Here is a 67,933-nt window from a genome sequence, read left to right as displayed (position 1 = left end):
TGTTGATGTCTCGAACGCAAGTCGACACTAAGAAAACTACAGAATGCTGTCACGAAGAAATGGGAGACTTACGCGTAGCACAGCGGAAATCCTGGGACGATGCCTAAGCGGGGAACCGTGGCATTTCGTCGATCGCAGCGTCTTGGCCGAGCTGCTTGCTATTCAGTGGAGAGTTAGTACAACTCATAAATTCAATCATGTGCAGACACAGGGCTGCGGGGGAGTCCGAGTGAGGATGGTGGAAGACAAGTCTCTGCACGCTTCGTATGACAATGGTGTTGTAACGCAGCGGTTCATGCAGGGTGACTTACCTATGGTGTCTACCTCAGATGCCAGATACCTCGGTTACTTCTTGTTTGTTATCCCCGGCCGTTCGTTGTGACGCTCTCCACAGGGGCATGCAAGGCGAGATGGAAAAAGTCGGAGCTCGAGCGAGAGGCGTTTGGTGAGATGGAAGAGGGAAGGGGACAGAGACAGCAGAATGAGCGCTGAGCGCTGAGCGTGGCTATGAGAGCAGACAGCCATCCACACGTGTACGCCAGACACCTACACAGCACGCAACTACTACTCGAACGACATTGCAATCTAACTCACAGTCACCGCAATCCAACTCTCAGTACATATCGCTTCCAAACTATCAATTCCTCAATGGCCAGACTCCAGCCAAAGAAACGTCGTTTGCCATATATTGGAAAGTCTCCCTCATCAGCGCCTAATGTCCCTCCAGTAAGCAATCTGTTTTTGCCAACGCACCAGACTAATGGATCGGCCAAACACAAGTCTCAAGGGCAGTCCGAGGCCCCTGTTGGAGGCATTGCATCGAATCCTGGGCATTCGGGTCATGGTTTCAAGGGCAAACTGGCCGCTATGAAAAGTCGCTTCATTCGGTCTCACCGAGGCCCGTCAAGTTCCTCTGCCGATCCCATTGTATCTGAAGGGGCCCAGGAAGACCCAGAACCGCGACAAGTTGCCCAAGATGTTGATGTAGGTGTTATATGGCGTCCGGCACTGCAACAATGCTAAGCGCTTATCTCTCATAGACTCGAGGGCTGCCCAGTAAAGCAGGAGCTGATCCTGACCCAGCTTTGGCAGATGACAACCTCGATATTGCTCAACAAGTTTTCGACAGCATGAAACCCATCCCCCGTGCTGGCGAAATTGCTGTCAACACTGTCGCAAAAGCTAGTACCGCGGTTGCTGACCTTCAGAACTTGAGTAGCACCTATCTCCAACCTCTTAAAATCTTTAACAATGTAGTCACCACCATTGCAAACGTGCGTAGGTTTGTTCTGGCATCTGCGCCGCGACTGAACGATCCCACGCAGGTCCATCCCTACGCCCAGATAGCGCTGGGCATTCTCACGGCCGCTTCCGAAGTACGCCTCAGGGTCCATTATTTACTTTCTTTACTCACCGCCCTTGCGCTAGTTGATTATTACGCAAGCGAACCTAGATGGGGCGATATCGGAGCTCTTGAAAAAAGTCGGTTCTGTGTACGCATTCCTTTTGGAAGACGACACCATGAAGAACATTGATACCATGAGAGTCCCGTTGGCAAAAATCGCGCAGGTAATCAATGCCTGTGCGCAGTTCATCAGAGATTACTCAGAAACAACAAACTTTTGTACGTCTGTTGTTCTCTGGTTGAGATTTTGACCTCATACCTTCTCAGGGAAGAGACTCGGAAAGAACATAATGTCCGAGACCCAGACTGCTATCAACGACTACGCCAAGACTCTAGGCGAGCTGATGCAGCAATACCGAGACTGCCAGGCCCGGGACATCCAGATCAACGTGTATCGCGTTCTCGAGGACCTGAACATGGAGGGCATGGCTTACGCAGACGGGGCGGGCTTGAATACGATGAAGAAATGCCTAGAGAACACGAGGATAGAGATTCTACAAGACATCATTAACTGGATCAACGATACCCTCCCCGACACCCGACGCATTTTATGGCTTCACGGGCAGGCTGGAAGGGGCAAATCTGCGATCGCCCATACCATAGCATCCTGGCTCAAGGATGTGGGAGGGCTTGGATCCTGCTTTTGTTTTGCTCGTGACAAGCAGGCTGAGCGTCGGGAAGAGAAGATGCTGACGACTATTTCCCATGATTTGGCCAACCGCTACCCCGCTTTTCGACGAGCATTAGGTCGTGTTCTCGCTGAAGACCCCTCTCTTAAGAGGACGCCCGACTTGTTGCAACAGTGGCAAAAACTGATCTTGGAACCGTTGTCCAAGGCTGCAGGTTCTATTGTTGGGAATGTAGTGGTGGTGATCGATGCGTTGGATGAAAGCGGAGAGGTTTTATCGAGGAAGCATATTCTGTCGCTTCTGGCGTCGAAGGAAGCCGCAAAGTTGCCGTCGAATTTTCGGATCTTGCTAACATCCCGAGTCTTACCGGATATCCAACGTGCTCTAAGGGATGCCATGAACGTCAAAGCGACGTGTCTGGACGATGTCCCTGCAGAGCTGTCGCAACGTGACATCACTCTATTCGTTTCGAAGGAACTTCTTAGTCTCAAAGACAGTATTGGGCCGATGGAGATACAGCAGATCGTTCACAAGTCGAATGGCTTGTTCGAGTGGGCGCGTCTGGCTTGCGAGTTTGTCGACCCGAATCGCGCCTTTGGTGAAACTGTGGAAGAACGATTCAAAAGCCTAATAGCCATCCCATCGGACGAGGGGAAGACACTTTTGGATGGCATGTATACTACCATCCTAGGCAGCGTCGTGCCGAAGTCAGGGACACCATTTCTGCGGTTCCGCTCTGTCATGCAGCAGCTTCTGACGATGTTGGAGCCTTTGCCCCTGGCGGCGTTGAATCATATGCGCAGTCTCTTCCCCAATAAAGAAGACCAATATGATGTAGTCATAATCCTTCAGTTCATGACTCCAGTGCTGGGTGGTATTGCTGATGGCTTATCTCCTGTTCGACCTCTCCATGCATCCTTTTATGACTTCCTAACCGATCATTCACGAAGTGGGGTCTACTTCATCGACACTTCTGACTCAAGTAATCTAGCCTATGCCTCGTTGCAAGTGCTGGCCAAGGAGCTGCGTTTCAACATCTGCAGGCTGGAAAACTCCTACCTCCGTAACTCCCAGATTCCTGACTTGGCAGAGAGAATCGAGTCAAATATTTCACAACACTTGTCCTACTCATGCAAATTCTGGGCAAAACATTTGGAGATGGCCAAGTTTGACTCGTGCCTTGCAACATCTGTGCAAGGCATTGTAGAGAGTGAAAAAATGCTGTTCTGGATTGAGGCTCTCAGCCTTCTTGGAGCATTGGGGAGTGCTGAATCCTCTCTTGCAATCACAGGCAGATGGTTACAGGTAAGTACTTCAGGTGCTGAGTGGCATTTAATGTCTTCTGATGTCATGTAAAGTGTCATGAGGGTTGTGAAGTATCAGCAGCATTAGCAATGGATGGGGTCAAATTTTTGCAATACTTTACTGCAGCAATTTCATGCAGTGCACCACACCTATACCTGTCTGCATTGCCCTTTGCACCTTCTACTTCCTTGTTGTCCAGACAACTTATGACCAAATTTTCCCACCTTGTACAAGTTGTTCAGGGGGGTCTGCAGGACTGGCCAGCTGTGCAGCTTGCCCTACAGGGGCATACTTCTTATGTCACCTCAGTTGCATTCTCCCCTGATGGCAACAGGATTGTCTCAGGCTCAAGGGACAACACTGTGAGGGTCTGGGATGCAAAGGGTGGAGATCAGATTGGCACCCCTCTGAAGGGGCATACTTGGAATGTCACCTCAGTTGCATTCTCCCCTGATGGCAACAGGATTCTCTCAGGCTCAGGGGACAACACTGTGAGGGTCTGGGATGCAAGGAGTGGAGATCAGATTGGCAGCCCTCTGAAGGGGCATACTTCAATTGTGACCTCAGTTGCATTCTCCCCTGATGGCAACAGGATTGTCTCAGGCTCTTGGGATGAGACTGTGAGGGTCTGGGATGCAAAGAGTGGAGATCAGATTGGCAGCCCTCTGAAGGGGCATACTGATTATGTCATCTCAGTTGCATTCTCCCCTGATGGCAACAGGATTCTCTCAGGCTCAAGGGACAAGACTGTGAGGGTCTGGGATGCAAAGAGTGGAGATCAGATTGGCAGCCCTCTGAAGGGGCATACTGATTATGTCACCTCAGTTGCATTCTCCCCTGATGGCAACAGGATTCTCTCAGGCTCAGATGACAACACTGTGAGGGTCTGGGATGCAAAGAGTGGAGATCAGATTGGCAGCCCTCTGAAGGGGCATACTCAGGATGCCCACTCAGTTGCATTCTCCTCTGATACCAATATGATTATCTCTGACTCAGCAGGTGCAGCTGTTGGGATCTCAGGAGATGGAAATGGTCATCCTACCATGTTACATGGTAATGGTGAGTACATTATTTACAGCTATCTGTATTCATGCTGTCACAGTATCTGACTTTATTCTGACAGCCACTCAGATTCATGGGACACATCTAATTTGCTTTTCTCCAGTCTCATCACATGCATTACCTGACAGTGGAAAACTTCTTGATGACCCCACATTGGAGGACATGACTCAACCAGTCCTGTTGCACCCTGATGGCTGGATCAGAGGCCCACAGGGGAGATTGCTTTTATGGATACCTGCATCTCTGCAGGTCCCATTTTATTCAATGCAAACCAAATTAATCATTCCTAGAGGATGTTGTGTGGAGCTGGACTTGAGTGAAATGGTCCATGGAAACAAATGGCAGGACTGTTTCAAAGACATTTCCTAGTGTTGATACATATGCACTTTATCCTTGTCACTGACTTTGTATTCTACACACCAAGTATGGTATGAACAATTGAATGTTGCATTGGCCCTTGTATTGGTATCACACACCTGAGTAATTACCCACCTCACTCATCAACCACCTCAAATGCACATTTTACCTTAAATTCAATGACTCACAGCTTGCACACAGTCATCAGCCACTTTTCCTCCACCATTTCTCAAATGTGCTGGTCAAGGCAATCAGCCCATTGTCTATGTAAGAGCTGAGAGATTCCAGCATATTGAAATGGCTAGGAGCATCTGTAAATGTTGAATCTTTGTCAACATCCTTGACTTCCTAAGAGCTTGTATGTAAATTGATTCAGTGGAAGTACAAGATGGAGTAACTACACTAAACAAAATCTGCCACTTCATCTTCAAAGAAATCTGATTCTACATCTGATTCTGCATCCATGTCACCCCTCTGCACTCACTCTGCCAAGACAAACTGATAGTTGTTCTGCATTTCTGTCACTATGTCATCCCACATCCTGTGCATGAATAAGTCTTCCTCTACACCTGTTGCATGTCCCATAGCTTGGAGATGAACAGAAGCACCTTTGCCTTCTTCATCTTCATCAGCTGTGAGGTTGCCTGTGCCCTCCCCACTCTGATCATGGGTATAGATGAAATTGTGCAATGCACAGAGGGCTGCAGGAATTCATGCCTGTATGTTGATGTTGTATTCTGGTGCCAGGAGCAGTATTTGAAACTGGTGCTTCAAAACACTGAAAATACATCCTATCACATTCTGTGCAGATGTGTGCCACAAGTTAAAGAGTTCCTCTTTATTTGTCAGTCTGATGGGAATTAAGAAAATGGAAAAAGGAAAGGAAAAAGGAAAGCATACTGGGTGTTGGCATGGTCCCATTCTGCAAGAGGATACTGAACACCTCAGTAGGGGACAAGCAGCTCTCAACATGAGGCCCAGCCAGCATCAGCAAGAAGGTATTTTCCAGTGGGGATGTGGAGATTGGCAGAGGTTGCATCACCATATACATGAGCATCCATCACAGACCCTTCCCACCCTGTCAACATCAAGATGAACCTCAGACTGAAGTCACAGATAAAAAGCCCATTCTGTGAGAGGAATCCTTTGTGATTGCGATAGTTTGAATGTATGATTGTGGGGGGGGATACAGGAATGTGGCAGCCATCAATTGTGCTGATCACATCCTGAAAGTATGGCCAAAACTTGGGATTGTGGCATATTTTTTGATGGATGGCTTCACCAGTTGGAAACTGTACATAGATGGAATAGAATGGTGAGTCTGAAAATATAAAGAACAATTTCTTGAAGTATCTGTACACAAATATGTGAATTGTCACATGGATTTTGTATTGCACTCACTGAGATATTGTATCATTTGATCACTGAAATAATTTGCCAATGTGCCTAATTGTCAGGCCAGTCACACATGTGTACAGGAAAATCATGAGCTGTTCCTCCAGGGTAACAAACTTTGAGTTTTTATGACCAATACCTCAAAGCTCCTCAACAAGCTCAACAAAAACCTCCTTGCTCATACCAAGCTGACAGCAGATATGATCAAGATGACCAGTCAAGACTTCCTGGACCCACATTTCTCTGGAGAGTCCAGAGGTGTGGTATGGTATCAGGTCTCTGTGTATGCTGGAACCAATCAGCTCAGCCAACAAGGCCAGAAGTGTCTGGAGAAGGACCAAGATTTGCTGCAGCAGGGCATGGTGTACATTCAGATGATGATGATCAGGCAGCATGTTCAATCCCTGACATGCTGCTGAACCTTGTGCTGAACTTGTGCACCACTTGTCAAACAAGGGAACTGTGTGAACCTCAACTGAACTACAGTTTCTGTACAAGCTCTAAGGAACTGGACCAGCCCACACATGGAGACTATGTGACTCTTGATAATGACAGCACCAAAGTGAATTTCAGATACAAATGATGGTGTCAAGAAGTTTGCTGTCCACCAACCCTTTAATGGAAGGCTAAGTGGTCCCCATCTGAGAGAGGTGACATGCATACTCTGGTAATGTCAAGCTTGAATAACAGCAAAATTTTATATGAGACAGGAAGCCAGCCTAGGGAAATCAACAGTGCCATATGAGGGACAAGGCTTTAGGCCATCAATGAGTTTGCTTTGGGCCCCAGATTCAGTGACTTACAATCACCCAGCTTCCATGCAAGTCCTGTGAAACCAGATGCCTCTTCAGGAAGGAGGTCCTCCACAATCAATCTGTTAGCACCAGCATCACATGTCCCCTGTCTGCATGTCTTGGCAGTTTGCAAGGATAGGGATATAATAACCTGCACCTGTTACTGTGCATGAATAGCCTCATCAAGTCTTAAACTTGACTCACTTGTCAGAAGTACCAGAACTGAAAGGTAGTTAACTCCATTTTAAGGAATGACCTAATGTGTTCCCTTCAGAGATTTGGCATGAATAGACTCAGAGGGTTAATGTCTTGAATGCTCTGATTGGATTAGAGAATGGAACACCAATGTCAAAGACATCTGCTGTTCCAGCTTGCATCACCAAAAGGACAGGGACAGTGTCATCCTTCCTCAAGTGACCTGTGGTGACAACAGTGACCAAGGTGTGGCTTCCCTAATAGACAATGTTGAGCACTTTAGATATTGCAGACTTTGGTCGGTAGATCCCAATGTGCAGACAGGTGTGGTTCCAAATCCAACACTCTGAGCATGATCATTGAATGCCACAAACTTTTGAGATGGGTTCAGAAGTTCCATTTGGGGACCATAGAATACCCATTCAGAATCAGCCCAATTGGCAAGCCCAATGATGCAACAAACACCAGCAAATGTCCTTGGGGTCTCCATCAAAACCCACAGCACACTTCTGACAAACTCCCACCATGTGAGCACAAAGATAGCACAGGAATCATAACCCACATGGATATGGAAAAGATAGTCTAAAGGATATTGATATTAGCATGAGTGCTATTAGAGATTGTAACAGCAAGCAAACATAAGATTCAAGGAGTTCAAGCCTGTTGCTTAGGGGCTAGGTGTAGCTTCCATAAATTGATCTTTGCAACAACAGGATTCATGGTTATGGCCTCTCCAGGCTCCAGGTCCAGGTCCAAGTCTGAGATCTCTTCATCCTTTGCTGTCCATGGTACCTCCATGTCAGCTAGAGGTTCTTTCATGACATGTTGTTCAATGATGTATCTGACCACTAATGTGACAATTGGCATATATTGAAGAGGGGAAGATTGAGATGTAGTGCCTCCCATGATGAAACATGGAAACAAGTTGTTTCTCTGCCAGTTCTCACAACTTCCAAGACACCTACACAACAACCTGACTGCACAACATCAACTTGCCATCATAATCTAGAATGTTGTTGTGAATTACAAGCAGAAGAATTGGAAGTGCTTCAGGTGAATGTCCATGCTTTGTTGACACACCAGCTGCCCACCTTGTGTGTAGTCAATTCACCAGGCCATTTGCACCCCAAAATCCAAAGGAACTGTCAGGCTTGAGGTACACATCAAACTTGACACTGAAAGACAGATGGAATCACTCCCATACTGCACAAGTTGTACAACACAGCACATGGTCCTGCAAAAATGCAGTACAGCATTCCCCCATATCTGTCTCCCTCCCCAATCAATCTCATCTTTTCTTTGGTACCATCCTCTCACCCTTGTACCCCATGCACTCTCCCACTGAACTCATCACAATATGGGCAGTCTCAGGATGGGTGCCACTGAGGATGATGGAGGAGACTTGGGGAACAATGAACAGGTTCTTCAAAAGGGGAATTTAGTATGGCAGTCCTGGTGTGATCATATTATTGCTGTCACTGTTAACAGGCTTGGTATCCAGCACAAACAAGTGGCTAATCAGCTGACCATACTAGGCTCCACTGCATCAAAGGAATAGCCAATGTACTGCAGGGCTGCCTTGGCCAGCAACCTAAGGTGCTAGTGGAGTTGCATTATCCAGAGTAGCTGAGTCATAGGTGAGGGGGTGAAGATGTTCATGTCCTTTCTGGAAATTATGGTTGAATGTTGAGGGGGGAAGATGAGGCTGCCATCATCATTTGCATGCACAAACAAGCATAGTCATGGAGTCTCAAGGCAATCAGCCCATTTTCTGGGCAAGGACTGAGAGATCTGTTCTATGTCTTTGTCACCTCTCCCAGAGAGGCACTGTATTCTGGTGTGTCAACAGAGGTAGGAGAAACTGGTAAACATGACATTTGCAATCAGAATGCTCAAGGGCACAAGTACCAGAGGAAAATAGTGGCTCTGACAGCTCGGATGTGGCCTTGGAAGGAGGAAAAAAACTTAGTACATGACTGGGGGACCTAGACAACACTACAGCTACTAATGGCGATGAGGTGATTGCAAATGATCAGGATGTTTCAATGCCTGAGCCCAGAGTTCAAGTCCAGAGTGAAAAAGGTGTTAGTGAGTTGAACCATGGGAATGATGAGGACAAATGCACCTTGGAACAAAGGTGGCAGGTGATGCCTATGCCTAGTCAATGCCCTGGGTCATCATGGCCACCTCCAGGACCATATACAGTCCCAATCCCACCTCCAGGTGTCTGAAGATCATCTAGAATTCAAAAAATGCCTGTAAAAGATGATGATCAATGTTATTTTGTCAATGCCTATGAATGATGGACACTACCTGTGGCAGGGGATGCTGTGGGAAGGGATGAAGGTGGTGCAAGTGGTGAGAGAGTGCCAGAGAGCATGGAAATGGTGAGTGAAAGTGGTGATAGGCCTCATGGCAATCAGCAACACCACAATGCTTACCAAGCAAACACATCATGTGACCATGAACCAGTGACCTTTGCAGAGGCAATGTGTCATCCTGACACTGATCACTGGTACACAGCCATGGCCAATGAACTCATGACATTTAGAAATATAGGATTATATGAGGAGGTTCCTCAGCCACCTGATCAAAAGATCATTGACTGAAATGGGTCTACAAAATAAAATGAGGACTGATAGGTGAAATTGATAAATACAAGATGTGACTCATCACAAAAGGATTCATGCAGGTGCATGGTATTGACTACATGGAGACATTTGCACCCATAGCCAAGTTCTCTATGATAAGAATCCTACTTGCCCTTGCTGCTAAGTACAATCTCAAAGTTCATCAGATGGACATGAAGTCTGCCTTTTTGAATGGCAAACTCAAGGAAGAAATTCACCTTCATCCTCCACCAGGCTTTTGAGACTCTAGTGACATCATCTGGTGCCTTTATCATGTGCTCTATGGACTCAAACAAGCTCCAAAATTCTGGTATATGAGACTTTGAGAAGTTTTCAAGTCACTTGGATTCATGCACAGTGATGCAGACCATAGTCTGTTTTTCAAGGTTGAAGATAGTGTCTTAATCATCATAGCTGTGTATGTTGATGATAAACTAATTCTGTCAAAGAGCTGCTGTGAGTCAAAGTGTGGTTCAGTGGTGAAAACCAACCAAAACCAACACAAAAGACAATGAAAGTGAGTGGTGGTGTGCCTGCACAGTACCTAGATGGTAGAACCTTCTATTTGGGTGGGATTTTGTGAGCTACAACACTCGAAGACAAGTACTGAGGATTGGGGGTGCTCCTGACAAAGAGGGAGCAAGAATGTGAGAGGATTGCAATGGGGTAGACTGCTGTCAGCCTACAGAAGAATGAATGATGACTTAATTCAATGTCCCAAGCTAATCTGAGCCCAGGAAGGTCTGGATGTGAAGATACTTGATGATAGATGTCAATAGGTGAAGTAGACAATAGCTAGACCCTTAATAAAGTCTCAACTATTGAAGCTGCTGAATGAATTACTGAAAGATAATAAAATGCAAGCAAGAGGGGCTCTCTCTGATGTTTTCTTTCTTCTGTTCTAAGTACAGTGATTTATATACAGTACAGGGGTGTTGCCTATGGAAAACAAGGTGTAAATGCTTGGTAAGTGATTGGTAACTGATAAGTAAGGAATGTAAGTGGTAGGTAATTGTCTTAGAAAGCATTGATAAGGACAAGTAAGCCAGAATGTGAAGAATCAGTAAGCAAGGTCCAAAGATTGGTAAGTATTGGCAATAGGTGAGTCAAGGACAGTCAGAATTTCAAAATATGAGTCAAGTAATGTCAGAAACTGGAAAAGTGCACTGGAATCACATTAGGGGGAGGCTGTGCATGTCACATCTCAAAGAGACCACTTCTAGGCCAAGGTGGGATGACAGAGAGGCAGCACTGATCACAGATGAGGATGGGATACACCAGGATGCTTCAGGACAGAAGCTGGTAGGAACTCCTGGTAGATATATGTAGTGATGGTCCCTAGTGAAAGGGACAAGTGAAATGATTGATGCAGAGGCAGCCATATCAGAAGAATTAGCAAAATGAGCATCTTTTGGAGGGAGTGCTGTAGAAACATGTGGAGTGTGCAGATCCTTCCCAATTTTGGAAGGTAGGATCATGCAGCTGAGCACTATAAGCAAGTGTGGGAATGGTGTCAGTATCTGCGGAAATGGTGGAGATATGTTGAAAACTGGAATGCCATACACAGGTGCTTAAGAATTTTTGTTGGTGCTTAACTCACTTCCTTCTTTTTTTCTTGGCATTGATGACTCATTCTTGTGTGAGGGATGACTGCTGATGTTTCTGGCTGTCCTTCTTTGCATGAGGGCTCTATTCTTCATCTCCATTCATCAGTAGTATCCATGTCCACATCACCAAACACCTTTGGTGTGTGACACTGTGAAGCCATCAAATGCCTAAAAACCCAACTGTCAGCTGAGTATGACCTCTTGGACTTGGGAGAAGCTCATTGGATACTCAGGATGGAGATTATACAAGATTGTGACAAGGGAACAATAGAACTCTCCCAATGTCACTATATAGAGTTGATTCTCAAGTGCATAGGCATGCAGGATGGCCAGACAGTATCCACACCCATCAAGCAAAACCTAAAACTTGAAAAACTTGATGCCTCTGCATGTGACCTTCAGTTGTATCAATCAGCACTCAGCATGCTGATGTATGCCATGTTGGCAACACAACCTGACCTCACCTTCACTGTAGGTGTACTCAGCAGGCATGCTGCTACCCCTGGAGACTGACATTGGTCTGTGCTGAAGCAAGTCTACTGGTACCTACACAAAACTTCAAGTGTGCATCTACAGTACACAAGGGATCCTGGTGGCTCTGTTAAGTCCAGTGCATCACCAGTCCAAAGCCAATCTGGAGTCCAGTTGAAGGTCAGGGGGGTAGACAAGATACTAGAGGTTTGGACTGTTGGACTTAGTGACTGAAGATGCAGTGCTATTCCCTTGCATGGGCCATAGTCCAGTTGAGAGGCAGGAGACAGAGAACAGAGGGGACCAGGTTAAGATGAGACTAAGTTGATTTCAGACTGAGGCTAAACAGATTTTCCTATGGCTTAAATACTAAAGGTAAAGTAAGTGTAACATAGCACCAGAGACCAGTCTGCACTGGTACAGCAATGGTTGGTAAATTGATTGGTAAGTAATGTTACAAAGAATATTATCAAGCAAAGCTATGAACAAAGGATTTGCTGGGAACTGGGGCAGGACCTGTGGCTGGGCCAGGTATTACATCAGTCCAGTACCAACTGAGCAGACAACTCGATTGGGCACTGCCCTGCAGTGCCTCACAAGCTAACACATATCTAGGTTGAAGGGTTAAGGCCAGGACCAGGGCAGGGGTTGGGTGAGACTGGTTGAGACTGGGGTAGAGCCAGTCTAGGGTGGTCTAGACATGGTTATGACAGGCTCCCTCATTGGCTATGCTGATGTGGACTGGGCCACAGATGTTAATGACCACTGCTCAGTCTCAGGCTACATCTTTACCCTGTCTGGTGGAGCTGTAAGCTGGTCTTCAAAGAAACAGACCTCTGTAGTTCTGTCAAGCACAGAGGCCAAGTACATGGCTGTTTCAGCAGCTGGAAAGGAACTTCTTTGGGTTCACACCTTACTCCATGAACTAGATGCAGTCAAGATCATACAACCAACTCCCCTTCTAGTCAACAATCAATCTGTGATAACACTGACAGCTAATGCCATGTTTCATGATCACACCAAGCACATATCAATCTGTCATCATTTTATTCATGAAAAGGTGGAGAGTGGAGACTTGGCAGTCCAGTATGTGTCTATGAATGAGCAGGTGGCTGATGTACTCACCAAGGGGCTATCATGCAAGAAGCATGAGCATTTCTCTTCTGGTATGGGTATTATTTCCTAAGTCTTGTTATGCTGAGGGGGTGTGTTGAAGTGTTGTCCCCTCTACCTGACTTTTGCTTACATCATACAAGCTTACATAATAAATCTTCGCACTTAGGATGTTTGTTTTTCCTTCAGGTGTACCTCAGACTTCTTCTAACTGAAGCCTGTGGTAACTGTTCTCCTTTTTTAATTAATAGCTACCTTACTGACTTACTACTGTAGTCTCCTTCCTAGGTCCCTCATCTTGGCCTACCTTCAAGACAGGGCTGCCTTGGCCAGCAACCTAAGGTGCTAGTGGAGTTGCATTATCCAGAGTAGCTGAGTCATAGGTGAGGGGGTGAAGATGTTCATGTCCTTTCTGGAAATTATGGTCACCTTGTTTACAAGGTCACTCCAGCCTGAAATTGAGATGCTTTTTTCAACATCCGCACACATGCCTCTCCAACAACTCTGTGCAGGAAATGCCACCAGCCACATTGGCAGTGCAGGACACTTAAGGAAATAAACTGTATTCTACAGATGCTCATGAGCCAGCATGTAATCATCTGTATACACTCCTGGAGGACTCTGTCACTTCCCACCACCATTTCATGTCAATGTCCAATTTCTCCAAACATTCATCCTCTCTCTGCAAGTATTCACTCAGGTGCTGTGTGAAAAGCTGTATGTTGAAGTCTCTTAGCAGGTGGATTGTCTCATGTCCTCAGCTATGAGACAGTGCCACATATGTGTTGAATGGGGTTATTTGTCCTGTGGGAGGTGTGCCAATGTCCGTGATGCAGTGTTTGACAGTTTGTGCTTGGGTGCAATAATCTGTGAAAGCATATGCAGGCATTATGGGCAACTGTACTCGCGAGATTGTGGATCTTTTCCCCCCAGCTGTTGTGATGGTGAATGTTCTACAGATAGGTGTCACCGGCAGCACTCCACTGCCTAGCCCTGGCAGTGTACTGGCTTTGGTACATTTCATTTCCACAAGCACATACAGTGATGGATATTGCAGCTGAATGACCTTGTTGGCTGTCCCCTCGACACTCTCCCTCGAGTCAAGGACAATGTTAACCACCCAACCTCATGCACCATTTGCCATGTCAAGATCTGTTGTGATGTTGAAAGTCACCATCACCTCCATGCTGATCATCAGCTCCACTTCATCTGACAACCCACCATGTTCCACATGGCTAAGTGGCAGGGGGGTCAAATTTAGGTCAAGAGGGGTGTATATTCATGTGAGGTAGTGTATTATGCCTCATTTAGAATTTTTGTCAAATACTTTATAGACCAGGTAAATAACAGAAATGGGTCCCATTGTATGGACTGAGGGGAGCCCTCAAAAGGAATGATGTAGCATCACCACACTTAATGTTGCCACAGCATGAGACCAGAGGTAAACTTGAGGTTCAGGCCATAGTCCATTATAACACTGTAAGAATGTAGTGTCTACTGTTATGAATTACATTCAAATACTGACAAGGTTTATATAATTGGAGGGTCCAATGTAGTACTTTATTAGCATAATATCTATAGCCATTGAATAGAGAACATGCAAATAAATGTCAAATAGCCTACATGGGTTCATTGTGTTGTTATTGAGAATCATACCTTACAAATGATGACTTGCTATGGCTTGGGTTGCACACATATAATGTATAAGTCTTAAGAAATGCATATCATTAATCAACATTCAATGATGATATTATGATACAAAGTTTGCCAAGCTATGGAGTAGGGTATCTAAGCCCATGCCATGGTGCCCTGGAGAACCTTGTGCCATTTGATTGTGACACATTCAAATGGAGGGGTGAGATTGTCATCCTCAGCAGGGAACTGCAGCAGATCCAACTTCAAAGCATTGTGATAAAACCTGTTGGGACATTTGAGTTGCAAGTGACAGGATTGGGGGGAAAAAGGTGCAAATGTGTTTACGAATCTTTGACATTCTGCTGGTGTACCTTCATTACAAGCTTCCTTTATGATCTCTTGCACAAGACAGTCGACATATTTCCAGAAGTTGGTCATGTTCCAGGTGTGCTCAGTGTCCAGTTGTTCTTCATCATTCATGCCCTCATCACCTACAGCTTCCCTCACTGCCTTGGATTCTTCAATGACTGTTTGAAAGTTGATGAAGCAGGAGCACTGGGGAACATTGCAGGTCAGTATATGTATGCTCAAAAGGGGGGACATGTACCAGAAAAGTGAACCTTGCCCAATGCACTTTGGTGATTTCGGGACCCAGGTCCATCAGTGACCTTGCAAGAACTGAGATATTTGCTTTGTTTGTAATGCTATTAGAGATCTAGCACACATGCACAGTCAGTGTAATGAATTGTTCTGGTTGGATCTAGACCTGACCTTTTGCTTCATGATGCTCTGCTGCATTGTCAAATTCTCCTTGATGAAGACACTGATCTTGTTGGAAAGTTCTGTATTCTGGAAAGCTGATGATGGTAAATTGAAAATTGATGGGTGGTGCTTGGCACAAGCCTGCTCCTCAAATTGGTGATGTGGGATAAATACAAATAAAAACTTATGAAGACCCAGTCTGCCAAACCACTGACATAAGCTGTTAGGTTTGGAGCAGTGAGACAAATTTGCAGGCAGTCTTTCATGACAGACTCATAGTCTTGAGATCCAATGTATTCATGCACCTTTGCCTGCTATTGTGCCTCAGAGGAGGCAATCAATGTACCCATGAGACTGATCATCATGAGCTTTGGATCTTCAAGCTGTATGGCTGTTAACGATGACTTTTCAAGACTGCTGAGAGTTGTAACATACCTCTGAAAATGTTGCCAGGGATCCTTCAGGCAAACCCTTGTCTTTACAGACCTGATCTGCAGAGAGGCGATGGTGTTTCACTTCCTCTTGGTTTTCTGCAGAGTCAGAACATGGATGCCTACTACCAACTGATGAGGAGAGAGATTGGGAGTGTTTGTCATCCAGATCATCCCAGGACATGATGGGACAGAAGCCAGCATCAGAGGACTTGCCAGTGGCTTGACTTTGAGAATTTGCTTCATTTTGTTGCTGGCTTGAATTTCCCTCTGAGAGCATTTGATACTGTGAAAGCAAGCTTGGTTGTGTGCACATGGCAGTGACAGGAAGTGGTGGCACAAGTCAAGGCTTGCCACAGTGTTGAAAATTTGAATACACACACTGTGCCAAGTTGTCACATCACATGCACAGATGGAGAGATGAATATACATTACAAATTTATGGGAACTACAAACTTATCCCCCTTCATTTAAATTAAAGCTATGTAAAAAATGTGCTGGGATACCACCTGTTGCAGAAGATCTACTATGAGTTGAAGTCCCCTGCTGGGCAGCTGAGGACCTAGGATCAAGCTGGTGCTGTGGGTGGCCCACCACTGCAGTAAGTGCATGGTGGGGATTGTCTGGTAATTTTTGCTGGGGGGCTTGCAAATGTCCTGGATGGTACTGTGGGTAGGCCATCCAGGGGGGTGCATGGGGGGGGGGGGGCTGGTGGGTGTGATGACTGGTGTTGTGAAGGCCATGCCATATGGGTTGGCTGCTGTGGTATATGCAACATTCTATAGCCCAGGTTGGTTGCAGAATGTGCAGGTGCAGTAAGCATGGCATTGAGTTCTCCACTATGGCTCCTATCTGCAGTGTTCATTCCATCACTCCTGGGCCCTTCCTTTTCAACCACTGATTCTTCTGCCCTCCCCTTCCCTTTTTGCCTTGTTGATTTTACAGAACCTGCTACTGATGTAGATGTCACAGGGGTTTCCTTGTTCCCATGTTCAGCAATAGCTGCCTCCTTGGTATTTCCCCTTTTTTGACTATGCACAACTTTGGCTGCATTCAGTCATAGTGAGTGATGGTCAACAACAATGGAAGAGTCAATTTGACTGTGGAGAGCCTTTGGAATGACAGCAGAAATGAACTGATAGTTGTGCAATGCATGAGTATTGAGGAGATAAGCATTTGTTGATGCATGGACAACAGTGAGGTGCATCTTTGTTGTCTCAACATGCTCTTGTTGAACAGGCACATGTTGCATTTCTTTGCAGTTTTTCCCCTCTGCCATGCAGTCATGTTGCACATTGACCACAGACAATATATCCTTCCAAAAGATGAGTACCATGTAACAATAACTCCAACAATCTACATACCTCTGGAGTGACTATGAGTTGGTGGATAGTTTCTGGAACCCTGAGCTGTGGCACATGAAGGGTTGGATGAAGTTCAGGCAAAAATTTAAAACAGTGCACAGCAATATGTTGTGCATGGTGTTTCCCATGCGGAACAAGGATTTCATCCACCATAGCCACACAAAGCTGAAGACATTTATCAGCAATGGTTGTGCCTCCTTGGAATATGCTTACCCCCATGTCTTCAGGAGCTTTTTTCAAGCTGTTATGCTTAACAACAACATGACTTCCAACATCTGCTTTATCAAGGCTGACTAGTAGTAAATGCTGGGCATTTATAGTAGAGGCTACTTCTTTTTGACACTTGACCATCCTCACCAGGCATGTTGATGGTTGCAGATAAAGTCAGGTGCCACTGAATGCATGGGGAGATCTTGCTTCTCTTTCCTTGGTCCCCTGGAATTGTTAGGTAATTGTGCATAGCCTGTCAAGCACTGAGTGAATATGTCAATACTACAGCAAATAGGCAAGGCCTACCAGGTGATTTCTCAGATGAACTGGGCAATCCTAACCAATGGGACTGCTCTGGATGTGCTTTCAAGAATGTTGTGATGTGCTCCCCTGCATGCACCCATTTCTTCATCTTCTCATCATACCAATGCCCCCCAGTGACCTGTATGTTTGATAATATCTTGGCCTGAAAATGCTGGCAAGTATCATGGCTTGGTGCCTGTTGATTGCTATAAATTGATGCCAACCAGAAGACATGGTTAAATGATTCATATCATTCAGTGGAGAATAGAATTGCAGGCCCAAAGCATCGAATGTAGTCAGGAAGATGGAGAAGGAAGTGAAACTTGGCCTTGGTAATCAGGATGCTGGGAGCACACTGGGCACTAATGCTGAGAAAGTTCTGAATTGTGTGAGTTAATGTTGCCTGAAATTTATTAATGCCATGAACAATCAATGCATCAGTGCACTCACCAAGTATTCATCCACATCATCAATGGCTGTGTGCCATAGGAGTACAATCAATTCACCAATCACTGTCCAGCCATCCAAGACATGTTGTGGGACAAGGTCATATATTAGATATGGCATGACCTGAGCAAGGCTTTTGAAGTGCTTTCCAATAAGTCCATCCCTTGTAATGACAAATATACTCTGCTCCAAGTGTAGGTGAGTTGAGACCATCTTTGTTAATGGACTCCAGCATGTGCCTTGAAGAGGTTGAGTTGTTGGGCCTTCTCAAGAATATAGGTAGTCAGTCCCCAGAAGTATTTAACAATACCAAGAAGAATAGTGTGGAGGATTTCTGTGGGTGTATCCTGATGGATGTTGACACCAGGCATTCCAAGAAGTGGATTTATATGGTCATCAAGAGACAGTCCACCCAATGCCAGTTCAAATTCCTTTTCCAGCTTCACCTGAACCTCTGCTTCAGGCTTGGCTGGTACTCCTGCCTTGCACTTTCTCAACTGCTTCCCAAGCTCCAATAAATGGTTTATGATAGACATTGACACTGGGTCACATATGCCAGAACTGGCAACTGCACCCTTGAGTTTCTCTGTCCCCCCAGGCAGCTTAGCCAACTCCACCTGCTTCTTGATCTCTGCTAATGTTCTTTCAGGGGTGCAGAGTTCACCACACTGGACTAAAAGTAGGTCAGTCATCCAATGTGACATGGACTGTACACACCTCAAATAGATTCATATAGCCAGAGTCAGACATCTTCTCTTGATTTGTTCCACCAACATTACATGTCCCGCAGAAGTAGTTGCAATGAAGTCCTGCATGGCTGCACTCCTCTGCCTGCATTGGATTGTCTCCTGCAATGAAAACATTGTATTCAATGAGCATGACCTCTGCTTTGTACTTGCAGTCCCAGGTGATGACTCCCTCCTCCATTGTTTTCCTAATTATGACAGAGTCAGAAATCAATTGAACTCTGCACAATTTGGTACTCACCTTACAGATTTTGACACACCATTCATGAGCTCCAAGGGTGTAGCATGTGGTGATGATGTAACAAAGTGAATGCAAAATTCCTTCTCAACCATTTCCCTTGGCATGGATGCATTGGACATATAGACAACATGATGCTTGTTCCATTGTTTTGATATGTTGCCTGAGACATCATCCATGAACAGGATGAGAGGGACAGATAGCACTAAACAACCTCCAGACTTGATATGGAGTGGATTTGGCATAAGTTTTCCAAAGCATGCTGAGGACTCTACAAAAACATTTCCACCAATAAAAAACATGCCAAAAGGAAAAACTCACCTGTAAAGCCATTTTTGAATTCATCATTGTTTGCCTGGATATCTGTAAAGGTACAAAAAAATGTTGTGATGGGAGTAATGACTTGTTCTGGATCAACAGAAAAGCCAATCTATCCAGTGTCAGTCAGTCATGCAGCAGCTCATCACAACTCAGGTCACTTACATCAGTGCATGAAACTGAATGGCCAATTGCCAGGATCTCTGGGTCTTGCTCAGCATTCTTCTGCACACAGAAAAACTTTGTTGGAATAAAATAAGCCCCATTGCTTTTTTGCAAAATTTCATCAACAAAGTATGCATTGCTTCCAACCTTACAGCAGTTTGCAGTACCAAGGGCACCGGCCAAACACAACAAAACTCATAGGTATCCTAGATAAAATATATATCTCAAATATTTCACTCAATTCTTGATGGATCTGAAAGAAAATTTGATATTCTGAATCAGCATTATCAGCTCTAGGGGATGATGTAGAAATCATGATGAAATAGCTGCTATTTTGGACAGGAAAAAATACTTGGTCATTCTGAGCATATAACAACAATTGCAAGTGATTTACACATTTCTATGGCTGTAAATGCCTCTAGCCATGATCTATACACTGGTGGTGAGGGAACCATGGTGAAAATCCAGTGGTTTTTCCATTGTTTTGTACCAACAGAGAGCAATCTGCACTCCAAATGGTGCCAATCATGAAACAAAAATTGCTCACTCCACATTGCATATTTTTTTACAAAAGTTTCAGATCCATAAAGCCCTTCAAAATACCTAGGGAACAGTATCATACAGAAACACACTTTGTTTCACACTTGTTGAGGTAGTTGTCCATGCCTGTCTTATCTTTGTGTGTGAGTTGTGCATGCTGACTAATGAGCCTCATCCCAGACACACACCACACACAACATGTCTTCCTCATGGGTAACAAAAAGTCTGCGAGTGCTCGCAGGCTGCGAAAAACTGGCTCCCAAAGCAGTTTTCCCATCAATCAAGTTCCTGACACTAGCTCCATCTGTTCCCAGGACATGGCACCTTGTTCAGAAACTCCTGACCTTGACAAGGATGGCCTTGGTATCACACCTGATGACACTGATGGCACTTTGGCACACTCTCCTGTTGACACACTCAAGCAAAAATCCATCCAGCTCAGCGTCAAGCCAGTATCTTGCAAGGAAAACTCCCCAGAACTTGACAAAAGTATGTTATTTCATCTTGCAATGTACTTGTCGCCCCTTACTACCCTGATTTATTAGATGTCATTTTACTGGTGCCTCAAGCGGCAAATGAGGGATCCAAGCGCCTTGTTTTCTCACAATGGACTCCATTTTCAGAGGTCCTGGATGAAATCTACAGCACTATTGGGTGTCAGAATTTTGCACGCAAACCTACACTCTCATACAAGCTCTCAACTTCTGCTCAGAAGGATGATGCCATCAATCTTGGAATGCCAGCTGACTGGGATGGATGCTTAGAGGAGGTAAATTCTGCATGGAAGAAGAAGAAAGACTCGGTCGTCTCAGTCAAGATTCTTGTTAGCGAACAGGTGTGTTTCAAATTGTTTTGTGGTCAGTATGATACTTATTCATTGTCAAAACTAGTATATGTCTACCCTATGTGCAATGTGTGGCAAGAAGAAGCCACCAGGAAAAGGCAAAAATCCTCCCCTTCTCGATCTTGACAATGACAGATCCAGTGTGGATGATGAAGACAGTGCTGTGATTGAAAAGGAAAACAAATCCCTCATGGAGCTGGAGAAGTCACTGAAGTTGTGTCAGCATTGTGGTCCCTCCAAATACTGCAAGATCAACCATGCTGGCCAACATGTAAACCTGACATTCAACCAGCATCGAGGGTGGGCACTCGCACTTGTAAGTTTCATTGTTAGTGGCTACATCGATCAATTTACTGACGGTGACAGGGACATGAGATGCATGGAGTCATGCTGAAGACCCCACCAAAAGGCGATCTATTTTCAGAATTCCATGCTCCACAAAGTGACAAGACCTTGTCAACATCAGCCACACAAATGCCCCTCAACAGTCCCTATATGTCGATGTATGGATGGCCCCCCATGCCCCCCATGCCCCCCATGCCCCCAATGATGCCTCTGGTGTATCAGGCTCCAGCAACTCCAGTGACACCTACCATGGGCAAGAAGCGAGGTGAGCTGTCTCCCAGTGAGCTCAACTATGACACCCAGCCAACATATCCAATGATCGTTGACTTCCTCACCAAGCTCGATGCAAGTTTTCCAAAGCACAAACTATCTGTTTATATTCCACAATTCAAAGTGATGGACTTTTACAACATTGATGAACTTAGAAGCCTGAGCAAGGAACAGCTCATGAAGGACTTTGGTATGAGCCTCAGGAATTCACACTTTTTACTGTCTGAGGTTGCACAAGCTGTTCGGCAGGTGGAATGCAAAAAACACACAAGGGTAGAGTAGATACTCCCTACATACATCATGTCCTTCACAGTAATTGTTATAGCAAGCATACATTGCACAAATTTCGGGTATGCATCAGTGTGACAACCAACATACATGTTGCATACAGACACAAGCTACAAAGCTACAAATATCCTGCATTATAGAACCACCCACGCACAGCTTCTGGAGTGACTGTATCAAGTGTGCCATAGAGAAACAAATATGGAAGTGTTTTGTCTCCAGATTCAATGATAGCACGGAACTGATTGCCATGGTGGCAAATGTAGGCCTTCAAGTACGAGAAACACTCTTCAATTGGGTTCAAATCAGGGGAATATGGAGGTAGATAAACAAGTTTGATGCCACTGTAATAGTTACTTGAGTTTGTGTACTGAAAAAAAAAAAAAAGAAAAAAAAACATACCGTTCCCAGCAGAGTTCTTCTACACCATCAACATGATGGATTCTGCAATTATCCATCACAAGTACACTATGAGGGGCCAGATATGGATTCATGATGTCAAGGAGTCCACAAAGATAGTTGAGAAAGTGATTGCCATTGTACACGCCTACTTTGATATGGCTGTAAATTATCCCACTCATCATCAGAGCTGGAAGGATGGAATATCTGTTGGAAAGAGTGTTATGTAAAGAAGGCAACATCATATGGAGAATACATACCGTGTCCCACGAATGAAGTTGCAACGCTTGTGTGCCCGCATACTAGAATGGCTCCATCCATTCAGGCAAAACATTGTAAGTACATTCACAGCGCTTTCATCAATACAGACAATGTGGTCAGGAGAGTCTTCACCAATTGCCATGGTGAACTCGTGACGTGCTTCCTCACTGTGCTCACTGGCAATTTGAGAAAGCTAAAATATGATGATGTCAGTGTCTGAAAATTGAGATCAAAGCGTATATGTCGTACCTTTTTTGAAGACAGACCCAAACGTTTGAGTGTACACCATATTGTTGCAATAGAGACTTCGATGTTGTGAAGCAAGAGTAATTGTTGCTGAATTTCTTCAAGATAGAGGTTGGGGGAATGTTCAAGAAGTGCCAGCATGAACTAAGATATGGATATGATCAGCTCTCAATGCTATTTCCAATGTTAGAATGATTTAGACATACCTCTACTGCCATTTCAGACATCAAAGGTATGCACCCATCCATTTGTTGTTCACTGACAACTTCACCAGTTTCATGGTATGTCTTGAGGACATGTTGAACGACTCGAAGTGGCATGTCGAGTGAAATGGCAATAGAAGTTGTGGTCTGACCAAGTACATGAGCTTGATAGATGATTCGCTGCTTGAGATCTCGAGAGTATTGCCTGCAAGTACAACTAGAAAAGTGCCTTCTGCATGCCATATGGAAATCACTCACATGCTCACAGGCCAGTACCACAGAAAAACATGCTTGCGCATCGAGGCAGCTGACTTGATTAGTCAGCATGCACAACTCACACACAAAGATAAGACAGGCATGGACAACTACCTCAACAAGTGTGAAACAAAGTGCATTTCTGTATGATACTGTTCCCTAGGTATTTTGAAGGGCTTTATGGATCTGAAACTTTTGTAAAAAAAATATGCAATGTGGAGTGAGCAATTTTTGTTACATGATTGGCACCATTTGGAGTGCAGATTGCTCTCTGTTGGTACAAAACAATGGAAAAACCACTGGATTTTCACCATGGTTCCCTCACCACCAGTGTATAGATCATGGCTAGAGGCATTTACAGCCATAGAAATGTGTAAATCACTTGCAATTGTTGTTATATGCTCAGAATGACCAAGTATTTTTTCCTGTCCAAAATAGCAGCTATTTCATCATGATTTCTACATCATCCCCTAGAGCTGATAATGCTGATTCAGAATATCAAATTTTCTTTCAGATCCACCAAGAATTGAGTGAAATATTTGAGATATATATTTTATCTAGGATACCTATGAGTTTTGTTGTGTTTGGCCGGTGCCCTCGGTACTGAAAACTGCTGTAACACCTGGTGGTGCAAGACATTGTGGAAGACCATGCAGCATTTTCTCCCCATGATAAACCTGAGACATTTTTCCTTCACCTTCCTCTGGGAAGTCCTGCATAGTAAGGCATGTAAGTGGGTTGGAATAATCCTGAGATGAAATACAAGTTAGCACTGGGCTGGGCATGAGTGATTCATACTCTTACCATTGCAATTAATTTTGCAACTGAATTCATGTAAAATGTTGTGCCAGATGGCACTGTAACCTTTTCAGTTGGATCCCCCATCAACTTCTTTATCCTTTGGTATGTTTTCTTCATACTGTAGAGAGATGGGATACCAGTTACCCCAATGGCACATGCCCAACCTAAGATTGCTCTTTTCTGGACCTCAGAGAAACACAGACATGGTGAGCTAAACAGTAGATGAGTTCTAAACTCCTGTAAACTCCACTGCTTTAACAACTCATTATCTTGAATAAGACAATTTAATTCATACCATCATGTTTGACCATGGATAGGTTGGGCAGTCAGTGGGTACTTCTTCTGGTGAGACAAATTGGTTTGGAGTGTTTGGAGCTGCAGCAGAAATATTAGTCTTGACCCCTAAAGACAAAGGTAAACATACTTATCACATCCTCACATTTAAGATCACTCCAGTGTGGATCTCCATCTTCATCAAAACATGCATCCATCTCAGGCCCCAATTCTTCACCTGATGCTGGCAATGGGCATGAGAATAATGACTCTCCCCTCTCAAGCATCCCCATGATTTCCTCATAATAGTCAGTGGATGTCAGCTCAATGGTTTTTTGTGTTTTATCCCATATGACATCAATGGCATTACCATCCACATCTCCCCCACTTCCATACAGTGAAATGCCAGGAATATCTGCAAGTAGAGCTGGAGGCACCTGCAATGGGGGTGAGCTGATATTCATTGGCTCAGGTGATACCAGTGATCTATGCATTCCATGGGACTCCTCAACATCCACCAGATTTGACTGATGCTTGCTTGTGCTGGCATGCTTAGGGACATGACAGTGGCACATTGTCAAATATTCACCATGTTTCCCTGGACAAACCAGGCATTGAACCCTGTCTGCACCAGGAACAGTCCTGAACACTGCATTTGAAAGTTCAGTTTCAAACTTACAGTACTGTTCAAGCTCACCTTTGGGGTCTGCCAATGCCTGGTGCTCTGCTGAATATCTGGGCATTTTGCAGAAAGGTAACTGTGTAAATTGATTAAAGCTAGGAAATTGTGAGTAGTACACTGGTATGTACCACTGCAGGTATGAAGGGTACAGTAATTTACTACTCACAATTGGAATTGCACCCCCTCAGGTGTGTGGCTCCCTCTGGATCTGATCAAGTGCTGTGGGGACTGGTGGTACACACACTTGTGTAGATTAATGCAACCTGGGGGGGTGAGTACATCAACACATACATACATGAAAAATGGCCCATTACCTACTTATGAGCTGACTTGTCTGGGTAATCTGCAAGTCCACTGAACTGCTTATCAGTAGTGTTGATTTTATTGAAACTGAGACTGAGTTAGGGTGTGATTCCTACTCAATTATTGACAAGGGAATTGATGGGGATAAATTGACAAGCTCAACTCACATTCACAACCAATTCTTGAAGTTTAAGGAGCTTGACAAGGTGCTGGACATCTGCTGGCGAGCATATGTTATCATGCACTGATCATCCAGTGTGGCAGTGATGTCACGTGACTGACACCAACTGCTGTTTGGCATTTTGTGCCATCAACAACACCACCAACCCCATGTCCACCAGAATGGCTACGGCCTCCATCAATGTGTCTACCATCCAATGTGTCAATGGCATTGGTCTTGGTCCAGTAAATTGTTCAATCTCATTTGATGGCCACTTGAACATTGTTGATGCACTGCCTTGCATTGTGAGGCACCTATTTCTTTCACCATCTACTGACACATTTTACCATTCACAGCCTATGCAGATATCTATCCATGTCCCTGAAGAATATTCACACCTTAGGCCATCTTTGCACACCTCTGATGCAATGCCTCATACCCCACTTCAACCTCTGTCACATGTAAGTGGCTCATATGGTGTCATGCATTGCTGCTGACAGATTTCACAGACAAATTTTCCTTACCTTCCACTTTCCCCTACTTTTAACCACCTCAATGGTGCAGCATGGACTTCCCTCACTGATGAAATTCAATTTTGGTTGGTCCACAGCATCACTGAGAAGCATTCACCCAACTGGCTATGGAGTTGGGAATTTTTCTGGATGGCATTCATTGCAGCCTTCCCTCAGTTCCCCCACAATGTGTGGCTGACCTGGAATCCATTGGTCCCAATGGAGGGTCTGTTCATTTGTAATTGGGTTTCAGAGCTCAACTCAGGTATGGTCAGCTTTGATTCACCATCGTCCATCAGAGAGCTTGTGTGGGAGAAAGTGCAGAAATTGTCCACTATATTAATGTTGTCATACAAAGACTATCATGTACACTCTTGAGTGCCTGTAGGGTAGCAATTGATTGCCATTTGTTGTCCTCGTGAAAATTCACTCCCTACCTCTGAGCAAATCACAAGTTTGCATTAATACTGGTGTTGATGTCTGATTTACAAGTACTACAGGTACAGTAGATCTAGACTTGATGTTACTTTAATATTGATAGAAGGTTAAGTATTATATCAATTTGACTGTGTGCTACTTCATTAATGTAGCATATAAGCATAAGGATTGTGGTGATAGAAATCTGAGGCACCACTGACCCCCGAGCGACCTAAAATTGACGTTCAAAAACTTGGGATAAAACGGCCCAAGAGAATGTTTCTAAAACAGATACTTGGCCTAACATTCACGAATTGGCTGGGAAATGTCTATTTCAAGGCCAAGTTCCGATTAAATATATAATTTTCGTCAAATGTTAGGTAACTGTTAGCTACATTTGGCTGTGTAGTCGATTCTGACCGCGGCCACCTTTTGGGTTCGCAGCCACTGCAAATTTTTCTGGTAACATGAGAGCCCGTCCCCCTATAGTGTCGGAAGCAGGACAAATGATCAGAGATAAACTCCCCATCGCCGCACGTTCCTTCGCAGTCTTCGAATCCCAATGCATACGGACAGCGTGGCGCGGTGTCACCAAGACTGCATCTTTCCAAGGCGATGAACTGAAGTCAGTCGGAGGACATGCTCCCTTTGTTCATCAGTGGGCACTTGCATATACTCCGCCCATAGTTGGTGAGTGGCCTGTTCGTGTTCACCACCACATTCATTGGCGGACGTGCTTTCTGCTTGCCCTGCCTGTTTGCGACGCCATCGGTCTTGTCGATTCTCTTTCGCTTTGCGTTTGCGACTTGCTGTAGCCTCTTCCTTAGCTCTGGCCGCCTCTCGGATCACATCCTGCAGATTCTGTGGCAAGTGATGTACTGCCGGCCACAATTGCGCCCATGTTCGCAAGGTTTTGGAGAGTGTCCCTGCAGGAAGAGTGTCAAACAATTCCTGCCATGTTAACGGAGCCCAGAAGTCGGTCATCCTTGAGCCAAGGTTGGCTTGCGCATCACGCGTTTCATCAACTCTCCCGCCACCTCCTTTATGGTCGCCCCCTCAAGGTCACCCCTATCGTGTGTCACATACATGCGCGTGATGTCCTCGAGATGGCCACAAACTACTTCATCCCCTGACGAATCTTCTACAAGCATGTCGCCATTGAATGCCGTTGATTCCTCGACGACCGGTAACATCAATACGTCGCTCCCCACAGTTACTGATCTCTCTGAGAGCACAGCCGCCAGTGAGGCACCACTGTCATCTTCCTCCATGGTGGAGATTCTCAAGGATAGTACTGTTGCTATTTACGCTGCCTCGCCGAATTTGGCGGCCCGTGCAGAGTTCTTCGGCGGGGCCACGGGCGACGTCGCTGTGCTGAAAGACAGCACAGACGACGTCACGGAGTTGGTTCTTAGTGGCATGTTTGAAATCGATCGTCAAGGTTTCTTTATGGGCCCGGAGGGTGGTTACTCCGCCAAGAATGCATTCGGCCGTGATTTTGTCGAAACAAAGCTCACCTGTAACCTTCTCGCGGTGCAGCGCGACTCTGTTTACGGTAGTACCCAACAAGACTTTGCGTCGATCGTCTCCAATATCAGGGCCTTGGAGAAGCTGGTGCCCATGAAAAAAGGAGAGACTTTGCTTTCATGCATCCGTGAAAGCCGTGGTCAGCCATGTATTTGACTCAGCCATGCTTTATTCAATGTAGGTCTGCATGGCGGCGTATCTTCCTGGTCTGACCGATCGCCATGCCCTCTGGTTCCACATAGAAAAAAGACAACGAGGACGATCTCGAGAGTATGTCCCGCAACGGTATGTTTTTCCATGTCCTTGATGCTCCGGCTCATCTCATGACCCCGGTTCAGAAATGGCAACAGCCAAGTGGCCTGTTCAAGAGGTTTTGAAGGACGCCCTCATCCGGGCTGCGTCTACTCACTATGTTTCGCCATTGCCCGCCTTCGACATCGATGGCATAGCCGTCGAGCCAGTCGACTACCACCGCCTGTTATGTGGTGCTATCGTTCAGGTCCACTTCGCAATTTTACACTTCTTTATCAAAGGTGATAGGAAGTCGGTGTTTACTACTGCTGCTCGTGAGATGCACATGCTGCGTGCTCCACTCCGAGTACCTGTTAACCCCCTCAAACGCGTACGTCTGAGAAATGAGGGCTCCGCTACTGGTAACAAGAAGTCCCGTATGGTGAGACATCCCCACAACTGTAATGACGATTCCTCATGTTTCTCGGGGATGTCTCCCAGTTGTAATCGCCCTGGTGGTCTTTGAAGTCGCTCCGGAGTTCCAATGGGTGACATGGGCTTAAATACATCATGTAAATTAATGTTATCCGTGAGATCTGTGACTGTCACTGAAAGTGGCATTGGTGTAACGCTTCCGCATCTCATGGTCGTCGACATGTGCATATCGTTACGATGAGAATGTCAGGGTTTCAGATGAGCGCTTGCACTGATAGTAAGTATCATCACTGTCACTTCTGTGCTCTGCGAGGTGATTTCTGCCACCATGGGCCATGACAGTCTGCTGAGTTTGTCAGGTTCTCGCTGGCACTGCGCGTGTTGTGGAGAAATGAGGCCCGATAACCTTGAAGCTATATGTCTTATTCTTGGAGACACTGCGTGCGTTCCGTTGGGGGTGATCTATCATCTCTTTCAGCACTCCGGGCATGACCAGTTTTTGAGGGGGGCGAGTCGGCATCCTATTTTTGGGTTCACCTGCTCCCAGATTTTTGACACGCCGTTGACTATATCCCTGTCTGTCATTGAGCAGCTGGTATGTCCCACCGTCTCCAGAGCTTGTTGCGTTTGATTCATTGGATTCATCACCTAGAAAAACATCATGTCCTCATTAACACCTGCGGTCGACAACAGCACTCGCTATGAAGTATGGGGCTTTTTGTTTGGCCCAAGATCTGGCCCTCGACGTTTGAATGTGCAGGTCTCTGACAGCGATGACATCCGGATCTCCGGTACACAATACCTCTTTGCCCCTGATGTCGAAATCTCGACGACGCGTGTTGAGGTTGGGATGAGGCTTTATGTCGTGTTCTTTGATCTAGGAAGTCATGAGACAGAGCGCGAAAATGCTTCCTACATCTTCGTCAAAGTGCGACCCACACATTTGACACCGATGAACATTCGCGCGGAAGACGATCTACAGGACATTATCCATGTCTTATTGGTGTAAGTATTTTCTCCCTGACCGCGTCACCTGCTTGCTAGAGTCTCTGCTCAGATTGGCTACACGCTTCCCGGCGGTTGGAACTTCCACGAGTCATACCGGTGCTTAAAATACTCGAATCTCTTCTATTTTAGGGACAGCGTGTGTTGTGGGGTGCATTTCGTTCAACTATGTCCTGGCTCCTATCTATTTGTAATATGACACGCTCTGCGTCCCCTTTCTGTGGCGCTTAGAGCGCTTGCTGCAAAACCTCTGCTGCCCCTCATCGCCCAATGTGCGCGTGCTACAACTCCTCACTGCCCCTTATGCCCATCACGCGGCGTGAAAAGAGGGCCCAAGCGCCCCTTGTGCCCGTTGCCATCTGCACTATATATTGTATGATTGTAGGTCGGCGTTCAATGTCCCTCAGATGCCTTCTATGTATTCTTTGCCTCTCGAACTTAAACGTCATATCCTTGGCTATTGCAACATTCAGGATATCGCTGCCTTAGCGCAGGCCAGTGCTCCACTCAATGTTATCGCGCATGATTACATTGAACACTGCCTGCATGTCATGACGGCCACATTCTTCGGCTCGACCAAGACGCTGAAAAGCATCTTGCGAGCGTGTGATGCGGTCGTTTTGGGTTTGTGTGCTCTGCACATCCTGCTACCAGCAAACGAGACTTCGTGGTCTCCCCCGAATCTCGATATATATGTGTCCTGCCGTTATTTGGCCAGCATCTCTGTCCTATTGGAACGTGAAGGTAAGTGCGGTATCCTGTCGACCCAGGCGGCTGCTCACTGGCGTGCATGAGTCAGGGTACGAAATTGTGCGGCAACAATCAATAAATGGAGGACCACACGATTCGTCTTCAATTCGAGCTGTGGTTTCATTTTCCAACACGCGTCAGTGCATCGATGTCATCGTCTCCACAACGGCGGCAGCCGTTTCTCCCATTTTCGAATGTCACAGCACTGCGGTCATGAACTTCATCATGGCCGACAGCGTGTTCTGTGCCTATCCCGCACTCACCCTCCGTCTCATGTCTATGGTAAATCCGGGCCCTGTATATTTCGGTCCTTGGGGTGTCAAGACGATGCAGGCCCTCATAAAATACGGCGCTCGTGGTTTTCGGTTGGTGCCATGCAATGACGTCCATGGACTATCTGCTGTTTTCAGATCAATGCCTCGCTCGATCACAGACCGTGATTGCCTTTGGGTCAACACGAACATGATGTCCTGTGTAACAATGTCACCTAGTGACGTTTTCTACTCGTTGGGGTTCATCAACCTCATTTGGCTTCTGGGTGGTTACATATGTGGCGCTACGTATCCCTTTATCCGTGCACAGTGTTTTCTGATTGAGGATGATTCGTAAGTGTCTTCTGTCGTCGAGTATTTCCCTTGATTCTGATTGACGATAGCCATGATCTCTTGGGACCTCACTTCCTCGGAAGTGTGGAGTTTTAGGTGGCTTGATGGGTTTCGTGGTCGGGTTTCTCTAAGTTTTGGTAGTTTCACGAGGTTATGTATCTCTACATTGTATTATGTGGTCGAATGGCACTAGTGCATGTAGTGCGTTGGACATGGGCTACGTTCCAGGGTGGGAAACAAGGGGCCTGCCAGCGGCGCCAGCCATGTTCTAGTTGAATGTTGAGGGGGGAAGATGAGGCTGCCATCATCATTTGGGTGCACAAGCAAGCATAGTCATGGAGTTATATGTAGGTTCATACTTGTTCATTAACTGCCTGGAATGCACATTTTGCCCTCATTTACATGATCACTCACAGCTTCTACAATCTTTCCCTTCTATGTCTAGATTCCATCTACCATCTTTCAAATGTGCCAGTCAGGTGATCAGCCCATTTTCTGGGCAAGAGCTGGGAGATCTGTTCTATGTCTTTGTCACCTCTCCCAGAGAGGCACTGTATTCCAGTGTGTCAACAGAGGTAAGAGAAACCGGTAAACATGTCATTTGCAGTAACTAGGTTGGTTTCCTTGGGAAGTGACTTCGCTCGGCAAATGCCCTCCCACAGAGCATGCAAAGATTCCAATGCTGAAATGCATCATCAAACATGCCCCCTCCATAATCAAAGAACACTATCCTGAAATGATACCCTTGAGTTGAGTGTACAGACGGAATCCTCTCAAAGCTTCCTCGTCCGTCGCAACGATGTACTCAGCACGTTTGCCGTCCTTCAACCAGGAGTGTTCTGGTCCAACACCAGGATAATCCAATCCAACACTGATAGAATGCATTTCTATGATTTGACCAGGGGGATCTTGTAGGACATACGTTCGAACTCTATGCAAGACACCTGGTTTGCCTCTAGCTAGCGTGGCACCGTGACGATCACCGTGATACCTTGCCGGGAGTGAGTACACAAGGGCGATAAATTCATCCATATACTCATCCTCGCTTCCTGCCTCAACGCCCACGAGGTGTACAGATGGATCCAGGATGAACTCGTAAAAGGACCCAATGGCATTGCTGCCGCCTCCAACGCATGCGACAACCACATCCGGAAGTTTCCCTGCCGCCTCCTTCATCTGTGCTTTGATTTCACGTCCGATCAGCTTTCGATAGTCGCGGACCATAGTCAGGAATGGGTGAGGGCCGAAACAGGATCCGATGAGGAAATGGGTTGTAGCCAAGGTTCGTAACCTAATCTCTCATTGCTGTGTTAACAGCATCCTTCTTCAGGGCGAGTTGGGCACCTTGGCACCAAGCATCCGCATACAGAAGACGTTTGGAGCTTGTCTCCGTACATCCTCGGCACTCATATAGATGACGCACTCCATCCCGAAACAAGTACACCATGTTGTCTGGTACCCGTTTCTGCAATAACGCGAGTTTTGCTGAGACATTTAGCCAACAGGATCTCGGCTGACGCTCAGCCTAAACCACTGAAAGGAACGGGCAAACGCGCACCTGCCCAACCGCGTTATCGATTTTATGTAACCCTGTATGGTTGCTGTAAAAGCATGAGATCAGACCGATTGAACTGTGTGATTAGCAGACACGTACAGATCTTGTCGTTTCAGCCAAATCTGTGCACCATTAGCATACTTGGTCAGACCTTCTGCAAAATACCGTATAGCTTGGAAGGGCGGTTCATGTAACCATAGTGGCTTTCGAACTCATCCCAGAACATTGGATCATTCTGCATAGCGTTGTGAGCCTCCTCTAACTCGATGAGACAGCTGAAAAGTGCTTCCGGTACATACTGGCCGAAGCGCGGGAGGAGAAATCTCATTCCAGTCAGTCGAGATATTGCAGCAACGACCGGGTAATGATATTGCGAACTTTGGACTCCGGCAGTGGAGGAGTTGGGGGGCGATGGTCCCTGGAGTCCTCTGCAGAAGTTCTCAACTACCTGAGGAACTTGACTGGCCGGCGCTTCTTTGATGAGGGAGGCTATGCGACTCCCGACGACGACGCCATGAGCTCCAGCTTCGACGACGGCGTCAAAGTGAACCTGTGTAGCAACTCCGAAACCCGCGGCAAGGGGTATGAAAGCGTGCTTGCAGATACGAGCGATGATGTCGGGAAACTCGCTGTTCACGAACCCTTTGACAGAAGAACCGGTGGATCCCATCTGGGGGATGCGGTATACATATTCTGATGACAACCAACTAATATAAAGGAAGAACTTACACGCGAAACGACATAAATGAAGGAATCTGTGACGGAAGCCAAGTCGGTGCAGGGACGTTGACAGTGCTATGAGAGGGACATAGGACAGGCTATAGGACTATCAATGAGTTTTCTTTGGATTCATGATCTAATGGCATGTGCTAGACCCACCCCAGTGCCGGGCACAGATGCACTGGCAGCGATTCAACAGCTTCTTGTACGTCCTTCCTATTCGTTGACCCCAGGACTTTAGCACACACAAAACAAGAACACGAACCCCTAGGACCAATCACCTCAACAAGTGTTGTAAGTGAGCGCGCCATGGCTAAAGAGGGACACAAAATAACTTTGATTTCGGAGGGTTGGAACTCGCACTATAAAATGCTTATTCTCTTTTGCGGGCATGGCAAGTTGCTTGGAATCCGTCAGCACCTCACTGACACGCTTTCTATACTTGCCGGGTCAAGCGTGACAGCCCTTGTCCCAACTACCACTGCTCCGCTCCTTCCCATCTCCCCACTAACAAGAGCCGTCCAGACGTCCAGCCTACATTTCGTTGGATAATGGTTCGTTGCGAGGCTCTGCCTAGAACAAGTGTTGTGACATAGTTGTTGTTGATCAAGACTAGTAGCCCTGCGCCGATATCGGGGGAACGGTCAGCTGCGATAAACACGAGTTGGCTGCAGAAAATTTAGACGTACCCACCCGCTCGTATAGTTCGCATCTTTGCGCCTCATCATCTCAAGGCACGAGGTGGGGACCTGAAGCGATCTGTCATAGCACACTAGCACGATATATTCATCCGTGTGCACCGTCGCTTCCTGCCTCAACACCCAACGAGGTACACTGATGTATCCGGGATAAACTCGTAGAAGGACCCGTGCCAGCACCAACGTATGCGACAGCCGCATGTCGACACTCTCCTGTCGCTTCCCTCATATGTGCTTTGATTTCACCTCTTTCCAATCGCAGACAATATACGGGAGTTGATGATGGATCCGACGAGGAAGTGCGTTGCAGGAAGGTTCGCATCCCAATCTCCCATTGCGTCGTTAACAGCCTCCTTCAGGGTTTTCGAGTCAATCTCGACAGATACGACCTAAGCGCATCGTATTCAGTATCTTGATTGATTTACATGGCGACAAATTGGGCACCTCAACAACAAGTATCGTCATATGGGAAATGTTCAGAACTTATCTCTGTGCATTCTTGGCACGCACATAGCTTACGCATTCCATCTGAAACGGGCACACACGGTCGCATTTGCTACTCCAGCACCCTTGTCTGCGATAATGCGATATGTTTTGAGACACCTGGCCAACGTTCGGACTAAAGGTTCAAAAGAACGGGAATACGCACACATGGCTAACTGCATAATTGATTTGATGCGACCCTGTACGGTTGTTGCAAAAGCATGAGATCGGGTCGGTTGTACCGCGTGATTGGCGGACACCTACAGATCACCTCTCTTCCACCAGATCTGTGCACCGTTGGCAGAGTTTGTCAGGCTCTCTGCAAAGTATAACTACCAGCTCGCCCAGGGAGACTATGCGAATCTTGACGACGACGGCGTCAAAGTGAATCGCAGACACGAACGACGGTACTTCGAAGACATCTGCTCCCCCAGGTTCCAACGGCGAAAGGACGGGGAAGGTGTCAATCCTCTCTCGAGTGACAACAGTGACCGAAGCCCCAATACTGGACGACGTTGAGCACTTCAGATATCGCAGACGTGGATCCCAGTGTGCGGACGGGCGTCGTTCCGAATCCAATACTCTCGGCATCATCGAATCCGGGTTCGCAAGTTCCATTCCGGGACAGCAGAGCGCCCGTTCAGATCTCAGACCTGGCGAGTCCATCGATGCGACGAACACCAGCTGACAGCAAACCCAGCTCAACCAACCCCCGACACATCACGCGACTCATGTGACATGCCGGGAGAAAGTGACAGGAATGCCAAAGGATGTAGATGCAAAGACGAGTGGTGCGTCTATCAAGGTGCGTGAAGGTACACCATGCTACTAGAATGTCTACCTGATGAGAGAGGACAAGAACCGACTATATGCTTGGCAACGACTCCGGCACCTTGGGCAACTGCAAACAGATCAATTATGGAAGCGTAATGGAGCTGAACTTTTTATGTTGGTTGTGAGTGCGAATGACTCGTCGTTCAGGTAGAGTCTTATGTCTTTCCCATGTGTTTAGAACGAGTCAATGTTGCTAGCGAGAACGATTGGGTTGCGTTGGTCATTCGGGTGTTCTGGCAGTGAGTTTCGCTGCCGCGGCTGGAGGGGAATGCATCGCTTAAAGAAGGTACCTTACTTATATCCAGGTGATGCACAATCTCTGATCGACGAAGACTACCCCTTTCTGCCATTCCTGTTTGGATATGCTTAGCAAAGAGGTATGTCCGTATGTGTTGCCGTTTGGGCGTTCCGTTCGACATTGATCGGCCATGTGTAGGACACAAGCAGCTCCGGCCAAAAGCGGTCCACGATAACGAGGTTGTCGACGAGTCTGCAAACGACTATACGTACTTTGCTTGTATCAAGTTTATTAATTCCGTCTGTCAGTTCTCATATGTGTCACCGTCGGCCGTAGTCCTAACCAGCGTTTCAGATAAAAGCTGCGTCTCTCCGATGGCACTCTCCTATGTTAGACGACGTCTCAGCTGTAAGTGGTCTTCCGCAATCCCGCTTACTCAACACTCAAGCCCAGTGAAAACTCGACATGTCCGGGCGTGGCCAGACATGACCAAATATGAGTCGGAGCGGACGTCGGAATTATACCACGAGGGAACATGTTCCGAAAGAAAACTGGACGATTCTTATATTTGCAAAATGTTGGGGCAGTACTTGGCATGACCATATATTAGAATTTTACCACCAAAATAAATTGTCACATTCCAACATATTCTTCAGTGCATGCTGCATGCTCGTGAAATCTACTTGAATCTCACTAGATATGGTTATTACTGGCTTTGCAGTTTATATGAAATATTGCCATACATGCACCAATATCATTTGCATTGCTATGATAACTAGTACACATTACCCCCTACCAGCTGTCCATGGAGACAACTACAGGAGAGCAGGGAATGATGAGAGCAAGTCTAACATGGGTAAACAAATGCAGAATAAATTAACAAAAATGCCTTGAAAGCGAGATGCATGCAGGGGAATCATTGCAACACAAATGCAAGTGCAGAGACATGAAAGTGAGACAGGTGGGTGCAAGAAGTGTGCGAGTGCAGAGACATGAAAACAAACCAAATGCATATGACATGGTGTGCAAGTCCAAAGTGATATAGCGATAGCTTGAGTGCTTGAATGTGAGATGAATGTGAGTTGTCCTCAGTAGATGGTGCCATTGCATATAGTCTTTGGGTCCCAGCCACCACTTTTAACCTATACTCTGTTAGTGTGAAATCATCACAACTAATGGCTACTTTACCAAACTTGCAGCCTTGTCAACATAGGACTAGAATATAAGCTCTGTTAGTGGTGAGGGCAGTTGGAAGAAGTAGATGATACCTTGACTTTGTCAGCAGAAAGTGAATTTTAGTATTTCTGGAAGTGGTTCTGTTCAGTTGAATTCTCTTGAGCCATTGAAGTGTGCAGAGGTTTCTGATAATCCAATACATCAGACCAAAAAATAGTAACAATTTAAACATACCATCCATTCTTGGTTGGACTAGGTCACATCCTCCTGGGCACCTTCACATTGCCCTTGGCAGACTTGGTGGTCATTGATGGAATTGCCATTCCTTCATTCTCTATCTTGCTGCCATTCAGGTCACTTGGGAGCTTGGGTAGGGACTCCCAAGCCTTGTTGGCAGCAATCGCCAAGCACACTCTAAGAAACATCATCAGAAAAGGTTCCTATTCATGTGTATACTCACAGTGGGTTAACTGATATCTTGGTAGGAATGACAGTGACTGGCTCTGGCTCTGGTTGGGGTGTGCATGGCACAATCTCCTTCTCATTTGTGCATGTCATTTCCTCTGCAACAGAAGGGAGATGGGATGTGTTGCTAAGAGGTGGAGATGGTAACACCATCAAGGCTGTGCCCTCTGCAATAGATGGAAGATGGGACATGTTGTTGACAGGTGGAGATGGTAATGCCATTGAGGCTGCACCCTCTGTGATAGACAGAAGATGGGTCATCTTGCTGACAGGCAGAGATGGTAATGCTGTTGAGGCTGCACCCTCTGCAATAGATGGAAGATGGGTCATCTTGCTGACAGGCAGAGATGACAACAACATTGGAGAGAGGTTTGACACTGCCAAACCAGTGTTATCAATTTTGTGGTCCTCTTAAAAACTGGCTTTCACTGCAGTTCATTGAGATTGTATGGAATACACTCACCTTTCATTCTTTTATCTGGTGTTTCTGACTTGACATTAGCTTCAAGGAGTTTCTGTTTCTTGTCCTTCTTGTCCATCTCCATGTCCTCATCATTATCTTTGCAGTCCTGAGATTTTTTCATCTTCCAAATCCCCTCACTGTCCAAATGGGTCTTCTGCCATGCTGGGTATGAGTTGCTTGCTAAGTAGTCCAGCTTCCAACCATTCTTTGCAAATCTGAAAAGCAGGAATGCACTCTCCATGAGGTTATGAGTTAATTGCCTACCACTCACACACAACTGACCCCAAGATTTTGGAGCCAGTTTGCAGTTAGCTAATTCTGCCCACCCCCTCAAAGTGTCTTTTGGATGGCCTTTGCTGTGCTGTCAGATGGTGGATTGCTGTTGTCTTCCTTGAGGAATCCAAGTGTCCCACATGTGCTAAGTCATCCCTCAGATGACTCAAGGAAGGCATTCCAATCACTTTGATCCCAGAAACAGATTTTCAGATGAGTTTCAGGTGTTGGGCATGTAAAATCGCTTGGAGATGACTGTGGGACCATCATTGTATCAAACTGTGCTGGGTCTGTTTCATGTAAGCCAACTGCACCTGCTAGGTGCTGAAACACACCCCTGCATCTGTCAATCCAAAGTTAGTAGATGTGTCAGTTAGACATTACTGCAGAGTATTATTTTCGACAGTCAACTTGAAAACTTGTGACTCAAGTACTTTGCTGTGCTCTTGTAGTACTGCAATCTGCTTCAAGCTGGGATGACTATATGTGCCCTAAAACAAAGTGATCAGTCAAACTGACTCAAGAAATGTGTAACTTATGCTATGAAATGGGGACAGTGTGGACATGGTTGCCTCACCTGCTATTGGCAAAATGCTGAAGTCATTTAATGACTGTGAGAAACTATAGTGATCTGGCTGTATTGTCAGGGTGTCCACTTGACCAAAGTCGTTTAGAAGCATTGTTTGAGTTCCTATCATTCCCATTGTGTGCAGAGTCATGCATATGACATTGGACCAAACACACAGTAATGTGGCTTACCCGAGTGCCCAACAGCTTCAATCAGCAAAACCAATATGAGAAGATCAGAGGTATCCACATCACAAAATGGCTTCTGGCTGTTGAACTAATTGAGTGGACTGCTATTACTTCCTTTGCAATCTGTGTATGTGTCCAATCAGTAAGTTGATGATAAAACATACCTCAAGTTCTGTATTGTTTTCTGGATGCACTTGGGCATTTTTGGTGTGCTTGCACTGTCCTATGAAATGGTTAGGGTCCTTGTTTTCCTTGGCTTGTTTGGCTAGTCCATGGTGCACCTCAGCTGTACAAACACTGGGGGGCACAGAATCATCAAAAGCCTGTGGTGAGTCTGGTGTGCCTGGGGCAGCCGGTATATTGGAAATGTGCTCTCCCAAGAGTCTTGCCAAACATATACATTGCCTTTCTTCATTTGTTGGTGCTTCATTGAGATGTTGTAGCCATGTAGTATGGGGGGACACCTTGTGCAAGTGCCCAAAGCTGTATTTTGTGCAGATGCAATTGTATTGGTCCATAGTGAATACAACAGTTGGTGGAAAGTTGTGGAGGACAAGGCAAAGAAAAGCTTCACATGCATGCGAAGTAAAGCTAGTAAAGCGTTGCTTTGCGTTTTCGCTATTGACCATCGCATCAATGCGGACTTCGCATCACAAAAAAGTTGCATTATCAGATTGAGTAACAAAAACTAAGAACGGGTAATAGTCCTAAATAGGAAATTCATAATGCAGCATTTCTGGCTATGCCTGGACATGTCGAGCTTTCACTGGGACTCAAGTACCGCATTTCCCTTTCTCAAATACTTTTTACAGATAAAAACACGGTAAAAGGTCAGCGCAGGAGTGATCAAAGTGTACGCAGCAGAGGTACTAGGCAAACTTCCTGTCATCCAACATTTCCCCTTCGGGTCAGGTTCCCCTCCGCCATCTAAGACAGGCAAAAATAGCGCACATCATGGACATATCCATGAAGGGCGGGGTTATTGTGTGGGATACCTATCCCGAGTGCTTTTGCTACGATGCAGCCAGGCAAAATGATCGAGGGACCTGAGATACGACCGGTTCCGTTGGGTACTGTTGCCGACTCTAGTGTAGCAATGCACGAGGTAGAATGTTAATTCACGCAGTTTCATCACTGAGAATGTGCATATCACCCCCTAGAGTCAGACAGCGTTCCGCTACCAGGAAAACAAGCAGGTGTTTGACAATTCGAAGCTCAACAATGTTACAACCGCAATATTGCATATTTCAAGCTCCGGATACTCGTAAACCCATGTGTAAGAGCGAGGGAAAATCTACGAGGATGTGGCAGTTCGCTAGCCAACGAGATGGGTAAGTCACCGACTGAACTGGTCCGGTAGAGTCCATCATCTTTCGTTGGAAAGTGACATAGGAGGAAATTCCTGATCCTTTGCGGATTGGTGCCTCTGCTGATAATAGACCTGAAAGTTCTGCGCTTCCCAGAAACATCCTCCGAAGGCTCCTGCCTCCAATGCGCCAACCTGCTACGCGATCATGGCGAAGGAAAACCACTGCACTCCGATCGAGGCGATCCAACATGCCCTCATAAAAAAGGCTAGCGAGAAGCAACAACTCGATGACCATGGATGAGCCGCACTTACCCACTCCAAGCGCAATCGGTGCGAATGCCAACCTTGTCTCGGAGCACCGTCTTGGCGTGATGCCTCGGAGAATAGTCGACGAGGTCATCATAGCGAGCGGTATGTTCTGTGAATTCTCGTTCTATATCATGCTCGAATGTGAGGTCAATAGTTTCCGGGTGACACAGGCCAGGTGAATGCTACATAGGGATATGCGCCAGAACTGATGTTATGATGTTAGAGTATCTACGGAGAATTGAGGAACTAAGTTTGCAGTGGAATTAGTGACTGTCTCGAACGCAAGACGACATTGAGAAAAGCGCAGAATACTATCACGAGGAAATGGGAGACTTACGCGTAGCACAGCGGAAATCCTGGGACGATGTGTTATCGGTCGACGATGCCTAAGCGGGGAACCGTGGCATTTCGTCGATCGCAGCACCTTGGCCGAGCTGCTTGCTATTCAGTGGAGAGTTAGTACAACTCATAAATTCAATCATGTGCAGACACAGGGCTGCGGGGGAGTCTGAGTGAGGATGGTGGAAGACAAGTCTCTGCACGCTTCGTACGACAACGGTGTTGTAACGCAGTGGTTCATGCAGGGTGACTTACCTATGGTGTCTACCTCAGATGCCAGATGCCTCGGTTACTTCTTGTTTGTTATCCCCGGCCGTTGCTGCCGTTCGATGACGACCACCCGTTGTGACGCTCTCCACAGGGGCATGCAAGGCGAGATGGAAAAAGTCGGAGCTCGAGCGAGAGGCGTTTGGTGAGATGGAAGAGGGAAGGGGACAGAGACAGCAGAATGAGCGCTGAGCGCTGAGCGTGGCTATGAGAGCAGACAGCCATCCACACGTGTACGCCAGACACCTACACAGCACGCAACTACTACTCGAACGACATTGTAATCTAACTTACAGTCACCGCAATCCAACTCTCAGTACATATCGCTTCCAAACTATCAATTCCTCAATGGCCAGACTCCAGCCAAAGAAACGTCGTTTGCCATATATTGGAAAGTCTCCCTCATCAGCGCCTAACGTCCCTCCAGTAAGCAATCTGCTTTTGCCAACGCACCAGACTAATGGATCGGCCAAACACAAGTCTCAAGGGCAGTCCGAGGCTCCTGTTGGAGGCATTGCATCGAATCCTGGGCATTCGGGTCATGGTTTCAAGGGCAAACTGGCCGCTATGAAAAGTCGCTTCATTCGGTCTCACCGAGGCCCGTCAAGTTCCTCTGCCGATCCCATTGTATCTGAAGGGGCCCATGAAGACCCAGAACCGCGAAAAGTTGCCCAAGATGTTGATGTAGGTGTTTTGTGGCGTCCGGCACTGCAACAATGCTAAGCGCTTATTTTTCATAGACTCAAGGGCTGCCCAGTAAAGCAGAACCTGATCCTGACCCAGCTTTGGCAGATGACAACCTCGATATTGCTCGACAAGTTTTCGACAGCATGAAACCCATCCCCCGTGCTGGCGAAATTGCTGTCAACACTGTCGCAAAAGCTAGTACCGCGGTTGCTGACCTTCAGAACTTGAGTAGCACCTATCTCCAACCTCTTAAAATCTTTAACAATGTAGTCACCACCATTGCAAACGTGCGTAGGTTTGTTCTGGCATCTGCGCTGCGACTGAACGATCCCACGCAGGTCCATCCCTACGCCCAGATAGCGCTGGGCATTCTCACGGCCGCTTCCCAAGTACGCCTCAGGGTCCATTATTTACTTTCTTTACTCACCGCCCTTGCGCTAGTTGATTATTACGCAAGCGAACCTAGATAGGGCGATATCGGAGCTCTTGAAAAAAGTCGGTTCTGTGTACGCATTCCTTTTGGAAGACGACACCATGAAGAACATTGATACCATGAGACTCCCGTTGGCAAAAATCGCGCAGGTAATCAATGCCTGTGCGCAGTTCATCAGAGATTACTCAGAAACAACAAACTTTTGTACGTCTGTTGTTCTCTGGTTGAGATTTTGACCTCATACCTTCTCAGGGAAGAGACTCGGAAAGAACATAATGTCCGAGACGCAGACTGCTATCAACGACTACGCCAAGACTCTAGACGAGCTGATGCAGCAATACCGAGACTGCCAGGCCCGGGACATCCAGATCAACGTGTATCGCGTTCTCGAGGACCTGAACATGGAGGGCATGGCTTACGCAGACGGGGCGGGCTTGAATACGATGAAGAAATGCCTAGAGAACACGAGGATAGAGATTCTACAAGACATCATTAACTGGGTCAACGATACCCTCCCCGACACCCGACGGATTTTATGGCTTCACGGGCAGGCTGGAAGGGGCAAATCTGCGATCGCCCATACCATAGCATCCTGGCTCAAGGATGTGGGAGGGCTTGGATCCTGCTTTTGTTTTGCTCGTGACAAGCAGGCTGAGCGTCGGGAAGAGAAGATGCTGACGACTCTTTCCCATGATTTGGCCAACCGCTACCCCGCTTTTCGACGAGCATTAGGTCATGTTCTCGCTGAAGACCCCTCTCTTAAGAGGACGCCCGACTTGTTGCAACAGTGGCAAAAACTGATCTTGGAACCGTTGTCCAAGGCTGCAGGTTCTATTGTCGGGAATGTAGTGGTGGTGATCGATGCGTTGGACGAAAGCGGAGAGGTTTTATCGAGGAAGCATATTCTGTCGCTTCTGGCGTCGAAGGAGGCCGCAAAGTTGCCGTCGAATTTTCGGATCTTGCTAACATCCCGAGCCTTACCGGATATCCAACGTGCTCTAAGGGATGCCATGAACGTCAAAGCGATGTGTCTGGACGATGTCCCTGCAGAGCTGTCGCAACGTGACATCACTCTATTCGTTTCGAAGGAACTTCTTAGTCTCAAAGACAGTATTGGGCCGATGGAGATACAGCAGATCGTTCACAAGTCGAATGGCTTGTTCGAGTGGGCACGTCTGGCTTGCGAATTTGTCGACCCGAATCGCGCCTTTGGTGAAACTGTGGAAGAACGATTCAAAAGCCTAATAGCCATCCCATCGGACGAGGGGAAGACACTTTTGGATGGCATGTATGCCACCATCCTAGGCAGCGTCGTGCCAAAGTCAGGGACACCATTTCTGCGGTTCCGCTCCGTCATGCAGCAGCTTCTGACGATGTTGGAACCTTTGCCCATGGCGGCGTTGAATCATATGCGCAGTCTCTTCCCTACTGAAGCAGACCACTATGATGTAGTCATAGTCCTTCAATTCATGGCTCCAGTGCTGGGGGGTATTGCTGACCACTCATCTCCTGTTCGACCTCTCCATGCATCCTTTTATGACTTCCTAACTGATCATTCGCGAAGTGGAGTCTACTTCATCGACACTTCTGACTCAAGTAATCTAGCCTATGCCTCGTTGCAAGTGCTCGCCAAGGAGCTGCGTTTCAACATCTGCAGGCTGGAAAATTCATACCTCAGCAACTCCCAGATTCCTGACTTGGCGGAGAGAATCAAGTCAAATATTCCACAACACTTATCCTATTCGTGCAAATTCTGGGCAGAGCATTTGGAGATGGCCAAGTTTGACTCGTACCTTGCAACATCTGTGCAAGGCATTGTAGAGAGTGAAAAAATGCTGTTCTGGATTGAGGCTCTCAGCCTTCTTGGAGCATTGGGGAGTGCTGAATCCTCTCTTGCAATCACAGGCAGATGGTTACAGGTAAGTACTTCAGTTGCTGAGTGGCATTTAATGTCATCTGATGTCATGTGCAGGGCCAGGCAGGTTGTGAAGTACCAGCAGCATTAGCAATGGATGGGGTCAAATTGTTGCAGAACTTTACCACAGCAATTTCATGCAGTGCACCACACCTATACCTGTCTGCATTGCCCATTGCACCTTCTACTTCCTTGTTGTCCAGACAGCTTATGCCCAAATTCTCCCACCTTGTACAAATTGCTCAGGGGGGTCTGCAGGACTGGCCAGCTGTGCAGCTTGCCCTACAGGGGCATACTTCTTATGTCACCTCAGTTGCATTCTCCCCTGATGGCAACAGGATTGTCTCAGGCTCAGGGGACAACACTGTGAGGGTCTGGGATGCAAAGAGTGGAGATCAGATTGGCAGCCCTCTGGAGGGGCATACTTCTAATGTCACCTCAGTTGCATTCTCCCCTGATGGCAACAGGATTGTCTCAGGCTCTTTGGACAAGACTGTGAGGGTCTGGGATGCAAAGAGTGGAGATCAGATTGGCAGCCCTCTGAAGGGGCATACTTGGCATGTCACCTCAGTTGCATTCTCCCCTGATGGCAACAGGATTGTCTCAGGCTCAGGGGACAACACTGTAAGGGTCTGGGATGCAAAGAGTGGAGATCAGATTGGCAGCCCTCTGAAGGGGCATACTTCAAATGTCACCTCAGTTGCATTCTCCCCTGACAGCAACAGGATTGTCTCAGGCTCAGGGGACAACACTGTGAGGGTCTGGGATGCAAAGAGTGGAGATCAGACTGGCAGCCCTCTGGAGGGACATAGTAATTGGGTCACCTCAGTTGCATTCTCCCCTGATGGCAACAGCATTGTCTCAGGCTCAGAGGACAACACTGTGAGGGTCTGGGATGCAAAGAGTGGAGATCAGATTGGCAGCCCTCTGAAGGGGCATACTTCTTATGTCACCTCAGTTGCATTCTCCCCTGATGGCAACAGGATTGTCTCAGGCTCAGAGGACAAGACTGTGAGGGTCTGGGATGCAAGGAGTGGAGATCAGATTGGCAGCCCTCTGAAGGGGCATACTCGGGATGTCACCTCAGTTGCATTCTCCCCTGATGGCAACAGGATTGTCTCAGGCTCTTTGGACAACACTGTGAGGGTCTGGGATGCAAAGAGTGGAGATCAGATTGGCAGCCCTCTGAAGGGGCATAGTAGTTGGGTCACCTCAGTTGCATTCTCCTGTGATGGCAACAGGATTGTCTCAGGCTCAGGGGACAAGACTGTGAGGGTCTGGGATGCAAAGAGTGGAGATCAGATTTGCAGCCCTCTGGAGGGGCATACTTGGAATGTCACCTCAGTTGCATTCTCCCCTGATGGCAACAGGATTGTCTCAGGCTCTTTGGACAACACTGTGAGGGTCTGGGATGCAAAGAGTGGAGATCAGATTGGCAGCCCTCTGAAGGGGCATAGTAATTGGGTCACCTCAGTTGCATTCTCCTGTGATGGCAACAGCATTGTCTCAGGCTCTTGGGACAAGACTGTGAGGGTCTGGGATGCACAGAGTGGAGATCAGATTGGCACCCCTCTGAAGGGGCATACTCAGCATGTCCTCTCAGTTGCATTCTCCCCTGATGGCAACAGGATTGTCTCAGGCTCTTTGGACAAGACAGTGAGGGTCTGGGATGCAAAGAGTGGAGATCAGATTGGCAGCCCTCTGAAGGGGCATACTTCAAGTGTCACCTCAGTTGCATTCTCCCCTGATGGCAACAGGATTGTCTCAGGCTCAAGGGATGAGACTGTGAGGCTCTGGGATGCAAAGAGTGGAGATCAGATTGGCAGCCCTCTGAAGGGGCATACTTCAAGTGTCACCTCAGTTGCATTCTCCCCTGATGGCAACAGGATTGTCTCAGGCTCAAGGGATGAGACTGTGAGGCTCTGGGATGCAAAGAGTGGAGATCAGATTGGCACCCCTCTGAAGGGGCATACTCAGGATGTCACCTCAGTTGCATTCTCCCCTGATGGCAACAGGATTGTCTCAGGCTCAGAGGACAAGACTGTGAGGGTCTGGGATGCAAGGAGTGGAGATCAGATTGGCACCCCTCTGAAGGGGCATACTCAGGATGCCCACTCAGTTGCATTCTCCTCTGATCCCAATATGATTATCTCTGGCTCAATGGGTGAAGCTGTTGGGATCTCAGGAGGTGGGAATGGTCCTCCTACCATGTTGCATGTTAATGGTGAGTCCATTATTTACAGCTATCTGTATTTATGCTGTTACAGTATCTGACTTTATTCTGACAGCCACTCATATTCATGGGACACATCCCATTTGTTTTTCTTCAGTCTCATCACATGCATTACCTGACAGTGGACAACTTCTTGATGACCACACATTGGAGGACATAACTCAACCAGTCCTGCTGCACCCTGATGGCTGGATCAGAGGCTCACAGGGGAGATTGCTTTTATGGATACCTGCATCTTTGCAGACCCCATTTTATTCAATGCATACCAAATTAATCATTCCTGGAGGATGTTGTGTGGAGCTGGACTTGAGTGAAATGGTCCATGGAAACAAATGGCAGGACTGTTTCAAATATGTTTCCTAGTGTTGATACATATGCACTTTATCCTTGTCAATGACTTTGTATTCTACACACTAAGTACAGTATGAACAATAGAATGTTGCATTGGCACTTGTATTGGTATCAAACACCTGACAAATTACCCACCTCACTCATCAACCACCTCAAATGTACATCATGTGCTAAATTCAATGACTCACAGGTTGCACACGGTCATCAGCTGGATTTCCTCCACAATTTCTCAAATGTGCTGGTCAAGGTGGTCAGCCCATTTCTATGTAAGAGCTGAGAGATTCCAGTGTGTTGACAAGGCAGGGAGAACCTGTAAATGTTGAATCTTCACCAACATCCTTGACTACCCAAGGAACTGGACCAGACCACACATGCAGACTATGTGACTCTTGATAATGACAGCATCAAGGTGGATTTCAGATACAAATGATGGTGTCAAGAAGTTTGCTGTCCACCAACCCTTAAATGGAAGGCTAAGTGGTCCCCATCTGAGAGAGGTGACATGCATACTCTGGTAATGTTGAGCTTGCACAAAAGCAAAATTTTATATGAGACAGGAAGCCAGCACAGGGATATCAACAGTGCCACATGAGGGACAAGCCTATAGGCCATCAATGAGTTTGCTTTGGGCCCCAGATTCAATGACCTACACTCACCCCACTTCCATGCAATTCCTGTGAAAACCAGATGCCTCTTCAGGCAGGAAGTCCTCTGCAATGAATCTGCTAGCACCAGCATCACATGTGCCCTGTCTGCATGTTTTAGTGGCATTCAAGGATAGGGGTACCAACCTGCACAAGTTGATGAGCACAAATAACCTTATCAAGTTTTAAACTTGACTCACTTATTAGAAGTAATGGAACCATAAGGCCATTGCTCCAAGAATCACTGCATAGTTTACTCCATTTTGAGGAGCAACCTGATGTGTTCCTTATAGAGATTTGGAATGAATGGACTTACAGGGGTAGTGTCTTGATCACTGTGATGGGGTTATAGAATGGAACACCAACATCAAAGACATCTGCTTGTGCAGCTTGCATCACCCAAAGGACAGGGATGGTGTCATCCTTCCTTGAGTGACCTGCAGTGACAACAGTGACCAAAGCATGGCTTCCCTAACAGCCAATGTCAAGCACTTTAGATATTGCAGCCTTTGGTGGGTAGAACCCATGTGCAGATGGGTGTGGTTCTGGATCTGACATTCTCACCATAATCATTGAATGCTGTGAAATTGTGAGATGGGTTCAAAAGTTCCATTCTGGGACCATAGAATGTCCTTTCAAAATCAGCCCAAATGGCACATCCACTGAGGCCACAAAATCCACAGCACACTGCTGACAAACTCCCATTGCATGATCACAAAGACAGCACAGGAATTGTAACCCACATGGGTATCAAGAAGATAGTCTAAAGGATATTGAAATTGGCACAAGAGCTATTAGAGATTGTAACAGTGAGCAAACATAAGATTTGAGGAGTTCAGGCCTGTTGCTTGAGAGTTAGACATAGCATCTGTAAATTGATCTTTCTAATGACATGATTCACAGTTGTGACCTCTGCAGGCCCTGGGTCCAAGTCTGAGATCCAACTGCTACTTTGACAGTTGACATATATTGAAGTGGGGTAGATTGAGGTGCAGTGCCTCCCAGAGTGAAACATGGAAACAAGTTGTTTCTTTGCCAGATCTCACAACTTCCAAGACACCTCCAAATCAGCAACAAAAATTGTGGTCCCTCAAGTTATCTTATTAAGTGGTGCAGGACCCATGAAACACAATGAAAGAAGCTCTTTGTAGACTCTACACAAGATGCTTGAGAGGAAGGTGGGAATAAGTGGCAATTGTGACATGGGAAGGGTGCCATCTATGTTGAGATCATGAAGGCAATCTTCTCAGTCAGTGACAGGACACCCAAATTCCAGGTCCTTGCTTGAGACAACCCATCTGTCTTTGCTGCTCTTATCTGCAGTTGACTTGGCATGTGCATGCTTTTTTTTGAAATAAAAAAATTACCACTTAAACATTTTATAGTTTAAAAACTAAGTATTGAAAACAGAATGCACTAATCAAGCAGATGGGTGCTGGATGCTGCTATGAGGATCTGGTGGGCAGCAACAGTGCAAAAAATATCATCAGTATGCAGACTTTTTTTCATATCTGTCACTTTATTAATTGTTATCAGTAACAATCAAGAAGGAATTTCCATGGTGGGGAGAATTGCATGGGTGGTGGTGCATGAACCCCACCTACAATAACACCTGGAGTGCAGATGTTAGCAGGCAGGATTTTGCAAAGCATGTGGTTGAGCTGTTTGAGCTTTGGCCAAACCCATTGGGTGGAGACCCCAGTTTTTCCTCTGCAGGTGTGCCAACTTCACTGAGCCCAAAGAAGGCAAAATAGGGGAGGGTAGCAACAATTTTGGTACTGATGACATTTTTTTGCAGAAGATTCTATGAGAGCAGATGTCAAGACACTGTCATTTACCATCTGATTCACAGCAAGCATTTTACAATTTTCTTTGTACAAACATAGGGACAGAAATCTTTGAAAAGATACTTTTTTTTATCTCATGTTCTCTGCTGAAACAACTGGCAATAATGTTGAATTTTGAAAAGTGTTTCTGACAGAAGACATGACATAGTGGATTTCCAATATTTTATTGGTGAAAAACAATTACCATGACCCACCACCAAAAACCAAAAACAATCATCAAAAAAATTAGTAGTACTGTTTTCTACATGTTATGTAATACATTAATCAAATACTTTACCACAAAATAATTTAAACACACTGATCATTGAAGAACATGTAATTTTACATAGAACATCAAAAGTAAATGATATATGTTTTGTATGTGATAATAATAAAAACATTTGGCCAAGTCTTTCAATGTTCACCTGAAAAAAAAACAGAACAGCAGTTCAATGGTTTCTCTAAAAACATGACATGCTAAACTACAATTGTTATGTACAAGAACATGGTACTGAGAGCATGCCAAGTGTTCTAGGTCAAATTACAGTATCATATCTCCCAGAAAACATGATAAATAAATAATGTATTAAAATATCCTGTTCTACCACAGAATAACTGTGAAGTAGGCATGTTATATGTAGAGGTGTTGTGAAGGTTCTGAGCTGTTTAGGTTCATTTGTGGGAATGACTGCCTTGTGCACAGATCCAAGTTTGTCTCTCTTTGACATTGTTTCATAGGTGACAAGCTGACCACTCCCTTCCAGTGTGCTTGAATTGTTTTTCCAATATTTCAGCATCTCTGCCCTAGCTGCATCATCAGGCCTCTTGCTGCTCTGCTCTGCTGTGCACTTAGTCCCTCAGTAGCTTGTCAGCATATTGAGGTCTATCTACAGATTCCACAATTATATCCTAAAATAAAAGATGAAACACATAAAACAGTACAATGTATCACTGATAAAATGACTCATCCAGTTCTTCCAATGAGGACCATGGTGGGTCTGTCATGCACAAAATATCCTGTTTGACAGTTGTCAACAGACAAACATGACAATTTTACTCATTGAATTATTCAAATATGGCACAACATTCCAAGGGTGTTACAAATGTATACTAGGCATATTTAGGACATAACAATGTAATCTGCATGAGCCAATTTTTGTTATACTAAGTTTTTGAAATTTACCCAAAAATGTGGCCAGCCCCCAAAAGAATTTGTAAAAATCCTGGAAAAAGCAGAATAAGTAGCATTAGCCTAGTACAGTATCATTGCAATGTCAGGGTGCAGCTGTCACACTAGTGAGGAGCAGAAAAAATTGAGCAAGTCTGAGGTTTGTGGTCATGTGAATTGCTGATCTTAGACACAGGAATGCCCTTGAAAACACACTGTAACATGCAACATGGCTGGTCTGCATAACCAGAGCTCAGCTGTTGTTGAAACAGGCAATGTGTCATGGTCATGCATTCATCCTAGGTCCTCACTCACTCCACACCCCTTTCTGCCAGTTGTTCACTCACTCTGCACCAACTCTGCCCAACTTCTGTCAGTTATGAGCTGTCTCCACTCCAGCTGCTGTCAGACTTGTACTGCTCTCCTACCAGACCAAATGGACCATTCTCTGAGGAGTCATGTGACTACCTTCAGACTCCTCCCTGACAGCTTGCAGTCAGGTACTCTGCAGTGCATGCACCACATGGTCCAGTGCCTGGACTGTTTCCTTTTCTGGATGTTCTATGTTACCCATTCATATGTCCTCCATCTACCCTTCATTCATTGTCTAGGAAGTTTTACTTGAAAATTGCTGGGTCTCCATATGTCAGTTCCAGTTCTGGTTACTGTACCTCTGTGGTAGTATAAAAGCATGTATCATACTCTGTCATTCCTCAGTACAAATATCAACTTAGTTCTTACTCCCTCTGTCTCTGTCTTCTGCCTGTCAGAGTTACCTCTGACTGTCCATCTGTACTCCCCCTCTGAAATATGAGGGCTGAGATCATGCAAGGGGGTAGCGCATGAACTAAACCCGATGCCCTCACTTCACTCTGCCCTTACCTTGGCAGATTTCGTTCCTGCCAACACTCTGCTAGTTGGAGTTCTGCTCTTTCTGTTGGACTTGCTTCCAAACCTCTCCCCAGACCTCATCCAGCATTGGAGTTGATCAGAGTAGGCCTGGACTTGACTGTATAATCATACTCACACTTGTACAATCTCATTTTCTGTCTTCTGAAAAACTTACACTGTTATGAGAACTTGAGCTCAATCCCAGAGAGAGGTCACTGAGAACCTTGCTGTTGTGCTAGCTAATCCATGTCGACTCCCTTCCATTGTTGAACAGTTCCAATCATTCTCCACTTGATGCCATTCTCACACTGAAGGCAAAAGCACTTTGCAAGCTGGTCACTCTGACCTCCACCCAACCACTTTCCATACTCCATCTCCTTGAAACTGAGATGATGGACCCGACCCTGATGACCCTGATGGTGATCCTAATGGTGGGGGCAGCAGTGACAGGGATATCCCTGAAGACCTGGCTGAGCCACCAGAGGATCCCCTTGTGGCTCCTGCTAGAGCTGTCCATGTGCTTGTGCAGTCTAGTTTGCACACTGGGGACTCCACTCTGAAAACCAAAGTCCATGAGCCTGACACTTTCAATGGCTCTGACCCTAAGAAACTCTGTGAGTTCCTCATACAATGTGAGCTGAACTTCCAGGACTGCCCCCACATGTTCTGCTCCAACAGAGCGAAGGTTACCTTCACTCAGTCTTATCTTAAGGGTATGGCCCTGGCTTGGTTTGAGCCAGACCTACTAAACCCTGACAATTATGACTGCCTGCTCTGGATGGATGACTATCATGAGTTCTTACAAGAGCTCACAACTAATTTTAGTCTGCATGATGCCATAGCAGATGCTGTCCAACAACTTGAGAACCTTACTATGAAGGATGGCTCTTGAATTACCAAATATGTCATGGAGTTCAATCACTGGGCTTCACAGGTCAAGGACTACAGTGTCAGTGCACTCTGCCACTGCTTTTATAGTGGACTTCCAGACTGCATCAAGGATGAGATTGCTGGCATAGGAAAACCTTCTACCCTTGCACAACTCTGTGAACCTGCTCAGACCGTTGATGTGTGCTACTGGGAGTGTAAAGCAGAGATCTCATGCACCACCAAATCTGCCACCAACAAGTTGCAGCCTTCCAGCTCTGACAACAAGTCTAAATCATTGTCCTCCACCTCTGCTCCAAAGTCCAATGCCAAGGGCAAGGGCAAGCAGAAAGATCTGCCCAAGTCCAGTATTGCCCATCTTCTGGGCAAGGATGGCAAACTCACCTCCACTGAATGCCAGCATAGGATGGAGAACAACCTCTGCCTCTTCTGTGGTGAGGCTGGCCACTCTGCTAAGGACTGTCCCAAGTCTACCTCTCATGCAGCCAAAGCCCATGCAGCTACAACTGGAACTCCACCTCCTCTGCCCATGGAGAAGGCAGAGCTGAAAAATTAGTCCACTCCTCCAGGGAGCTTGCACAGCCTGGAGGAAGCATTGATCCCAACTGTGCGCAACTGGACATCTGACTCAACGTGTCCACTCTCTCTAGTCCCAATTCTTTACTTCCATCTGTAACTCTTCTTGATTACTCTGTTGATGCTGTTTCTGCATTGATTGACTCTGGCTCTTCTCATTGTTTTGTAGACCCATCCATAATCAAAAAATATGCTATTCCTGTTTCCTCTGTTTCTCTGCCAGTTCCACTCCACTTGTTTGATGGTAGTACAAATGCTGTCATTTCCCAAGAGGTAGATCTTTCCCTCTGCTTTCCTTCTGGCAGTGTCAACTCTGTTTCATTTTATGTTACTCCATTGGATTCTTCATGTTCACTGGTGTTAGGACACAACTGGCTCACCTGCTTCAATCTGTCAATTGACTGGGTACTGGGCAGTATATCATTCCAACCATCATTACAGGGAATGCTGACACCCCAGGCACCTTCGTCACCTTCCACTGTGACCTCCGCTCCAGATCTGACACCCCCCACTCCATCTGCAGTTCCATCTGCACCTCCAACAGACTTGCTGCTCTCTGCTCTGCTTGTCTCACTTGTCAATGCTGCTGCATATGTCGGAGCCTTTGCTCTCCCTGGCTCTAGACAGTTCCACTTACAGCTCTCCACTGATGATGTGAAGCTTCATGTGTCCTCCACTTCCTCTCTGCCTCCTGACCTCTCCTCAGTCCCTCCTGAGTATCACGAGTTTGCCAACATCTTTAGTAAAGACAAGGCTACTGAACTTCTGCCACACTGCTCATTCAATCTCAAGATTGACCTCAAGGAAGGAGCTTCTCTGCCCATTGGCATGGTCTACTCTCTGTCTCCACCAGAGCTTGAAGCTCTCTGCACCTTCATTGATGAGCACCTTGGCTACAGTTTCATAAAGCAGTCCACCTCCACTCATGGTGCCCCTGTCCTCTTCATAAAGAAGAAGGACAGTTCACTCTGCCTCTGTGTGGACTATTGAGGACTCAATAAAATCACAAAAAAAGATCACTATCTGCTGCCACTCATCTCCAACCTACTTGACTCCCCAAGCCACACTAAAGTCTATACCAAGATTGACCTCTGCCATGCCTATCATCTGGTCCACATCGCAGATGGAGATGAATGGAAAACGGCTTTCCACACTCATTATGGTTCTTACAAGTGGCAGGTAATGCCATTCAGTCTGACTAATGTGCCTGTGGCTTTCCAGCAATTTGTTAATAGCATCTTTGCAGACATGCTTGATGTCTGCATCATGGTATACCTTGATGACATCTTTGTTTATTTGCAGGATGTGGAGTTGCACTGTGAACATGTAAAAGAGGTACTCTGCTGCCTTCGAAAGCATGGTCTTTATGCCAAGCCAGAGAAGTGCAAGTTTCACTCCAACTCTGTCAAGTACCTTGGTTATGTTCTTTCTCCCTCCGGTCTCACCATGTCTGCTGAGAAGGTTCAGGCAGTCTGCAACTGGCCTGAGCCATGGAAGGTGTGAGACATCCAGTCTTTCCTTGGCTTCACAAACTTCTACAGACAATTCATTAACAACTACTCTGACATTGTCATTCCACTCACTTGCCTCATGCAAAAGGGTGCTCCTTGGAACTTTTCCAAGGAGTGTCACTCTGCCTTCCTCTGCCTGAAGGATGCCTTCAGCTCTACTCCTGTCCTCACACACTGGGTTCCTGACACTCCACTTACAGTTGAAACTGACACCTCCAACTATGCCATTGCTGGCATTTTGTCAATCACCTGCTCCAATGGAGAGCTCTGCCCAGTTGCTTTCTACTCCCACACCATAGCTGTGCCAGAACTCAACTACAATACCCATGACAAGGAGCTGTTGGCTATCTTTGAGACTTTCTGCCATTGGTGGCATTACCTAGAAGGTTCCACCTTACCTGTTGACATGGTGACAGACCACAAAAACTTTGAGTATTTCTCCACCTCTAAGGTCCTCACTCATCAACAGGCCTGCTGGTCAGAGTACCTTTCACAGTTTAACCTTTCCATCTGCTTCTGACCTGGCTGCCTGGGAGCCAAACCTGACACAGGACATCTACCCAAAAGGGGGGGATAGGGACTATGCACAGGTAAATTCTCACAATCTCCACCAGCCATCTCCCAACCCTGACTAAGCCTCAGTGGTCCCTGGACTCTGATGGTCTACTCTGCCTTGATGGTCACATCTTTGTCCCTGACATTGATGACCTCTGCCTTCAAGTGCTTTGGTTCAAGCATGACCATCCTCTAGCAGGCTATTTCAGGCAAAACTGCACCCTAGAACTCATCTGCAGGGACTACATGTGGCCTAACCTCCACTCTGACATGAAAGAATATGTCAGGTCCTGCACTGCCTGTGGATGGGGCATAACTCTGTGTCACTGCCCTTATGGTCTACTGAAGCAACTCCCTGTCCCAGAGAGACCTTGGAACTCCATCTCCATGGACTTCATTGAACACCTCCCCAACTCTGATGGCTACTCTGCCATACTCATGGTAGTGGACCACCTCTCAAAGCAAGTGGTGTTTGTCCCCACCCATGACTCCATCACCTCTGCCAAACTTGCTAAGCTCTTCCTTACCCATGTCTTCTCCAAGCATGGAGTGCCAGCAAATGTCACCTCTGACAGAGGTCCTGAGTTTGTCTCACACTTCTTCTGCTCTCTAGGAAAGGCCCCTGATATGCATCTTCACTTCACTTTGGGTTACCACCCAGAAGGCAATGGCCAGACTGAGTGAATGAACCAGACCCTCAAGCAGTACCTTTGTGTCTACTGCAACTACCAACAAGACAACTGGGCTGAGCTGTTACCTCTAGCAGAGTTTGCTTTCAACAATGCACCAAGTGCAACTACTGGAGTTTCTCCCTTCTTCACTAACAAAGGATACCACCCAAACCTGTCTGTGGTCCCTGACCAAGACTTCACCTCTCAAAGGGCTCATGACTATGTCATTGAGCTCTCCACCCTTCATGACTTCCTCTGCTCTGAAATGTCCACTGCTCAGCAGCGCTACCAGGGTCCAGCAGATGCCAGATGCATACCTCTGCCTGGGTTTAAGGTTGGAGAACAGGCCCACAGAGGAGGGTTATGTGGGTGGAGTACTATGGCAGAGGTTGATATGGGCTGGGTTTGTGTGGATAGCATTCATGGAAAGCAGAGACTATGTCAGAAGTGTGGTCCAGCTCAGTTGCAAGCAACCAAGAGGTTTCCTCATTGGTGTTCTTGTAACCAGCCCAGTGGACTAGATACAAGAGTTGACAGTGGTGGCGATGGTGGTCCACCTTAGAGTCAAGTATCTCTGACACTTCATACTCAAGGTTGCCATCAACATCTACTGGCAGAGGTGGAGGTTGTTGTTGGTTTGGGAAAGGGTTAGCCACTGTGGCTTCCAGTTGTGAGACATGGAAGACTGGATATACCGAGCACATAGAATCAGGGAGCTTAAGGGTGATGGAGTGTGTACCCAGCCTGGCCAAGATGGTGAACAGACCTAAGTACTTTTTGGAGAGTTTTTCTGAAGGACGAGTGGAGCAGAAGTACTTGGCTTTGACATAGGCCAGCTCTGCCCCTTATTGAACTACCTTAAGTACTTTAGAGTTTTCTCCACTCAACCTTGCCATTAGTGCTGGTGATGACCCTCTTGGTGAGACTTGGTTACCTCTGAGAGAAGCAAAGTGTGCTGCCCAATGAAAGCAGTCACTCAGATGCCCCAAGGAATACAAGAAGGGTCCTGATGTCCATCAGCTCTCACAGAAAGCCATGACATTCATTGAAGTGGTTCTTAATCCTACCTTATATTGGGTCAATAACATGTTACCACACTGTCAAGTCTGGGCCTACTCTGATCAACTCCAATGCTGGATGAGGTCTGGGGAGAGGTTTGGAAGCAAGTCCAACAGAAAGAGCAGAACTCTGACTGGCAGAGTGTTGGCAGGAATGAAATCCACTGAGGTAAGGGTGGAGTGAAGTGAGGGCATCAGGTTTAGCTCGTGTGCTACCCCCTTGCACAATCTCAGCCCCCATATTTCAGAGGGGGAGTACAGATGGACAGTCAGAGGTAACTCTGACAGGCAGAAGACAGAGACAGAGGGAGTAGGAACTAAGTCGATATTCATACTGAGGAACAATGGAGTATGATACATGCTTTTATACTACAATGGAGGTACAGTAACCAGAACTGGAACTGACATATGGAGACCCAGCAATTTTCAAGTAAAACTTCCTAGACAACAAATGAAGGGTAGACAGAGGACATACGAACAGGTAACATAGAACATCCAGAAAAGGAAACAGTCCAGGTGCTGGACCATGCAGTGCATGTGCTGTGGAGTACCTGACTGTGAGCTGTCTGGGAGGAGTCTGAAGGTAGTCACATGACTCCTCAGAGAACAGTCCATTCAGTCTGGTAGGAGAGCAGTACAAGTCTGACAGCAGCTGGAGTGGAGACAGCCTGTAACTGACAGAAGTTGGGTGGAGTTGGTGCAGAGTGAGTGATGACCTAGGATGAATGCATGACCATGACACACACCCTAAGTACCACATTCAATCTAACCAAAATTTTGGCCACCCTAAAAAGTCATGGGAAAAACTTTGGACCACTGTTTTTTGATGTATGTTCACCTGTAGCATGTGAGTCAAGTGTTAGGTTGCCCCCAAAAAGTCATGGGAATCCAGAATCAAAATTTTTGATTCTGGATTCCCACCAATTCAGTCACCCCCCCCAGGGGACCTATTAGGTTCATATATTCTTATAGATGTATCCACCTAATAGGTGTTGACCACCTGGGTATTCCCAGTGACTGCTGGAGACTTGCCAGGCCCTGGAGATTCTCCAGAGCAAGGCATCAGACATGGACTTTCTCCAGGATTATTACATCCATAACAGAGTGCCTGGGGTCCAAATGGGGCTGTCCCCAGGGAGTTAATAGACCTATTTCCTGGGTATCCTGGGGGATTCTCCAGCCTAAATGGACCTGTTCCCTGTACATCCTGGGGGATTCTCCAGCCTAAATAGACTGGTTCTCTGGGCATGCTGGGGGATTCCCCAGCCTAAATGGACCTGTTCCCAGTGCATCCTGGGGGTTTCCCCAGCCTGAATGGACCAGGTCCCAGGGCATCCAGCCCAAACAGACCTATTCCATGATGATCATGGGAACCTCCAGTTCAAATAGACCACCATCACAGCATGAAGGATCAATCAAAATGATTTGGAGTCTCCATGTTGCTGACAGGAGTGTGTATCATGCCAAGTACCTATTTCCATGGCATCTGATCTGAGCACTCTATACAATATGTGAAAAAGCATGGCCATAGACCACTAAGGAAAGATTGGTGACATCTGATGGAGGGAGTAGAATATGCTTGGTGATGGTGATTGCCCAGGCACAGCAGACATACTTTCACCATGCTTCCCAAGGCTTCAGTGATCTCCAGTCTTGGCCATTGCATGCAAGTCAAAGATTGTCCATGTCTTAATGGAATTTTCCCACCCACTCTGGGGATACACAGGGTATGCAGCAGATCCTCCAGGCAATGCTTGGAATTTCCCAGCCAAATCCTGTCTCTAGGGGCTGTCCAAGCAATGCTGGGGATTCTCCCACCCACTCTGTGGATTCTCCAAGCTATGTCCTGGGGATTCTCCAAGCACTGCTGGGGATTCTCCAAGCTATGACCTGGGGATTCTCCAACTGACTCTAGGGATTCTCCAAGCACTGCTGGGGATTCTCCAGGCAATGCTGGGGATTCTCCAACCCACTCTGTGGATTCTCCAAGCACTGCTGGGGATTCTCCAACCCACTCTGGGGATTCTCCAAGCACTGCTGGGGATTCTCCAACTGACTCTGGGGATTCTCCAACCTGCTCTTGGGATTCTCCAGGCAATGCTGGGGATTCTCCAACTGACTCTGGAGATCCTCCAAGCACTACTGGGGATTCTCCAGGCAATGCTGGGGATGCTCCAACCCACTCTGGGGACTCTCCAGGCAATGCTGGGGATTCTCCCACCCAATCTGGGGATTCTCCAAGCACTGCTGGGGATTCTCCATGGGGATTCTCCAGGCAATGCTGGGGATTCCCCAACCCACTCTGGAGATTCTCCAAGCACTGCTGGGGATTCTCCATGTTATGTCCAGGGGATTCTCTAACCAACTCTGGCATGTCTATGTTGGTAGCTACTGAGAACTCTTCCCCCTGAAGCCTAGGGCAGAGCCCCATGCCCTTCACATGGACATCATAGCTCTAGTGGATGTCTGGTTCCATGGATTTCACATTCCTATCTCACACATAGCAGTTTGCACCTTAATCCAATCTGTATTTATGATAGGGTATGCTATCAGATTGAATATGCATAGGTGTGAGGAGAAAATGAATGGTCTTGTAAGGGTATTGTAGTTACAATGGTAACAAAAAGACCATGGTGGATAACAGACGAAATGAATGATGGCAGACATTACACAAAGGAAGGATATGCAAGGGGAAGATGATACAGCCACAGGGTATCATAGTTACATGCTAATGATGCAAACATGTTGAACTGGTGTGTACATGAGCCAGTAGCAAGCAATTGATCAAGATGAAAACATGCCTAGTAGTGGTTGCATTGATCATGGGTGTGATAGGAATGTCCATCAGAGTCATCAGAGTCATGACAACAATGTCTCTTGTGGGGAGGGCTTCAATAAATGTATTCAACCACACTGTGCATGTTAGTCTCATTGTACATGTAGGCTACCCAGGAACATACCTTTGGTGAGTTCTTCCCTGTTGTGAAAGACCACCATGATCACTCTCATTGTCCTGATATCCTCTATAGTGCTTGTGTGACTCATGCTGAGGGCAGTGGCAAGGATGTGGGGTCAGAGAGTAGTTATCAGAAGGAGGGTGATGATGATATGTAGCTGCTGGAGCAAGATATGTGTGATGATCACCATGCAACAATGGACCTTATGGAGATGACTGTTGTGACTCCTCAACAGGGGATGAAGGAGGGAGAGGGAGTGGTGGGATGCTGGCTGAGTGGAACAAGGCCCATAGGATGGCAAATGCCCTTGCCTCAGGTGGTGTGATCCTGCAGAAGAGGGGTGATGTGTGCAGGATGGTGATTGCTGTCATCGGGTGTGGTGGGATGTTGAGGGAGACACATGGCACTGCACAGGTGGCTGGGGTAATCTATAAGCTGGGGATAAAGAAGGCACAGTCATATGGTGGGTGTTGGATGCTGCTGGCAAGGGGTGACATCTGTTGGATGGCACTCATCCTCACACAGGTTGGCCAGGGAAAGATGAAGGGGCACTTCTCTCCTTAAACTTGTCACCTTTAGGGAGGGCCTGAACAAATGCATCTGAATCAGAAAGAACACAGAGGTGCTGGCTCAATGTGTTCACCACAAGTGGAATGTCACACATCCTTGCATCACTGTGGCAAAATAGCTCAATCTGATCTGGATTATTCATGTCAGTGAGGGCAACCATTTCATGTCAACAACTCACTATCAATCCACTTCTTGAGGTAAAATGATGAATTCAGCAAAGGGAAAAGGTATTCAGCTTGGTCTTCTTCATCATCTAGTGGAGCCTCAGCATGGTAATCTGCACCCATTGACTCTTTCAGGAAAGGAACAGTCAGAGCACAAAGTTCATCAGCATTGAGGCATTTGGCATTGAAATCCAGACCAACAGCAGGGACTCCAGCAGGCCAATCAGTGATGGTGTACTGATGAACATACAGCAGATCAAGCAATGACTTCCAAGAAACATTTCTCTAGCCTTGTGTGATACCATTCTCTTCTGTGGCAGCACTTGAGAGGATGAATATGAATCATATAGATTTATTGACATACAGAATTTATGGAGTATGATTGTAGGTAAAACTCACTGATTGCAATCACACCTGTATTCTTGAGGTTTTAATCCCAGTGCATGGTCATAATGGGGTTGTGACAGCACATTAAAGTCAGGAAGAGGCACCAAAGCAGCATAGTTAAGGATTTTATACCTAAAGAAAAGTCGGTGGGCAATTGTACATGGCATGTGTTATACATACTTGATAATTGTGGACAGGTATTCTAATAATTGTGTTATGTCAGTCTGCCTCTCACTTGCAAGCTGCATGAGAAGGGAAGATCCAGCAAAAATTCCTTGGGATTGGCATGCAGCTTCATCACTCCCACTATAAATTACACATCCAAAGACATGTATGCCCTCCACATTGCACCAAGTTTGTGCCTGTACAAGAGGTTATTCAAGAAGCAAACAATCACAATGGTATTACCCACCCCTTGTGTAAAGGAGTCATGGCAAGCCATTACATGGCCCACCATCACCTTGGAACTGATGTCTTTGGACCCACTGACACACTCACTCCAATACTTCTGGATCTCAGCCCACAGTTGAGGATGTTTGTCCTCATCTTTATGGTCCTCATAGTGCTTGGTGTGATGCCTATAGTAGTCTTTGGTTTCCTCTGCAATTGAATCAATGTGGAGTCAAAACTGCAACAAGTTAGGATGTACTGACCTGCAGACACTTTTGGATTGGTATGTGCATACCAAGCCTGATGCATGTTCCACACAGATTCAGTATGAGTTGCCTTTGTGGTAAGACCACCAGCAGCCATGATTGACCAAAGAGTCTTGCCATACTCATCTGCAATCACCTGGGCTTCTTGAGTGGTGCACATGCCAAGTGCCTGTGCCTTTTGTATGGCTTCCAAGGGAAGCTGCCCTGGTTTGAAGCACAGTAAGCCTGCTTCTGCACTGGATGCATCCTTGCATTGACTGAGGTCACTGGCCAGGGTAGGTGAGGAGGGTGTGACTACTACCTTGCAGAAGGCATGATGTCATCCTTTGGGTTTCCTATGCATCCCAGTCATCTCCAAGCCATCAGGGAGGTCTCCAGTGTCACTAGGTCCATCCTCATCTTCAGAGGATGTGTTGGCTAGGGCACAAGATTTCCCTTTGGCTTCCCTATGCCTCCTGGTCACAGAGCTGTCAGTGTCACCTTTGGTATCAGCAGCTCTGTCTTCTTCTTCTGATGAGGATGGAGAAGGGAGAGGGGGTGTGGAAGGATGGTTATCAGTATCATAATTTCCAGCACATATTTCTCTCAGGGTTTGTTTGCATTTAAGGTCATGCCTCTGGTCAGCTGACCAATCACTGTCTATTCAATGACACATGTAAATTATGTGAATAATGCAGTTTAATCAAATAAACAAACCTGATGCAGTTTCATGCTCAACATCATCATGACAAATGGAGTCCATCATATTTTCAACAGCTTGGTGACCATCATGATCCACCAGGTTCTCTGAGACCAGATCACCTTCAGCTTGCACTGTACTCTCAACAGCTTGTTCATCCTCTTCACTGTCATTGGGGGTAACAGCTGGTGGCAACCTTGAGAAGGAATACAGCTACATACATAGATCACACACTTACACTTCTTGCAACCCTGCTCAGCAACTATATCTTCCATAGAAATGAGGCCCAATCATAGCTGCTCAAGGGCAACAGCATGGTCAAGCTTCATACCACCCTGGAGTGTAACCTGTCTTGTCTGGAAGGAGTCAAGATACTGATCCTCATGTTCTTTCTCTGTCAACCCTTGTGAAGAATTGCAAGTTGAGCACAGTTGGAGAGGGGGATGTTGAGCTACAGAGCTGGATTTGCAGTTCTGAAAACAGTGGTCAGTAAGCAAAAAAAAAAAAAAAGGTAGTGCTACACACCAGGCACTCCTCACCATCCCCTGACATTGGCTTGTGTGTTTCAGAAATCATATCCTGATTTCTGCCTCACACTGATGGAAAGAGTTGAGACAGTAGTACACAAGACACAGGAAGTAGGTCTGTACTCATGTTTGACTACCTGGTGATGGGCCTTTGCACCATGTGAAGGTTGGGCTTTGGTGGGTGAAGTGATGGTAGGATTGACTCTCTTTGACCTCTGGGCACCAACAGGGGGACCAACTTAGAAAGTAACAGCAGATGACCTAGTCACAGGCATGATGAATCTGACCTGGTAGACATGTAGTCAAACTGTGGAACATGTAGTCACCACACACTCTTTGCTGATGCAAAATCAAGTGAGATGGAAAGGAAAAGACATTCAGGTAAGGAATGACTGGGTAAGGAAAGACTGGGTTCAGGCCAAACATTGTTTAGTGGACAATTTATGATCTTGCACAAAGGGTTACACACCTGATTTGAAGTGAGTGAAGAAAAGAAGGCAAGGAAGAAGAGAAAATGGAGGATGAAACATTCACTACTGAGCTATTTGTTTGGTCCTGGAAGAAGCCTGCATGCCTAATTCACACTAGCACCCTTGCTTCCTTCTAGCTTGCACAATCCTATTGAGAAGGGTCAATTGAATGGAAATCTGGCATTTGGGGTAGAGGAAAAATGCAGCATGTCAACCGATAGAGTAGGACTGTCATTGTCATTGTGAGCAGAAGATATAATAAAAACAAAAAAGTTGATGTCAAACCTACAGACAGCAGCTCAAGGGTGATATATTTGTTTGACAAATAACCATGGTAGGTGTCAGTGAACAGTTGATAACAATACAGGTACCTTGGAATACAGATGAGATCACTGCAAGAAATTAGGTTCAGGGAACATTGACATTAAACCTTATTTTGACATCTATTTCATAATGTTCATAGATTCAACAAAAAGATTTAAACACATTTGCACACTTGTTTCCCTTCTCTACTCTCAACTCTCCACTCTTGTCATCAATCCTATGCCAGGGGAATGCTTGGTGTGTCCCCTACCAAGCATCAGGGGCTTGGTGCCCTTGACAGCTCTCAAAGGCTCCAAGCCTTCAAGAGTCATCTTGGTATGGATTGGCTGTTGGTCATGCAGACAAGACTCCATCTCATGGAGGTGCTACTTCATATAGCACAACTTGGGGCATTGAAGACTGCCAGCTTTCCTTGGCTACCCTGGAGTCCATCTTTTACTTCCCAAATGAGACTCAGCTGTTCACATTACCCACTGGTGAGTTTGAGGCTTGCATCTCCCCAAGACATTAATCAAGTTTCTCTTTGCTTTCTCAAACTTCCTGATCAATGCTACATTCTCTCTGTCATCTGTTAAGGTTGACATTTGTCCTTGGCTGCCCCCATCTCTGCCTTCTCCTTCTCAGACAAGACTCTGTTCACTTTGCCCATTGGTGAGTTCAAGGTTTGCATCTCCCTTCCTTGGCTGATTTCCAATCATCTTTGTATTGGGACACCAATTGGGTTCCTCTTGCTCACTTTCTTACTTTCCTGCTTAAGGCAGCATTCTCTCTGTCATCTATTAAGGCCAATGGTTTTCTGTGGCTACCCCCAGGTCTGCCTTGTTCCATCTGAGACAAGACTCTTTCACTTTTCCTGCTGGTGAGTTTGAGGCTTGTGTCTCCCCCTTCCTTTGCTGATCTCTGATCATCTTTGTATAGGGACACTAATCAGGTTTCTCTTACTCACTTTCTCACTTTCCTGGTTAATGCAGCATTCTCTCCATTATCTATTAAGGCCAATGGTTTGCCATGGCTACCCTCAGTTCCATCTTCTCCTTCCAATACTAGAGTCTTTTCAATTTTCCTGCCAGTGAGTTTGAGGCTTGCATCTCCCTTCCTTCACTGAGCTCCAACTGCCTTTGTGTGGAGACGCTAATCAGGTTTCTCTTCTTCACTTTCTTACTTTCATGGTCAATGGTATGTTCTCTTCAACATCTATTATGCCAGGGGAACATTTGGTGTGTCCCCCACCAAGTGCCAGGGACTTGGTGCCCTTGGCAGCTCTCAAAGGCTTGGAGCCTTTGAAAGTCATCTTGGTATGGATATACCCTAAACTCTACCTTTTCATTTCCTGAGTATATTCTGTTCATTTTACAAGCTGGTGAGTTTGAGGCTCGCTTGTTTCCTCAGTTCCTGATCCCTGATTACTCCTGTGTAGGGATGCTAATTAAGTCTTCCTGTCCTTCCTAGTGTTGTCTCTGCTTCCATCATAGTGAGCCATGAACAAGTAAGTGTTTAGCCTTTGCATCTATTCTGTTAGTTATATTCTTTACCTGGGGTGCCCAATGATCCGTTTAATGAGAGTGTAATTATGACATCTCTACAGACCATGCATGCAGGATTCACTGAGGTGGATCCTACATGTTATTCCATGGCTGCTAACAAATGGGGAAGAAGAACCTTCTGTTGGAGATCCACCTATCAACTTACAATATGGTCTGTGTTTCTCTCCCTCTCCCTTCCAATCCTTGTCTCACTATGTGCCAGCCACCCTCACTTGATAATGGGTGAAGCATAAGTGCCATCAACCTAAGTGTGTGATTTTCTAACCACTGTCTGATAGCTAACATTCAACAGTTATGCAGGTGCTCTAATCACTATTGTTTTGCATCTTGAACTGAGTGCAGTTGATGCTGAAACCCTTGCTGACATCCTACTTTTGAGATCCCAGCATGAAGGTGGGCAATTTTCCAAGATTTTTGTTCCTTGACAGTAATCATCTCCCATAGCACCATCATTTCCATCGAGTTTGGCTCCCTCAATGTCATCATCCTGTCAGGAGGGCACCACTGCAGTCCCTATCCTCCCCTTTTCCCCCATCAGACTGGAGGTCCCCACTCCCCCTGTATCAATCCATCTAATGTCCACTGACACCCCTGACTCTGCCACTGTTCTTGTCCATGGACATCTGGACATGGAACCAAGGGATCTGTCCCTGGCAGATGAGTGTTGGCATACTTTGACCAGAGTATTTTTCATGGTGACCCTGTAAACATACCTGTTTTGAATAAGGCTTTGCTTTTTATTTTTAATTCTTAATTTGGCTCAAGTGTAACCAACAACATGACTACTAATGGATTTTCCACCTGGTGCAGGTAAGTGGAGATATCACAAATACAAAGGTTTCAAGATTGGGATCTGTTCATGGACATGTTGTTACTGACCTCCATCCATTCTTGCCCTGACTGTTTGGCATGGTTGTCCACAAGAGTTGAGGGCTTGGTGCCCTGGGGGTTTGGAGCCTTTGAAGGTTCTCATTGATTGCATCTACAAGACCCTTGGGAACAGAGTCATGGCATCATCCAAGCCTTTCTGTTCACCATCATCACATGTGTATCATATTACTAAGTGGTATGTATTCCCTCTGTCTTGGTTGTTGCATCTTCCTTACTGTTCTCTTGCTGTTTCAGCATTTACCAATGTTTCATTGTCAATTGCACACATGAAACCCACACAAACAGAGCTCATCTTCCAAGGCTCTCCATTTACCACCATTGCACATGTATTCCATTACCAAGTGGTACATATTCCCTCTGTTTTGGGCCTTCAGGGGTTCGAGTCTCCACTTATTAGTGATGTATTTCCTCCATTTTCATTATTATGTCTTCCATTCTGCTCACTACTGTTGCATGTGTATGTTATTATGAAGTGGTACATACTCTTTCTGTATTGGTTGTTGTATATTCATTATGGTTTGTTACACCTGGTATTTATCATGATATGGCATGACACCAATCTTCTTTTCTGATATTTTCCTTTTGTTCCACTTGCTACTCATGTAATAACTGCAAGCATCATTATTCCATCCCAACAACCCACCATTTTACTGAATAACTCCATGGGTTTTAGTACTGCTAACCTTGCCTCAACACCACTTTCAATCCTTGCTTTCCAACCTTCCCACCCCCCTCACCATGTGGAAAAACCCTACCTGTCAAACTTGAAGGAAATTGAGTTTTGAGTGTTTTTATTCCCCTCAAAATTCAGGCCATCTACCCATTATTTCAGGGCAACATCTTATGCTTACTAATCAGGTGTTGTTATCATCATCATTCTATGTTACATGCAAGTACTGTAGAGCTGCAGAGGCTGACTTCTGGATTTATTTTGGTCTTGTCTAGGTTCTCTCATTAACTTTGCCCCATAAACATTGTTCAATGCTTTTTCTAAGAGCCTATTTTTGTGTTGAGAATTAATCTACCTGCATTGCTACTAAAACAGGTCTATCTTTTATCAGACCCACCATGTTGTTACCATTTGCAGCTGCACAATTTACCCCCATTTAATCTGCAACATTGGCCCTTCACTGTGCTCTGTGAGTTAGTATGAAAAGTAAATAACATTACCTGTGCAATATGTCAATACAGACCTGCATGGTGGATCTGGTTGTCTTGAAGCTGCCACAAAATTGATCTGAGAGCATTTTGGTATTCTGACATATGTATAGTACATGGACATCCTACTGGCCTCTATGGAGAGGGGTGGAATGTCCAATTGGCCTTCAGAGGGGGGAGTGGGATGTCCCACAGTAGCTTCCAAAGCTACCATGGGACATCCCATTGGCCTGTGGAAGGGGGTTGGGATGTCCCACAGTATCTTCCAAAGCTATCATGGGACATCCCACTGGCCTCCAGAGAGGGGGGGGATGTCCCACAGTAGCCTCCAAAGCTATCATGGGACATCCCACTGTCTATGGAAAGGGGGTTGGGTTGCTTGGAGATTCTCCCAACTCACTTGGAGATTCTCCACACTTGCTTGGAGACTCCCCACACCTGCATGGAGATTGTCCCAACCTACTTGGAGATTCTCCACACCTGCATGGAGATTCCCCACACCTACTTGGGGATTCCCCACACCAGCATCAAGATTCTCCCAATCCACTTGGAGATTCTCCACACCTGCATGGAGATTCTCCCAACTCACTTGGAGATTCCCCACACCTGCTTGGAGAATCTCCCAACCCACTTGGACATTCTCCACACTTTGTTGGAGATTCCCCACAACTGCTAGGTGATTCTCTCAACCCATTTGGTGAAAGCCTCATTTGGGTCCTTTTTGGTATGGGGAAAGTCCCATGGAGATCCTATTTCAGCTGGAGAAAGCACCATTTGGTGTGGAGAGAGTCCCATGGAGGCCCTATTTCAGCTGGAGACAGCACCATTTGGGTCTTTTTTTTGGCATGGAGAAAGGCCCATTAAGGCCCTATTTCAGCTGGAGAAACCCTCATTCAGGTCCCTTTTTGCATGGAGAAAGTCCAATGGAGACCCTATTTCAGCTGGAGAAAGGCCTATCTGGACCTCAGTCACTCTGACATATTTGCAGAAACATATATTAATTGTGGAGAAATCCATAGGGGGCCTGGAGAATCCCCAGGCATGGTGCTGGAGAAAAACCTTTCCCCACCAGTGGTTGGGGATACCCAACCTGTCAAGACATCATAGGTGTATACATCTGTAGAAATATGTAGACCTAATAGGTCTCCAAAGGGGGTTGACTGAAGTGATCTCACAATGTTTTGGAGCCTACTGTGAGGGTCTGTAGATCTAGAAAGGAGATCCTTATGACCCACTCATCAAAGAACCAAACTTGAAGAGCTCCTAGAGCAGACTATCTATTTCTTCATCAGAAATCTTAATCCTGGTAGCTGATCCCAGAGACATTTCAGAGCCACACTTGTCAGACTCAGATCTCAGTTTAGACAAGATCTTTCAGAGTCC

At 46.2% G+C, this 67,933-nt stretch overlaps 15 protein-coding genes across 15 annotated transcripts; 6 read left to right on the top strand and 9 right to left on the bottom strand.

Annotated features, from left to right (window-relative positions):
- Window positions 1–14,751: 14,751 nt before the first annotated feature.
- On the bottom strand, window positions 14,752–15,975 carry F5J12DRAFT_895400 (uncharacterized protein; the record flags this gene model as incomplete). The annotated part of the gene is made up of 6 exons (XM_051747824.1): window positions 14,752–15,153; window positions 15,206–15,313; window positions 15,370–15,501; window positions 15,576–15,640; window positions 15,707–15,743; window positions 15,796–15,975. 6 exons carry the CDS (start codon window positions 15,973–15,975, stop codon window positions 14,752–14,754), a joined length of 924 nt encoding a protein of 307 aa, XP_051597467.1.
- Window positions 15,976–16,848: 873 nt separating this feature from the next.
- On the bottom strand, window positions 16,849–17,127 carry F5J12DRAFT_724714 (uncharacterized protein; the record flags this gene model as incomplete). The annotated part of the gene is made up of 1 exon (XM_051741556.1): window positions 16,849–17,127. The coding sequence occupies one exon, from the start codon at window positions 17,125–17,127 to the stop codon at window positions 16,849–16,851; it is 279 nt and encodes a 92-aa protein (XP_051597466.1).
- Window positions 17,128–18,333: 1,206 nt separating this feature from the next.
- Window positions 18,334–19,221, bottom strand: F5J12DRAFT_895399 (uncharacterized protein; the record flags this gene model as incomplete). The annotated part of the gene is made up of 3 exons (XM_051747823.1): window positions 18,334–18,783; window positions 18,833–19,049; window positions 19,103–19,221. The coding sequence occupies 3 exons, from the start codon at window positions 19,219–19,221 to the stop codon at window positions 18,334–18,336; spliced, it is 786 nt and encodes a 261-aa protein (XP_051597465.1).
- A 4,801-nt stretch (window positions 19,222–24,022) lies between these two features.
- Window positions 24,023–24,265, bottom strand: F5J12DRAFT_724663 (uncharacterized protein; the record flags this gene model as incomplete). The annotated part of the gene is made up of 1 exon (XM_051741549.1): window positions 24,023–24,265. A coding segment is annotated over one exon (243 nt), but the record flags the coding sequence as incomplete, so codon positions are not given.
- Window positions 24,266–25,619: 1,354 nt separating this feature from the next.
- On the top strand, window positions 25,620–26,598 carry F5J12DRAFT_784828 (uncharacterized protein; the record flags this gene model as incomplete). The annotated part of the gene is made up of 4 exons (XM_051743116.1): window positions 25,620–25,754; window positions 25,806–25,910; window positions 25,959–26,226; window positions 26,552–26,598. 4 exons carry the CDS (start codon window positions 25,620–25,622, stop codon window positions 26,596–26,598), a joined length of 555 nt encoding a protein of 184 aa, XP_051597463.1.
- Window positions 26,599–27,337: 739 nt separating this feature from the next.
- On the top strand, window positions 27,338–28,094 carry F5J12DRAFT_287650 (uncharacterized protein). The gene has a single exon (XM_051738746.1). It carries the CDS (start codon window positions 27,423–27,425, stop codon window positions 28,059–28,061), a length of 639 nt encoding a protein of 212 aa, XP_051597462.1. The 5' UTR covers window positions 27,338–27,422; the 3' UTR covers window positions 28,062–28,094.
- A 690-nt stretch (window positions 28,095–28,784) lies between these two features.
- F5J12DRAFT_848881 (uncharacterized protein) lies at window positions 28,785–29,796 on the top strand. Its single transcript, XM_051746451.1, has 4 exons — window positions 28,785–28,884; window positions 28,931–29,166; window positions 29,224–29,576; window positions 29,629–29,796. Exons 1-4 carry the CDS (start codon window positions 28,809–28,811, stop codon window positions 29,681–29,683), a joined length of 720 nt encoding a protein of 239 aa, XP_051597461.1. The 5' UTR covers window positions 28,785–28,808; the 3' UTR covers window positions 29,684–29,796.
- A 165-nt stretch (window positions 29,797–29,961) lies between these two features.
- On the top strand, window positions 29,962–31,113 carry F5J12DRAFT_928815 (uncharacterized protein). The gene is made up of 3 exons (XM_051749461.1): window positions 29,962–30,320; window positions 30,376–30,931; window positions 30,982–31,113. Exons 1-3 carry the CDS (start codon window positions 29,984–29,986, stop codon window positions 31,025–31,027), a joined length of 939 nt encoding a protein of 312 aa, XP_051597460.1. The 5' UTR covers window positions 29,962–29,983; the 3' UTR covers window positions 31,028–31,113.
- Window positions 31,114–31,657: 544 nt separating this feature from the next.
- F5J12DRAFT_784826 (tryptophan synthase beta subunit-like PLP-dependent enzyme) lies at window positions 31,658–34,105 on the bottom strand (the record flags this gene model as incomplete). Its single annotated transcript, XM_051743115.1, has 10 exons — window positions 31,658–32,134; window positions 32,355–32,396; window positions 32,490–32,532; window positions 32,586–32,608; window positions 32,638–33,193; window positions 33,216–33,281; window positions 33,366–33,422; window positions 33,636–33,775; window positions 33,896–33,955; window positions 33,980–34,105. 10 exons carry the CDS (start codon window positions 34,103–34,105, stop codon window positions 31,658–31,660), a joined length of 1,590 nt encoding a protein of 529 aa, XP_051597459.1.
- A 1,042-nt stretch (window positions 34,106–35,147) lies between these two features.
- On the top strand, window positions 35,148–36,058 carry F5J12DRAFT_784825 (uncharacterized protein; the record flags this gene model as incomplete). The annotated part of the gene is made up of 7 exons (XM_051743114.1): window positions 35,148–35,192; window positions 35,220–35,342; window positions 35,369–35,460; window positions 35,554–35,606; window positions 35,658–35,762; window positions 35,796–35,867; window positions 35,943–36,058. The coding sequence occupies 7 exons, from the start codon at window positions 35,148–35,150 to the stop codon at window positions 36,056–36,058; spliced, it is 606 nt and encodes a 201-aa protein (XP_051597458.1).
- Window positions 36,059–39,734: 3,676 nt separating this feature from the next.
- F5J12DRAFT_287517 (uncharacterized protein) lies at window positions 39,735–40,569 on the bottom strand. Its single transcript, XM_051738745.1, has 2 exons — window positions 40,548–40,569; window positions 39,735–40,480 (listed from the first exon to the last, which is right to left on the bottom strand). The coding sequence occupies exon 2, from the start codon at window positions 40,302–40,304 to the stop codon at window positions 39,840–39,842; it is 465 nt and encodes a 154-aa protein (XP_051597457.1). The 5' UTR covers window positions 40,305–40,480; window positions 40,548–40,569; the 3' UTR covers window positions 39,735–39,839.
- A 6,518-nt stretch (window positions 40,570–47,087) lies between these two features.
- Window positions 47,088–47,637, bottom strand: F5J12DRAFT_784824 (uncharacterized protein; the record flags this gene model as incomplete). Its single annotated transcript, XM_051743113.1, has 3 exons — window positions 47,088–47,226; window positions 47,396–47,550; window positions 47,572–47,637. 3 exons carry the CDS (start codon window positions 47,635–47,637, stop codon window positions 47,088–47,090), a joined length of 360 nt encoding a protein of 119 aa, XP_051597456.1.
- A 673-nt stretch (window positions 47,638–48,310) lies between these two features.
- On the top strand, window positions 48,311–48,924 carry F5J12DRAFT_784823 (uncharacterized protein; the record flags this gene model as incomplete). The annotated part of the gene is made up of 4 exons (XM_051743112.1): window positions 48,311–48,328; window positions 48,490–48,568; window positions 48,616–48,795; window positions 48,878–48,924. The coding sequence occupies 4 exons, from the start codon at window positions 48,311–48,313 to the stop codon at window positions 48,922–48,924; spliced, it is 324 nt and encodes a 107-aa protein (XP_051597455.1).
- A 10,459-nt stretch (window positions 48,925–59,383) lies between these two features.
- Window positions 59,384–62,188, bottom strand: F5J12DRAFT_784822 (uncharacterized protein; the record flags this gene model as incomplete). The annotated part of the gene is made up of 13 exons (XM_051743111.1): window positions 59,384–59,507; window positions 59,702–59,879; window positions 59,929–60,151; window positions 60,183–60,225; window positions 60,329–60,433; window positions 60,482–60,663; window positions 60,792–60,901; window positions 60,955–61,223; window positions 61,587–61,596; window positions 61,654–61,821; window positions 61,875–61,904; window positions 61,968–62,109; window positions 62,162–62,188. 13 exons carry the CDS (start codon window positions 62,186–62,188, stop codon window positions 59,384–59,386), a joined length of 1,611 nt encoding a protein of 536 aa, XP_051597454.1.
- A 1,340-nt stretch (window positions 62,189–63,528) lies between these two features.
- Window positions 63,529–64,248, bottom strand: F5J12DRAFT_784821 (uncharacterized protein; the record flags this gene model as incomplete). The annotated part of the gene is made up of 4 exons (XM_051743110.1): window positions 63,529–63,640; window positions 63,694–63,857; window positions 63,904–63,915; window positions 64,120–64,248. The coding sequence occupies 4 exons, from the start codon at window positions 64,246–64,248 to the stop codon at window positions 63,529–63,531; spliced, it is 417 nt and encodes a 138-aa protein (XP_051597453.1).
- Window positions 64,249–67,933: the final 3,685 nt, after the last annotated feature.

Source organism: Pisolithus orientalis, assembly GCF_024613125.1.
Source record: "Pisolithus orientalis strain OTSU chromosome Unknown F5J12scaffold_29, whole genome shotgun sequence".
Lineage (NCBI taxonomy): Eukaryota > Fungi > Basidiomycota > Agaricomycetes > Boletales > Pisolithaceae > Pisolithus > Pisolithus orientalis.
The sequence above is the reverse complement of the archived record's forward strand: the minus strand, read 5'-3'. Positions and strand labels throughout refer to the sequence as shown.

Excerpts from the sequence above, each read along its gene's own strand:
- F5J12DRAFT_287650 (XM_051738746.1), top strand. The coding sequence starts at position 27,423 with ATGGTCGCCCCCTCAAGGTCACCCCTATCGTGTGTCACATACATGCGC.
- F5J12DRAFT_848881 (XM_051746451.1), top strand. The coding sequence starts at position 28,809 with ATGAGAATGTCAGGGTTTCAGATGAGCGCTTGCACTGATAGTAAGTAT. Across the intron at positions 29,167-29,223 it reads TGTCTGTCATTGAGCAGCTG|AAAAACATCATGTCCTCATT; the intron begins GTATGTCCCACC and ends TTCATCACCTAG. Across the intron at positions 29,577-29,628 it reads ATTATCCATGTCTTATTGGT|ATTGGCTACACGCTTCCCGG; the intron begins GTAAGTATTTTC and ends GTCTCTGCTCAG.
- F5J12DRAFT_928815 (XM_051749461.1), top strand. The coding sequence starts at position 29,984 with ATGCCTTCTATGTATTCTTTGCCTCTCGAACTTAAACGTCATATCCTT. Across the intron at positions 30,321-30,375 it reads TGTCCTATTGGAACGTGAAG|GGTACGAAATTGTGCGGCAA; the intron begins GTAAGTGCGGTA and ends TGCATGAGTCAG. Across the intron at positions 30,932-30,981 it reads TTTCTGATTGAGGATGATTC|CCATGATCTCTTGGGACCTC; the intron begins GTAAGTGTCTTC and ends GATTGACGATAG.
- F5J12DRAFT_287517 (XM_051738745.1), bottom strand. The coding sequence starts at position 40,304 with ATGATGACCTCGTCGACTATTCTCCGAGGCATCACGCCAAGACGGTGC.